The sequence below is a fragment of the Lolium perenne genome, chromosome 7 (assembly GCF_019359855.2).
Source record: "Lolium perenne isolate Kyuss_39 chromosome 7, Kyuss_2.0, whole genome shotgun sequence".
Lineage (NCBI taxonomy): Eukaryota > Viridiplantae > Streptophyta > Magnoliopsida > Poales > Poaceae > Lolium > Lolium perenne.
The window spans coordinates 267535108-267607196 of NC_067250.2; the positions used below are offsets into that span (position 1 = coordinate 267535108).

At 46.2% G+C, this 72089-nt stretch overlaps 2 protein-coding genes, 1 long non-coding RNA gene and 1 pseudogene across 10 annotated transcripts; 2 read left to right on the forward strand and 2 right to left on the reverse strand.

The window, feature by feature from the left end:
• Nucleotides 1-22332: 22332 nt before the first annotated feature.
• Nucleotides 22333-25647, reverse strand: LOC139833933 (uncharacterized). Its single transcript, XM_071824308.1, has 2 exons — nt 24501-25647; nt 22333-23189 (listed from the first exon to the last, which is right to left on the reverse strand). The coding sequence occupies exons 1-2, from the start codon at nt 25645-25647 to the stop codon at nt 22333-22335; spliced, it is 2004 nt and encodes a 667-aa protein (XP_071680409.1).
• An 11081-nt stretch (nt 25648-36728) lies between these two features.
• LOC127312772 (protein RRC1-like) lies at nt 36729-44846 on the reverse strand. 8 transcript variants are annotated; one of them, XR_011749624.1, is made up of 11 exons: nt 44452-44846; nt 44303-44371; nt 41989-42058; nt 41046-41683; nt 40125-40737; nt 39716-39949; nt 39055-39589; nt 38547-38654; nt 38351-38420; nt 37368-37411; nt 36729-36942 (listed from the first exon to the last, which is right to left on the reverse strand). XR_011749624.1 is itself a non-coding variant. In XM_071824593.1 (9 exons), exons 5-8 carry the CDS (start codon nt 39459-39461, stop codon nt 38388-38390), a joined length of 240 nt encoding a protein of 79 aa, XP_071680694.1. In that variant the 5' UTR covers nt 39462-39589; nt 39716-39949; nt 40125-40737; nt 41046-41683; nt 41989-42628; the 3' UTR covers nt 37490-38136; nt 38351-38387. The 8 variants fall into 8 exon arrangements, 1 of the variants encoding a protein (XP_071680694.1); XR_011749620.1 differs by lacking the exons at nt 44303-44371; nt 44452-44846 and having other exon boundaries at nt 36729-36862; nt 36929-36942; nt 39055-39146; nt 39455-39589; nt 41989-42628; XR_011749621.1 differs by lacking the exons at nt 44303-44371; nt 44452-44846 and having other exon boundaries at nt 36729-36867; nt 36929-36942; nt 39055-39146; nt 39455-39589; nt 41989-42628.
• Nucleotides 42622-43841, forward strand: LOC127315282 (cation/calcium exchanger 1-like; annotated as a pseudogene).
• Nucleotides 44847-66671: 21825 nt separating the features above from the next.
• LOC127315283 (uncharacterized) lies at nt 66672-68704 on the forward strand. The gene is made up of 2 exons (XR_011749417.1): nt 66672-67071; nt 67182-68704. It is a non-coding gene; the product is annotated as an uncharacterized lncRNA (long non-coding RNA).
• Nucleotides 68705-72089: the final 3385 nt, after the last annotated feature.

Below are 72089 nucleotides of genomic sequence, written 5' to 3' on the forward strand. Positions count from 1 at the left end.
ATCTTACAAGTTGCAAGCCTCATGCATAGTATACTAATAGTGCCCGCACCTTGTCCTAATTAGCTTGGACTACCGGATCGTCGCAATACACATGTTTTAACCAAGTGTCACAATGGGGTACCTCTATGCCGCCTGTACAAAGGTCTAAGGAGAAAGCTCGCATTGGATTTCTCGCTATTGATTATTCTCAACTTAGACATCCATACCGGGACAACATAGACAACAGATAATGGACTCCTCTTTAATGCATAAGCATGTGGCAACAATTATTATTCTCATATGAGATTGAGGATATATGTCCAAAACTGAAACTTCCACCATGGATCATGGCTTTAGTTAGCGGCCCAATGTTCTTCTCTAACAATATGCATGCTTAACCATAAGGTGGTAGATCTCCCTTACTTCAGACAAGACGAACATGCATAGCAACTCACATGATATTCAACAAAGAATAGTTGATGGCGTCCCCAGAAACATGGTTATCGCACAACAAGCAACTTAATAAGAGATAAAGTGCATAAGTACATATTCAATACCACAATAGTTTTTAAGCTATTTGTCCCATGAGCTATATATTGCAAAAGGCGAATGATGAAATTTTAAAGGTAGCACTCAAGCAATTTACTTTGGAATGGCGGAGAAATACCATGTAGTAGGTAGGTATGGTGGACACAAATGGCATAGTGGTTGGCTCAAGGATTTTGGATGCATGAGAAGTATTCCCTCTCGATACAAGGTTTAGGCTAGCAAGGTTATTTGAAACAAACACAAGGATGAAGCGGTGCAGCAAAACTCACATAAAAGACATATTGAAAACATTATAAGACTCTACACCGTCTTCCTTGTTGTTCAAACTCAATAGTAGAAATTATCTAGACCTTAGAGAGACCAAATATGCAAACCAAATTTTAGCATGCTCTATGTATTTCTTCATTAATGGGTGCAAAGTATATGATGCAAGAGCTTAAGCATGAGCACAACAATTGCCAAGTATCACATTATCCAAGACATTATAGCAATTTACTACATGTATCATTTTCCAATTCCAACCATATAACAATTTAACGAAGAAGAAACTTCGCCATGAATATTATGAGTAAAGCCTAAGGACATACTTGTCCATATGCTACAGCGGAGCGTGTCTCTCTCCCACACAAGGAATGCTAGGATCTATTTTATTCAAACAAAACAAAAACAAAAACAAAAACAAACCGACGCTCCAAGAAAAGCACATAAGATGTGATGGAATAAAAATATAGTTTCAGGGGAGGAACCTGATAATGTTGTCGATGAAGAAGGGGATGCCTTGGGCATCCCCAAGCTTAGACGCTTGAGTCTTCTTGATATATGCAGGGGTGAACCACCGGGGCATCCCCAAGCTTAGAGCTTTCACTCTCCTTGATCATATTGCATCATACTCCTCTCTTGATCCTTGAAAACTTCCTCCACACCAAACTTAGAACAACTCATTAGAGGGTTAGTGGACAATAAAAATTAACATGTTCAGAGGTGACACAATCATTCTTAACACTTCTGGACATTGCACAAAGCTACTGAAAGTCAATGGGATCGAAATATCCATCGAACATAACAAAACTGGCAATGCGAAATAAAAGGCAGAATCTGTCAAAACAGAACAGTTCATATTGACGAATTTTATCGAGGCACCAGATTTGCTCAAATGAAAATGCTCAAATTGAATGAAAGTTGCGTACATATCTGAGGATCACTCACGTAAATTGGCATAATTTTCTGAGTTACGTACAGAGAAAACAGCCCAGATTCGTGACAGCAAAGAAATCTGTTTCTGCGCAGTAATCCAAATCTAGTATAAACTTTACTATCAACGACTTTACTTGGCACAACAAAACACTAAACTAAGATAAGGAGAGGTTGCTACAGTAGTAAACAACTTCCAAGACACAAAATAAAAACAAAGTACTGTAGTAAAAACCATGGGTTGTCTCCCATAAGCGTTTTTCTTTAACGCCTTTCAGCTAGGCGCAGAAAGTGTGTATCAAGTATTATCAAGAGACGAAGTGTCAACATCATAATTTGTTCTAATAATAGAATCAAAAGGTAACTTCATTCTCTTTCTAGGGAAGTGTTCCATACCTTTCTTGAGAGGAAATTGATATTTTATATTACCTTCCTTCATATCAATGATAGCACCAACAGTTCGAAGAAAAGGTCTTCCCAATATAATGGGACAAGATGCATTGCATTCAATATCCAAGACAACAAAATCAACGGGGACAAGGTTATTGTTAACCATAATGCGAACATTATCAACTTTCCCCAAAGGTTTCTTTGTAGAATGATCAGCAAGATTAACATCCAAATAACAATTTTTCAGCGGTGGCAAGTCAAGCATATTATAGATTTTCTTAGGCATAACAGAAATACTTGGACCAAGATCACATAAAGCATTACAATCAAAATCTTTGATCTTCATATTAATGATGGGCTCCCAACCATCCTCTAGCTTTCTAGTAATAGAGGCTTCGCGTTCTAGTTTCTCTTCTCTAGCTTTTATGAGAGCATTTGTAATATGTTGCGTGAAAGCCAAATTTATAGCACTAGCATTAGGACTTTTAGCAAGTTTTTGTAAGAACTTTATAACTTCAGAGATGTGGCAATCATCAAAATTCAAACCATTATAATCTAAAGCAATGGGATCATCATCCCCAATGTTGAAAAAAAATTCAGCAGTTTTAGCAGTTTCAGGCAGTTTCTCGCGCTTTGCATTAGAAGTGGAAACATTGCTAACACCAATTCTTTTATTAGTATTAGTAGGAGGTGCAGCAACATGTGTAGCATTAGCATTACTAGTGGTGGTAATAGTCCAAACTTTAGCTACATTCTTCTCTTTAGCTAGTTTTTCATTTTCTTCTCTTTCCCACCTAGCACGCAATTCGGCCATCAATCTTATATTCTCATTAATTCTAACTTGGATGGCATTTGCTGTAGTAACAATTTTATTTTCAATATCCCTATTAGGCATAACTTTCGATTTCAAAAGATCAACATCAGCAGCAAGACTATCGACTTTAGAAGCAAGTATATCAATTTTCCCAAGCTTTTCTTCAACAGATTTGTTAAAAGCAGTTTGTGTACTAATAAATTCTTTAAGCATGGCTTCAAGTCCAGGGGGTGTGTTCCTATTATTATTGTAAGAATTCCCATAAGAATTAGCATAACCGTTACCATTATTATAAGGATATGGCCTATAGTTATTACTAGAATTGTTCCGGTAAGCATTGTTGTTGAAATTATTATTTTTAATGAAGTTGACATCAACATGTTCTTCTTGTGCAACCAATGAAGCTAACGGAACATTATTAGGATCGACATTTGTCCTATCATTCACAAGCATAGACATAATAGCATCAATCTTTTCACTCAAGGAAGAGGTTTCTTCGACAGAATTTACCTTCTTACCTTGTGGAGCTCTTTCCGTGTGCCATTCAGAGTAGTTGATCATCATATTATCAAGAAACTTTGTTGCTTCACCAAGAGTGATGGACATAAAGGTACCTCCAGCAGCTGAATCCAATAAATTCCGCGAAGAAAAATTTAGTCCTGCATAGAAGGTTTGGATGATCATCCAAGTAGTCAGTTCATGGGTTGGGCAATTTTTAACCAAAGATTTCATTCTTTCCCATGCTTGTGCAACATGCTCAGTATCTAATTGTTTAAAATTCATTATGCTACTCCTCAAAGATATAATTTTAGCAGGGGGATAATATCTACCAATAAAATCATCCTTGCATTTAGTCCAGGAATCAATACTATTCTTAGGCAGAGATAGCAACCAATCTTTAGCTCTTCCTCTTAATGAGAAAGGGAACAATTTTAATTTTATAATGTCACCATCTACATCTTTATATTTTTGCATTTCACATAGTTCAACAAAATTATTAAGATGGGCAGTAGCATCATCAGAACTAACACTGAAAATTGCTCTCGCATAACAAGATTCGATAAAGCGAGGTTTAATTTCAAAGAATTCTGCCGTAGTAGCGAGGTGGAGCAATAGGTGTGCATAAGAAATCATTATTATTTGTGGTTGTGAAGTCACACAACTTAGTATTTTTAGGGGTGGCCATTTTAGCAGTAGTAAATAAAGCAAACTAGATAAAGTAAATGCAAGTAACTAATTTTTTTGTGTTTTTGATATAGCAAACGAGATAGCAAATAAAGTAAAACTAGCAACTAATTTTTTGTATTTTGATTTAGTGCGGCAAACAAAGTAGTAAATAAAACTAAGCAAGACAAAAACAAAGTAAAGAGATTGGGAAGTGGAGACTCCCCTTACGGCGTGTCTTGATCTCCCCAGCAACGGCGCCGTAAATTTGCTTGATGCGTGTGGTTGACACGTCCGTTGGGAACCCCAAGAGGAAGGTGTGATGCGCACGGCGGCAAGTTTCCCTCGATGAAACCAAGGTTTAATCGAACCGGTAGGAGTCAAGGAGCACGTTGAAGGTTGATGGTGGCGGGATGTAGTGCGGCGCAACACCGGAGATTCCGGCGCCAACGTGGAACTGCACAACACAACCAAACTACTTTGCCCCAACGAAGCAGTGAGGTTGTCAATCTCACCGGCTTGCTGTAACAAAGGATTAACCGTATTGTGTGAAAGATGATTGTTTGCAGAAAACGATAGAACAAGTATTGCGGTAGATTGTATTTCGGTATAGAGAATTGGACCGGGGTCCACAGGTTCACTAGAGGTGTCTCTCCCATAAGATAAACGACATGTTGGGTGAACAAATTACGGTTGGGCAATTGACAAATAAAGAGGGCATGACCATGCACATACATATTATGATGAGTATAGTGAGATTTAATTGGGCATTACGACAAAGTACATAGACCGCTATCCGATGCATCTATGCCTAAAAAGTCCACCTTCGGGTTATCATCCGAACCCCTCCGGTATTAAGTTGCTAACAACGAGACAATTGCATTAAGTATTGCGCGTAATGTAATCGGTAACTACATCCTCGAACATAGCACCAATGTTTTATCCCTAGTGGCAACAGCACATCCATAATCTTAGAGGTTTGTCACTCCCCAGTTCACGGAGACATGAACCCACTATCGAGCATAAATACTCCTTCTTGGAGTTACAAGCATCTACTTGGCCAGAGCATCTACTAGTAACGGAGAGCATGCAAGATCATAAACAACACATAGACATAAATTGATAATCAACATAACAAGTATTCTCTATTCATCGGATCCCAACAAACGCAACATATAGAATTACGAGATAGATGATCTTGATCATGTTCGGCGACTCACAAGACCCGACAATTAAGCACAATGGGAGAAGACAACCATCTAGCTACCGCTATGGACCCATAGTCCAGGGGTAGACTACTCACTCATCACTCAGGAGGCGACCATGGCGGCGTAGAGTCCTCCGGGAGATGATTCCCCTCTCCGGCGAGGGTGCGGAGGCGATCTCCTGAATCCCCCGAGATGGGATTGGCGGCGGCGGCGTCTCTGGAAGGTTTTCCGTATCGTGGCTCTCGGTACTAGGGGTTTCGCGACGGAGGCTTTAAGTAGGCGGAAGGGCAGGTCAGGGGGCCACACGAGGGGCCCACACTTTAGGTCGGCGCGGCCAAGGGCCAGGCCGCGCCGCCCTAGGGTGTGGCCGCCTCGTGGCCCCACTTCGTCTCCTCTTCGGTCTTCTGGAAGCTTCGTGGCAAAATAGGACCACAGGCGTTGATTTCGTCCAATTAAGAATATTTCCTTACTAGGATTTACGAAACCAAAAGCAACTTGACAAGCGGCTCTTCGGCATCTTGTTAATAGGTTAGTTCCAAAAAATGCACGAATATGACATAAAGTGTGCATAAAACATGTAGATATAATCAATAATGTGGCATGGAACACAAGAAATTATCGATACGTCGGAGACGTATCAAGAGTGAACCACGAGATTAGACGGCAAGAAAAACACAACAAACTCGTCCATGTGCGAAACTTGAGAGATGAAAGAATGTGACGCTCCGGTATTAAACAGAACTGTCGCTGAGAAAGGGTTGATAGGAAGGACGAGGAACCATTAGTCTTGTAAAGCTGAAACAGAACTTTTGCTGAACTTGAGATTTCCGTGGAACAGAAAGAGGGGTGGGAGAGCGGGAAACAAAACCTTCGGACGAGGCACGTAGGTGGGTTGCGCCGGAACAACAGATGAACCAAGATAGCAACGGAACAACGAAAGAACATGTTAGCATGAAAATACTAAGAATTGCAAAGGAAGAGATTATATGTGGAGATTGACAAAGGATGATAATGAAGCAACCATAGTACAGGAAATTTTTCAAAACACTTTTCCCTATGGCACTATGGTTTACCACAAACACGTCCAAGCCTAGGTGAAACAAGATAAGAATAGAATAAAACCGTTGCACGTCCTTACCAGAGGGAGGGTGGGTGGGGTAAGAAATAAAAGCAGAATTGCTACTCTCGCGCACAATTTTTCCTATGTAGCTACTAAAGTATGAGTTTCTAGACACAACTTCGTCCGCTGCAAAGGGGCTCCTAAAGGCAGTCCTGCTCTGATACCAAGTCTGTAAGCCCCAGGAGTAGGAAAAAAACCTAGAGCGCGCAAGTAAGAGGGGTTTATGTGCATGAGGTCACTACAAAGGACCGTGAGGTCGCCTCGCATTCCCAAGCATATGGGTAGGCCAAGCAACAGCTCGACACGCCCATGCACACAACACCCACCTCAAAGGCTCACGATAGGCTTTCCAAGCCTGAGTGCTTCACCTTCCTGTGCACTTCACACATACACACACTGTGCACAGGATACGAGGGTAGAATACAGCTTGAATATCACAACATGACTATGTATGACACAAAAGATGGAATTAAGGTTCATATATATAGCAACGCTCTAATGAGCAAGATCCAAATGACACTCAGAAGGGAAACATATCCCATCAGTACATCATACATAAGATAGCCAAATAGTCTGGGTACAGACAAGAACCAAACTGGACTAAGAGTCCTGAAGATAATCAAGCGGTGTTCCCATAACCAACAAGCCACGAGTGCTTTGCCTTAGGAACGATCCTGCTCACGCAGAAGTCGTCGTCAGTGAACTCGACAAAGTAGCCACTGCGTCTTGCTCATCATCTATCGTACTTTGTTTGTCGAAAGCGGGTTCGGAAAAAGAGGAAGAAAAACGAGGGTAAGTACTGCTTGGCACGTACTTGCGAGACAAGACCGACTATGCTTCTTTGGTGGGCGGTGTAAACTTCGCCGGCTATATGTGGAGTTTAGCGGCGGCAAAGCACTAACCAATAGAGACACGCTACAACATCCGTCTAATAGACAAGGTGAGAGAGCGCATAATCTAGCAGTTCTATACTCTGCAAACAACAACCCAACCAGTGCGATCCCCCTTAGCCAAGAGGTACTAACAAGGCACTCACACAGTTGACAATTTTATATCCATTTCATTATAATAGGGCTAACTTACTACGCAAGTAATTAGCAAGTTATTAGCGACAACTTTAGGTGTAAGTTATTCTATGATCGAGTTAAACAGCTCCAAGTCGTCCATAACCGCGGACACGGCTTATCGATAAGATTTACCTGCGGGGGTGCACCAATGTTACCATACACGCATGCTCGAACCCGCATAGCAAGTGCGAGTCTCACAACAAGACCGTTCCCGAGATCAACAAGAATGCCTAGGGGGCACCGACTAAGCTACCGAAACGAAGTTCGGCCGTACTCGATGCGGACTCGGGGTTTGCGTCGGCGGCTAGAGCGTCACGAACCACACGCTTCGCTAAATGTCCCGCGGGGTACTGATGTAATATAAACACCCGAAGGCAACGAGAAGTAAACACCGAAGGCAACGGTAAGTAAACACCGAAGGCAACGGTAATAAAGCATGGCATACATGGCATAGGCAAATAAAACCAAGGTTGTGGCCCCCTTTTCAACGAGACTTGAGAAATGGTAATGGGTGATGGGGGTCCCGATAAAACCTCCCACGAGTGGTTAGCGCGCTCGGTCTTAGAAAGCAGAGATAACAAGAACTCGGATCCTAGGGGACATTAGCAAGTCAAAGTTCCGATGCTTTCGCAAAGGGGCTCACCGATGCCTCTGCATATTATAACCCTTAGCAATTTTAGTTGTAGCAAAAGTTTTCATCATCATTTTGAAAAGGTAGTACATGTGTCAACATCCCAACAAGATATCCCGAACATTTCGAGATATCAACAAAAACCCTAAACTCGCCTACGACTCGCAAAGCTGGCAAACAACAAACAATAGGTAGGGCGAGGAGGTGTATCTCGGACATATAGGTAACAGGTGGATAGGACACGTGACACAACAGAATCGCACCATAAGGATAGCAATAGATCAAAAGAGCATGTAAAAGTAAAATAGGTGAAGGGGTGGGCTACTTTGTCGGATCAAAGGTAGAAGCACCGACACGATCCTCTAGAGGGAACTCGTACTCCTGCTCGTACTGCTCTGCGTCGGCGTCTACTCGAGAAGAATCAAATAGCACATACAAGGAAAGTAAGGACACAAATCAATACAAGCAAATGCAATGCGCAATATGATGCATGATGGCATGGCAAGATGATATGTGCAAGATTTCATGTATAGCAAAGTTAAGTGGGGTGCTTTCCAAAGTAGCATGACATGATAAAAACACCCACACATAGCATTTAGTTGAAGTTGCACTTTTAATTTGGCCGAACCAGGGATGCGGCCAATAATGCATGACATGGTGATATTTGAATTCCTCATGTTTATTTGATGCATTTAGATATAAAGATTGTCAAATTCGAAGTTGTAGAGAGGAAGTTATGATCTATGCATCAATTATCAATTTTAGTCCAGATTTGAAATTGACACAATTTTAGTTGTTCAAAAGACAAAACTGATTTTATAAACATGTAGATTAGGTTTTTCTAATACTCCTGGATATCAAGTTTGTATGTATTGGAGTTTATAAAGTAGGTTTTTAAAACGAAACAGAAAGGTGCTGGGAGCAAAAACAATACAACAGTAAAGGATAAAGAAAGTTTCAAAAAGGGTGGTTTAGTGCGCCGGCCAAGATTTGAACTCATGATGTGCTGTACAGAACAAAGAGCAGAACCAGTGTGATTTGGCTCGGGTTGTGAAAGAAAACATGATACAGACTAGGTAAGGCCTGGTGCCGAGGTTAACTGAATATTGAACACTTGCTAACTGAAAACAGGACAGTTGCTGGTCGCGACTTTGGTCGACGATGGCGAAGAACTGGGTGTATCTCGACGGGTTGAGTAAGGGGAAAGTTCCCTGAGTTGAATGAAACCGAAATGGTGGAAAACGGAGCACGGTGGCGCCGGAGAAACTCGCCGGAAAACGAGACGACGAAACAGCGGTTCTGAAACTGAGAACTGAATCTGTTTTCTGGACCGACTTTGAACGAGGATGGCGACGTCTGTGCTGCTCCGTTTGGGATGATTCAAAAACCAGAAGAAAGAGGGTATAGCTGTGCATCTACTGGAACAAGTATGGCGTGCTGAAACGACCTGGTTCGCCGGGGAGACGTCGGAGAAGTCGGTACCGCGACGTGTGCGAGAAACAGCGAAACTGAAAACAGATTCTGGACAGATGTTTGATCGAAGGTGGCGTCGTCTACAGGCAACGAAATTGAGTGATTCCAAAACGAAAGTTGTAGCCCTTCGTCTCAGCTTTCCAACGGTGCGAATAACGCAAGCTGGAGTGGCCTGTGCTGGCGATGAGATGCGTCGAAACACGGTGTGCTGTGAGAAAAACGAAAACTGGGTGTTTCATATTTCGTTTTCGGTTTCAAAAACTTCCTCGATCTCGTTTCCTTCCTCTCGTTTCTGCCTCGAACCGATGATGTTGTGGTATGCAGGGGAAGGAGAGGAAGTGCTTCTCACCCAGGGGTGGTCGGAGATGAGGAGGAGGGGCAGCCGATGACGAGGACGAAGGAGAGGCCGGGAGTAGACGTCGACGGCGTGAGGAAGAACTCGAGCAGCTGCGGGCAGCGCTCGACTTCGGGAAGATGTCCAGGGCGAAGAGGAGGACGACGCGGTTCCGTTCCCGTGCTCAGGTCGGCTCGAGGTGGACCATGGCGACGGTGGCGGTCGACGGAGTTCTCCGCAAAACTCTCTCACGTACAGGAAATTATGGAGAGTGGCGGCGGCGGAGTTGGAGAGGAGGAAGATGCAGCTAGGGTTCGGTCGGCCCTGGTGTATACAGGAGGGGAAGAGGGCAGGTGGCGAGCATCGGTGAGGGGGGAGGAAAACCTGTGGCGATGGAGGTTGTCGTACAGCGAAGAAGAAGACGTACAGGGAAACTTCCTCCACGATGGAAAACCGGGCTGCTGTGGTCCGCTGGGGTTTGATGGGTTGGTTAGCTTAGGTGGGCTAGCTGCTGGCTTAGATTTAGCTAGGCTTGGGTTAAAGAAAAAGTCTGCCGTGGCCTTAGGCTAGATGGGTTAGTGTTAGCTTTAGGTTTTTTTTTTCTTTTTAAAACGTTTTTCTATTTTTATTTCTTCCTTTTCTTTTCCAAACTTTTCTGAAATTGAGATGAGACAAATTTGAAGTTGAACTGCATTTTGAATTCAGGGAAGGACTCAAGCATTGTATACCAACATGGTAGGCTTGAGGAAATAAAAGAAGAAAAGAATAAGAGGGAGATAAAGAGATACTTTGGTATTCAAAATATTTGGTAAACCTTAATGGCTCAACCATTTGAGAAGGTAAACCATCTCAAGATCATAAAACATGTGCATTGATAAAATAGAATAAGAGAGGTAGGTTTAACAACCATAATAGAAATTTTGGCATGACCTATTGAAAGATGGATCAAGTAGAGGGATAGGTTTAGGCTTGTTAGCTTTTCTTGGAACATCACAAGAGTGAGGGGATGAACCAAGAGAGAGGAAGAAGAAGAACAACAACAAGCAAACAAAAGCGAAGCCAAAACGAAATGCAATTTTATAAAAGCCAAAGGTGGTGATATGCATGGATGCAACATGATGAGATGATAACAATGCAAGAAAAGTACAAAGGGGTCTATGTATTACTCTTGGGATGTTACACAATGGCAAAGCCTCAAAGGGCAAAGCCACTAGTGGTGACCGCACGGGGCCAAACGATCACTATGCATTATTTGTTGATTATTATGATGATGTCTATGCTAACTATGTTGTCCCTCCTAATGGCTATGCTTATAGAGAGTACTCAATTTGGGTACCAAAAGATATTGTTGCCATTGCAAAGGAACCCATTAATCGATGGGTTCCTAAATCCTCTACTTGATTTTGTAGGGGTATTCCTCCGGTGGTCCAAAATGGGTGTTTGATAGTGGATGCACCAATCATATGACCGGAGGAAAAGGTGTGCTTGATCAATTCATTGAAGATATCAACAAGAAGTCAAGCAACACCTTTGGTGACAACTCAAAGGGAAAGGTACTTGGATATGGCAAGGTAGCAATCTCTAAGGACTTGTGCCTTGAGACGGTTATGCTTGTTGAACACCTTGGCTATAACTTACTTTCTATATATCATCTTGCCGATGCCGGTTACAATTCATATTTCACTAAATATTATGTGCAAGTCTTTAGGAGTGACAATCTCAAATTGGTCCTTGTTGGATATGTGGAGAACAACCTTTACGTGGTTGACCTCTCGAAAGAGAGCCCCTCTTTCTCCACATGTCTAATGGCGGCCAAGCATGACGAAGGTTGGTTGTGGCATCGCCGCCTTGGTCATGTTAACATGAGGAATCTTAAACAACTCCTAGAGGGTGAGCATATTGTGGGACTAACCGGCATTTCTTTTGAGAAAGATCGTGTTTGTAGTGCATGTGTAGCCGGAAAGCAACTCAAGAAGAAGCATCCCATCAAGAGTATTGTTACCACATCTAGGCCTTTGGAGCTCCTTCATTTGGATCTCTTTGGGCCATCACATTATGATACTCTTGGTGGGAGCAAGTATGGACTTGTCATTGTTGATGATTACTCAAGATACTCTTGGGTCTTTCTCCTTAAGTCTAAGGACGAGACCCATAGAGAGTTCATCACCTTCGCCAAGAAAGCTCAACGTACGTATGAATCCGAGATCAAGGCAATTAGGACCGACAATGGCACCGAGTTCAAGAACTACACTATGCAAGAGTTTGTTGATGATGAGGGCATCAAGCATGAGTTTTCGGCGCCATACACCCCTCAACAAAACGGTGTTGTTGAAAGGAAGAACCGGACTATCATTGAGATGGCAAGAACCATGTTGAGTGAATTCAACTCACCCCACAACTTTTGGGGAGAAGCCATCTCTACGGCCGTCCACTACTCCAACCGGCTCTTCCTCCGTCCCCTCCACAACAAAACCCCATACGAGCTCCTTACCGGTAACAAGCCTAACGTCATGTACATTCGTGTTTTTGGATGCAAATGTCTTGTTAAAAACAACAAAGGAAAGCTCGGTAAATTTGAAACTAGAACCATAGAGGGTATATTTGTTGGATATGCGGAGAACTCTCACGCCTATAGATACTACAACCGGTCCACCGGGACTATTGAAGTATCTTGTGACGTGGTGTTCTTGGAGGATAATGGCTCCCAAGTGGAGCAAGTTGTTCCATGTGTTGCAGGTAATGATGATGATCCATCTAGTGCCATCAAGCATATGGGCATTGGACACATCCGGCCCATGGAGGTTCATAATGATGATCAAGATGATGGAGTAGATGTTTCAAGCACGCCACAAGTGGAGCCTAGTGATACGTCTCCGACGTATCGATAATTTCTTATGTTCCATGCCACATTATTGATGATATCTACATGTTTTATGCATATTTTATGTCATATTTATGCGTTTTCCGGAACTAACCTATTGACGAGATGCCGAAGGGTCGATTCTTTGTTCTGCTGTTTTGGTTTGAGAAATCCTAGTAAGGAAATATTCTCGGAATCGGATGAAATCAACGCCCGACATCTTAGAATCCCCGGAAGCATCCAGAACACCCGAGAGTCGCCAGAGGGGGGCCACAGGCCCACCAGATGGTAGGCCGGCGCGGCCTGGGGGTGGCCCGCGCCCCCTAGCGTGTCGTCGCCTCGTTGACCTTCTGACGCCGCCTCTTCGCCTATAAGAAGCCCCTCGACCTAAAACCTCGATACGGAAAAGCCACAGTACGAGAAACCTTCCAGAGCCGCCGCCATCGCGAAGCCAAGATGCGGGGACGAAGTCTCTGTTCCGGCACGCCGCCGGGACGGGGAAGTGCCCCGGAAGGCTCCTCCATCGACACCACCGCCATCTCCATCAACGCTGCTGTCTCCCATGAGGAGGGAGTAGTTCTCCATCGAGGCTCGGGGCTGTACCGGTAGCTATGTGGTTCATCTCTCTCCTATGTACTTCAATACAATAATCTCATGAGCTGCCTTACATGATTGAGATTCATATGATGATGCTTGTAATCTAGATGTCGTTATGCTAGTCAAGTGAATTTTACTTATGTGATCTCAGGAGACTCCTTGTCCCACGTGTGTAAAGTTGACAATGTTTTCACCGTGTGGGTATCTTATGCTATATTTAAAAGAATACTTATTCACTTTGTTATGAGTGGCATAGTGAAGTGCTTATTTATATCTCTTTATGATTGAAATGTGTTTTGTATCACAATATATCTACATGATACTCTAGTGATGTTATTAAAGTAGTTTTATTCCTCCTGCACGGTGTAATGGTGACAGTGTGTGCATCTGTGTTAGTACTTGGCGTAGGCTATGATTATGATCTCTTGTAGATTATGAAGTTAACTATTGCTATGATGGTATTGATGTGATCTATGCCTCCTTTCGTAGCGTGAAGGTGACAGTGTGCATGCTACGTTAGTACTTGGTTTAGTTGTGTTGATCTGTCGTGCACTCTAAGGTTATTTAAATATGAACATCGAATATTGTGGAGCTTGTTAACTCCGGCATTGAGGGTTCGTGTAATCCTACACGATTAGTGGTGTTCATCATCCAACAAGAGGGTGTAGAGTATGCATTTATCTATTACATTATGTGATCAAAGTTGAGAGTGTCCACTAGTGAAAGTATGATCCCTAGGCCTTGTTCCTAAATACATTATCGATGCTTGTTTCTTGTTTCTTTGCGTTACTCTTTGCTGCGTTACTACTGCTTGTTTACTGTCCTGGGCAAAGCATTTTTCTGGTGCCGTTGCTACTACTTATTTATACCACCTGTATTTCACTATCTCTTCGCCGAACTAGTGCACCTATTAGGTGTGTTGGGGACACAAGAGACTTCTTGTTTTGTGGTTGCAGGGTTGCATGAGAGGGATATCTTTGACCTCTTCCTCCCTGAGTTCGATAAACCTTGGGTGATCCACTTAAGGGAAAACTTGCTGCTGTTCTACAAACCTCTGCTCTTGGAGGCCCAACACTGTCTACAGGAAAAGGAGGGGGCGTAGACATCACCTAGCTCAACTCAAGTCGAACCATCAAGTGCAACTCAAGAACCATCCTCTACTCAAGATGAGTCACAATCCGAAGAACAAGAAGAAGATCCTCATTCCACGGAGCAAGACCATGATGATGATCAAGAAACATCCTCAACTCATGATCAAGCTCAAGTGGTTCCTCATGATCAAGTACTAGCAAGAGATGAATTCATTGATCATGAAGGGACCGTTCGGAAGATCAAGGCCGCTACAAGGGCAAGTGACACGAAAGTGGATCAAGTCCTTGGTAGCATCTCAAGAGGAGTGGTAACTCGTAGACACCATGCATTACTTATCACTTATTGTCAACATCATGCTTTTGTGTCTAGTTTTGAACCACTTAAGGTACATGAAGCCTTGGTCGATCCGGATTGGGTAATTGCCATGCAAGAAGAATTGGAGTGTTTCACTCGTAATGAAGTATGGTCTCTAGTTGAGAGACCCAAGGATCATCGCATCAATGTCATTGGGACCAAATGGGTATTCAAGAACAAGCAAGATGAGAATGGCATTGTCATACGAAACAAAGCAAGGTTAATGGCGCAAGGGTTTGCCCAAATAGAAGGTATGGATTTTGAGGATACCTTTGCGCCGGTAGCCCGTCTTGAAGCTATTCGTCTTTTGCTTGCATTTGCATCTTTCCACAATTTCAAATTATACCAAATGGATGTGAAAAGTGCATTTTTGAATGGTCCCCTAAAAGAAACCGCATATGTGGCTCAACCCCCGGGTTTCGAAGACCCATGCCGACCCAACCACGTGTATTTACTCCATAAGGCACTCTACGGTCTCAAGCAAGCTCCACGTGCTTGGTATGAGTTCCTTAGGGATTTCTTACTACATGATGGGTTTTGCATGGGTACGATCGATTCCACCCTTTTCACCAAGCGGGTTAAAGGGGGTGGCCTCTTTATATGTCAAATATATGTTGATGATATTATCTTTGGTGGAACTAACCCCAATCATAACAAAGCTTTTGAGCTATTGATGACTAGGAAATTTGAGATGTCCATGATGGGAGAGTTGAAGTTCTTTCTAGGCTTCCAAGTGAGGCAACTTGCAAAAGGCACCTTCATCTCTCAAGAAAAGTATGTGAGGGACATGCTCAAGAAATTCAACATGACCAATGCGAGTCCAATGAAGACACCCATGCCCGTAAAGGGGCAACTTGGTTCATGTGACGGTGAGAAGGATGTGGACATAAAGGTATACCGCTCCATGATAGGATCCTTGCTCTACCTTTGTGCCTCTAGGCCGGATATCATGCTAAGTGTAGGGATGTGTGCTCGTTTTCAATCCGCTCCCAAGGAGAGCCATTTAGTGGCGGTCAAACGGATACTAAGATACCTTGTTCTCACTCCTACTCTCGGGCTATGGTATCCAAAGGGGTCAACCTTTGAACTCATTGGCTATTCGGATTCCGATTGGGCTGGTGATAAGGTTGATCGGAAGTCTACCTCCGGGGCTTGCCAATTTATTGGCCGGTCATTGGTGAGTTGATCATCCAAGAAACAAAACTCCACCGCCCTATCCACCGCCAAAGCCGAATACATATCCGCGGCATCTTGTTGCACTCAATTGTTATGGATGAAGCAAACCTTGAAAGACTATGGTGTGTATCTTGGTACGGTGCCTCTTCTTTGTGACAATGAAAGTGCAATAAAGATCGCCAACAACCCGGTTCAACATTTTCGCACCAAACATATTGACATTCGCCATCACTTCCTACGTGATCATGTTGCCAATAAGGATATTGATCTCACTCATGTGGGAACAACCTACCAATTGGCGGACATTTTCGCTAAGCCTTTGGATGAAGCCCGCTTTGTTAACTTGAGAGGAGAACTTGGTATTCTTGATCCTAAAAACTTGGATTGATTAACTTCTTGCACTATATTCTTGCATTTATCTTGCTATCTAGCTTAGAGGCATAGCACATATGGGGATGGTCATCCTACCATGTCTTGGTATGATGCATACCTATGTGTGCAACATAAATAGACCCAATGTCATTATATGGACCCAAGCATGTCTCTTCGCGGTCACATGACATTTGCGCTTTCACATAGGGGGAGTAATCCCCCGCCCCTCATTGAGCCTTCATTACAACTTGATTTGACTATATAAGGCCAAATGATCTTATTGCAAACATCATTTCCAAAATGACTTATGATTCTTGATATATACTTCGAATCATGCCCATTGTTGCTATTCACATCTTATTTGGATTTTTCTCTCCAATGGGTATGCCTAGAGAACTTTGTGTTTCCAACCCCATGTCCATGCTCATCTCATCATCATCATCTATCTATCTATATGTACATGTCATCATTTGAGCACTCACACGCGTTTACACAAAGCATAGGGGCAAAAACGAGGCAAAATTAGACAAACCTGGGCTGGCCGGTCCCTGGCCCGGTTGGACCAGGTCCCTGACCGGACGGTCCGGTTGACCGGGCGCCAACCGGGTCCTGAGCCGGGTCAGCCGGCGCCAGTCGATCGGCCGGGCGCCCGACGCCGCCGCGCGACCTACTATATATTGGGAAGGGATACCCCTTGGGGTCATCTTCCCCATTGTTCCCCAACCTCCACACTCCATGGCCGGCGCCCTGACCATCTCCACCACAGCCTAGGTCCTTCCCACCACTAGTTTCTCCCCAAACTACACCCAACCGTAGATCGGGATCTCTCAAGCTTCTTCACCGAAGGATTTGGTCCTTCTCAAGCTCGTTTTGGAGATCTTGGGGATTTGGCCCTCAAGCCCTCTTCACGTGTTCTTCTTGCTCACTTGGGCAACAAGGACAATGTCATCGGGTAAATCTCCCTTCCATTCCCTCTCCTTCTTGCTTTCCCTCTCCCATTGCCACATGTTGAGGAAAGTTGAGAAAAATTAGGGTTAGGGTTTGTAAGTCCTCATGCCTTTAGAGTGTCTCACACCACAATGCACTTACTCCACTATATTGCTATAGTCTATATTCAAGTTTATGAGTTTTTGCATGAATTTGTGGTAGAAAATCTGGGCAAAACTTCACACCTCGTGAGATCCAGGTCACCAGCCCGGTCGGCCGGCCGCTCAACCGGCGGCCCGGCGTCTGGCCCGATCAGCCGGGCGCCAAACAGCTTGTCCGGTCTGCTGCCAGTTGGACCGGCTGTGCGCAAGGTTGCCGATTTTCGCACAATCTCATCACTACACTTGGATATATGCTATGCTCTTTTGGTTTCCCTCTTACTGATGACATGTACACTTACCCCACTGCTATCCTTGCTCTACTTTCTCATTCACAGGTAGTTGGAGTGGTGAGCCACACCGTGGCAATGTTGCCAAAAGAGGAAGGACTGCCGATCCTCCCCGCCGTTCTAGTAGTCGTGCACCCCCTCAAGCTCATCAAGGTACTGACATTGGCAGCTCAGCTCGGGGTAGATCCAAGTCTGTTGCTAGCAAGAAAAAGGATAAGCATGTCGCCCAAGAGGATGATGAGATAGTACCAACTATCAATGTTGGCAATGCAAACCATGTTGAGTGGCAGGAATGGAGGACAGTGAATCCGTATCGCTTTGAGAAACCGACTTACACTCGTGGGGACAAGGCCTTCTGGACCAAGACACAAGCAGCCCTCTGGGATGGTTACTATGATTCTCATGAGTTTATGAAGCATGGTAATATTGTATCACCCAAGGCCATCAATCCTGACGAGCTTGCCTTGCATGACGCCACGAAGTACCGCTTTGTGGTTCAAACCTTGAAGGGTATGGGATTGTATGACCTTGTGTGCCTCAAGCCTGATGATACCCAAGACGATCCTACCTTTGTCCTCCTTGTCCGTCGGTTTCTTGCACCGTCTTCTTCCATGATGATGCGGACCGCACTCTCACCTGGATGACCGGCAAGGAGAAGTACTCATGCTCCTACTCTCAGTTCCGTGCAGCCATGGGTTGTGGTGATGACAGTGTTCCAGGGTACAAGATTCATTCACGGTCCAAGCTTACTAAGGGTGACATCTCCTTCTGCTATCCTGCGAACCCTACGCCTGGACCTCCCACTATCTCTGGGATGTACTACTCCTATCTGGTACTTGCCAAGATGTTCCGTGAGAGCCTCATCAGCAAGTCTGGCGACTCCAGTGAAGTCCGGAACTATCACCTCAACTTGATGTACTATTGTCATCCTGACAGGGTAAGGAAGATTGATGGCTGTGATCTTATCTACTGTGAACTGAAGAGAGCAATTATGGACCGCATGACTCCCAACTACGCTCAGTATGTTCAGCGGCTCATCAACTACATTGTTCCCGCTCCTCAGAACGTTCTTGGTGAAAGAGTCATCATGGACCCTTTCAGGTTCCCCATTCAGGAGGCCACTCGTCCAGACGTTCCCTCCATGATGCCCACCACTGAGCGCCATTCCAAGGCACACCATGATCATGATGCTAGCTCCAGTCACTCTCGGTGCTCCCAGCATGGGGCCGCTCGATTCTTCTCCAGCATGTGGCAAATGTGCAAGAACAGCAATGATGTTGCACATCAGACCCTTACTATGACCCAGGAGACACGGAGGCGCCAGACTGAGTTCATGGCCTCTAGGAACCACCCTGTTCCTCCTCCTGGACCTGAGATGGAGCCTGTGGTAGCACCTCAGTGGGAGATGCCTCCTCTTACCGATGAGATGATCCAGAACTTTGACTTCTCCGTCTACGCTCATGGTGCTCTCCCTACTAGGCCTGCTCGTGCTCCCACTCCTGCTGATGATGATGATGGTGGTGATGACGATGAGGTTGATGCGGCTGCACGCGATGGTGATGGCGAGAGCTCCTCCTCGATCGGGCTTGGTCACTACTGATGGGTGCGATAGCATCTCTCCTCTTTTCTTCGCCTTTTTGGTGTTCCGGTGCCAAAGGGGGAGAAGAGAGTAGAGTCTAGGACCACGGGGTTCTTTGATTACCACGGGGTTCTTTGATTACCACAAGCCATGGGAGTTGCTTTATTTGGATTTTATATGGCTTGTGCTTGTTTACTTTGAGTTTTTCAAGAACCATTTGCTATCTCCAATAATTCGTGTATGGATGTGTATGGACGACTATTATGTGTGCTACTCTATGTTACGATGATTATGTGTACTATGCTTATATATCTTGATATGCACATCTCCATACCATGCTTGTTTCCTAAAGATATTGGGGGAGCTTCTCATGTTTCACAAATGGTGCACTTTGCATTCAAACGCAAATTCTCCAAGTGCACACATTATGGGGGAGCTGTCGTAATATCTTATATGGAATCAAGGTTTAGAGCTTATCATAATATCTATTTGTGACTCTAGCTCGGTTTGTCATCGTATACCAAAAAGGGGGAGATTGTAAGGGTATTTTACCCTTATCCATTATTTTGGTAATGATGACACCGTGCTAAAGTATTTGGCCTAATATGTTTATAAAGATAATCTCAGGTATTAGGCAATGAGGCGTAAATGGTGTATCAAAGGAACAAGAAGGCTAAAGGAGACCCCCCACTTCGACAACAATCAAAAAGGGTCTACAGGAAAAATCCGGTCTGCAGCCCGGTCCAACCGGGCCAGCAACCGGCCAGTCCGGCGTGCTGGCCGGTCAACCGGGCGCCAACCGGGCTTCAAACGAAGAGCCAGCAGATCCGGTTGCCGCCCGGTCAGCCGGGCTACTGACCAGCAGGTCCGGCGCTCCGTCCGGTCAACCGGGCGCCAACCGGGCTTCAAACGAAGAGCCAGCAGATCCGGTTGCCGCCTGGTCAACCGGGCTACTGACCGGCGGGTCCGGCGCTCCGTCCGGTCGACCGGGCGCCAACCGGGCGCCAACCAGCCACCAACCGAAGGAGCGCCAGGATGACGCAAAGGAGATCCGGTCGCTGATCCGGTCTGACCGGCCTCACGACCGGGCTGTCCGGTCTGTGGTCCGGTCAACCGGGTTTGTCGAGGAAAATGCTGAGGTGGCAAGTTGCAACGGCCAGATTTTGAAGAACACTATAAATACCCCTTCTCCTACCTTGGAAGGGTTAGGCAACATACTACAAGCTGTTCTTGAGCTCTCTCTCTCTTACTCCATTATTAGAAACACCAAAAGCCTCCGATCTCCCTCCTCCTCCACCCAAACTCAAATCCCTCCGGGGAATCACTAGAGGAGGACCCGATCTACTGTTCTACCAAGCCAAATCTCATTCCCCCTTGTATTCATCGAGAAGCTTGCTTCCTAGGGTTCCTTGGAAACCCTAGGTGGGCAAGAGGAGTCCGGAAGCATCCGGGCTGTGGATTTGCTCCGGGCAAGATTGTGAAGGTTTGGAGGCTACCTCAAAGTCTACCACAAGTGAGTGAGCTATTTCTTCGTGGGATAGGCTCCGGAGAATAGGGTGAGCCTTCGTGGCGTGGGGAATCCTTCGTGGGACCTCCACCCCTCCAAACGTGACGTACCTTGTTGCAAAGCAAGGGAACACGGGAATACATCCTCGTCTCCGCGTGCTATCGGTTATCTCTAACCGAACTCCTTACTTGTGATTTAAACTGCCTGAGAGAGCCTTCGTGCTCGAGATAGTTGTATCTTCATATAGGTTGCTTCATCTAGTTTGCATTAGGCTCACCTTTATATTCCGCAAAGCCTAATATTACAAAGAAAGGATTAAAATCTGTAGAAACCTATTCACCCTCCCTATAGGTTTACCATCTCTATACTTTCACATCTTTCTAGTCTCGTTTCCAACGCGATGGACAGTCCGGCCGAATTGCAGCGGACTGTCTGGGGCTGACTATCTGGACGTTCGTCACGCCGTCACGCCGCCGTCAACCATACCGGTACGGATCTACGAGAACTTGCTGAGGCTCGTGTCGTCCAGCTTCGTCTCACAGTGTCTCGTGGTTGCCCATCACCACCTTGTCGCCCCTCCCGCCCCGCCGCCACGACCGCCATTGCGCGGTTAAATCGCCACCAATAATCCACGTACATACATAATTATATACATACGTACGCGGCGATCATACGGGTTTTGTATAGGGCTACGTATACCCGTTTAATATTAAACGAAGGACTATCAAGCGATCTCAACCGTCCTTATATCCAACTTTGATTTGAGTTTAGGGGAGGGGGTTGTATCGGAGCAAACGCCTATGTGCAAAAGGTTGTACTACCATAGGTTACTTTGCACAATGTGGGCTATTTTCTCTAGCTAGTAAACAGAAGACTTGTACTAGCCCTTTTTCTTTTGAAAATCGGAAACAACAATTTAAAATTTCAAAAAAATCTGAACAATAGTTCCAGATGTTGACATTGATTAATTCAATCGGCGTGCAATAGATCAATGTCTAAACTCTCATCTCCATCTCAGATCACTTTCTCAGCGCAATTTATTTTGAACCATGTATCCCAACCCAGAATCCACCCGCATGATCATAACTCGCATAATTTATCTCTGAGCCTTGTATCCCATACCAGCTTGAGTGTATACCGCTGCCGACCAACCCGGTGGCTATGCGATGTCGTGCTGGCGAGCCTGACATACCGGTGGCTTCCTGTGCGGCTAATTGGAGAATTCGAAGTGTCGTTCGTTGGTATATTGACCTTTGATCCAATAGTTCGATCATATGTGTTGAAGATAATTGCTAAGCCCTCCTCCATAAGTTCGGACTTTTGGTTCAACTGACTAGTGCAACAATTTTTCATGGTATGCCAAGAGATTTCAAGTTCAAAACCCTGCTCACGCAGCATTAAAAATAAAAAGAAAAAAACATTCTACGGTCTGCACCGAATCCAGGCTAAGGATAAAAATAGCCTAAAAGTGAGGGAGAGTGTTAAATATAAATACATTGTCTAGTCTAACCCCGGAGGCTGCTGCATATAGGCTGTCTCCTCCAACACACCATGAAGGAATGCATTGCTGATGTCGACTTGTCGAAGATGCCAATCACGCGAGGCAGCGAGAGAGAGCACGAGGCGGACTGTCGCGGGTTTGACAACAGGACTGAAAGTGTCGAGGTAGTCAATGCCATATTGCTGCGTGAAACCTCGAGCCACGAGCCGCGCCTTGTACTTGTCGATGGAGCCGTCCGCGTGTTGTTTCAGCTTATACACCCATTTGCAGCTGATGATGTTCTGTCCCGGAGGCCGTGGCACAAGAGTCCAGGTTGCGTTGTCATGCAACGCCTGAACCTCTGCCTCCATAGCAGACCGCCAGTGCGGGTCGGCGAGAGCCACGCGATAAGAAGTCGGCTTGACGAGGAACGCGCGGCGCCGGGGATCGTAGCGGATAGTGCCGTCAGTTGGTTTGAGCGGCTTGCTGATCTTGTTGTGGAGGCGCGTGACGGGGCGGGTCGATGACGAAACCGGCTCGGGAGGCACGGTAGACGCGGGTGGCGCTGGACGCGACGAAGTCGATGAGGGCGACGCGTCACTGGGTGGAGGCGACGGTGCATCAGCATGTTGTGTCGAGGACGATGGTGCAGCAGGAGCAGACGTGTGCGTCGTACACGGAGGCTCGGACACGCGCGGCTCGCATGCGAGGATGGGCTGGCGCATTGTTTCCGCAGCAGGTGTCGAGGAACCCGGGGCGGACGGCCCAGGTGCATGGCCGCGAGTCACAGGGACATGCAGATAGACGTGCTCTGCGTCAAGCATAGGTGCAGCTCGCTGCGAGGGAGCATGCGACGGAGCAGGCGTGCTTGCTGGACCTGAAACAGGAACAGAACTGCTCATGGCAGGATTAGTAGGTTCCAAAAGAGTGAGGTTGTAATTTCGCACGCGATCGTCATATAGTACCGGCTCAGATTGAGGAAAATGAGATGGTGGGGAAGCGGAAGGTGACGCCGAGATAGAGTCGGCGCCAAAAGGAAAAACTGCTTCATCAAAAATAACATCGCGGGAAATATAAATGCGTCCGGTGGATCTATCAAGACATTTGTATCCCTTATGCATGGAGCTATATCCGAGAAAAACACATTGGCGAGAGCGAAACTCAAGTTTTCGAGTGTTATAGGGACGGAGGTTTGGCCAACATGCACTCCCAAAGGAGCGGAGGAAGGTGTAATCTGGTTGTTCATGGAAAAGGCGAAAAAGAGGCGAATCATTTTTCAGTGTGCGAGTAGGCATGCGGTTAATTAGATAAACAGCAGTGAGAAATGCCTCATCCCAAAACCGAACTGGAAGAGAGGAATGGGCAAGAAGAGCGATGCCTGTTTCGACGATATGCCTATGTTTTCGCTCGGCGATGCCATTTTGTGAGGAGGTATGGGGACAAGAAACTCGGTGAAGAATACCTTCATCATGAAAGAATTTATTAAGGCGATGATATTCCCCTCCCCAGTCGGATTGAACAGCAAGAATTTTGGAATTAAATAAGCGCTCGACATGCTTTTGGAAGGAATAAAAAGCTTGCTCAACATCAGATTTTCGTTTAAGCAAATAGATCCAAGTGAAACGACTAAAATCATCCAAGAAACTCACATAATATTTAAAACCACCAACCGAAGTAACAGCAGGTCCCCAGACATCCGAATGAATAAGTTCAAGAGGACTAGTGGTTACATGAGTAGAACGACTAAAAGGTAATTGGTGCACTTTTGCACGTTGACACGCATCACAAATAGACGACTCAAGCGATGGTGCACAAGCTATTTTATTTGTTCTAAGGACTGACTCGACGACGCTTTTGGAGGGATGACCGAGCCTTTCATGCCAACGATCCGAGGAGACCTTGATGCTTGAGAGACCATGACGAATGGACGCTAAAACGGAAGATGTGGAGCTTGGCACCGGGTAGAGACCATCATGGCATTTACCGCGAAGAAGAACCCTCCTCGTGGCTCGATCCTTAACAAAAAAATGAAACGGATGGAATTCAACAAAAGCGTCATTATCATATGCAAGCTTGTGGACAGAAAGAAGGTGTTTGCTGAGTCGGGGAACATGTAAGACATGATTGAGATGCAATGGTTTAGAATAGCCGGTAATAGATGAACGACCAACGTGAGAAATGTGCAAACCTTGCCCATTGGCGACCTGAACCGTATCCTTGCCGGAGTAGCGTTCATTCATGTGCAGACGATCGAGATCGCTTGTCAGGTGGTCGGTGGCGCCGGAGTCCATGTACCAGTTGGTGTCGACGGCGTAGGAGCTAGGACTAGCCTGGGCGGAGTTGCCAGACCGGTCGCCACGGTCGCGGTTGTCCTCCGGCTGGAACGCATGGTTGAAACGCTGACGGCAACGAAGGGCGTCGTGGCCGTACTTGGAGCAGACCTGGCACTTGGGGCCGTTACGACGCTGCTGGCCGCCGTTGCCGTTGCGTCGCTGCTGCTGCTGCTGGCCTGGGCGGCCACCGCCCTGGCCACCACCTCCTTGGCCGTTCTGGCCTCCCTGGACCTGCCCGCCGCGAGGAGCACCGCGGTTGCCATCCGGGTGACGTGCGACGGAGTTGGCGGAGGAGTGGATGTCACCCGCGGCGGCCTGCTGCTCGAGGCGGAGCTCGGCGCCGATGAGGTAGGCGTAGAAGCTGTTGAGGCTGACCGCGTCGTCGCGAGTGGTGAGGGAGGCGACGAGCGGTTCGTACTCTGGCCCGAGGCCAGCCAGCATGTAGCCGAGCACCTCGTCGTCCTTGAGCGGGGACCCGATGGATGCCATGGAGTCCGCGAGAGCCTTGACCCGGTTGAAGTACTCGGCGGCGCTGAGGTCCTTCTTCCGGGTGTTGCTGAGCTGAAAACGAATCTGCATCACACGCGCTCTGTTCTGGGAGGAGAACATGGCATGGAGCGATGCCCACACACCCGCGGAGGTGGTGAGCTGGGTCATCTGCCCCACAAGATCCTCGGACATGGAGCCGAGAAGGGCGATGAGGACGAGCTGGTCCTGTTGATACCAGCGCAGAAACGCCGGATTGGCGACCTGGCGGACAGCGTCGCCGGTGCCTTCGGTGAGGGTCGGCGAAGGGGCGACGATGGTGCCGTCGACGTAGCCGAACAAGTGTGCCGCATGTAGGGCGGGCACCGCCTGCGTCTTCCACAGGAGGAAGTTCCCCCGGTTGAGGCGGATGGTGATGAGGCTAGCAATGGAGTGGATGGACACCGCTGGCGCCGGGGCGGCGCCGGGCACGAGAGCGCCAGAGAGCGCATCGGTGGGAGCAGAGTTGGTGCCCATAGCGACGGCGGCGGAAGATGGAAAGAGATCGGAACTAATCTGATACCAAGTACATAAATCTATTTTCATCAGTTCGGGCTGATGTGTGAATTAGTTAGGTGCATACAACTTGAAACCAGAGGTTGAGGGTTCAATACCCAACAAAAGCAATAAAAAAAATTATATTGTGGTCTGCCCCGTTCCTGATGCGCACGTCAAGACTCCAAAAAAAGGAGCATAGACGAAGAGGGAGTGTTAGAGTGTAATAACTGACTCTCTCTTTCTCAGTTCAAACTTTTGGTTGCTGGCTAGAGCATGCAATTCCACATGGTATGAGAACACAAGGTTCTAGGTTCAAATTCTAACCAACGCAATATTTAAAATAAATATTTGCGGCTTTTCTAAAAAAATCCAATCGAAGGATACACGTCTAAAGCCCGTGCGAGATTTGAAAAAAAAAGGCCCACCGGCCTAGACGTGAGGGGGAGGTGTTGAATATAATTGTCTAGCCTTCCTCTATAAAATGGGTCTTATAGGTGAACTGGCTAGAGCATATAATTCCTCGTAAATGTAAAATGTAATTTTGTTGTGTTCCCATCTACTCGTGCGGCCTCAGGCTGGCCAGCTCCGCCATGCGCAGGCTCGCCCGCGGTGACGACAGTAGCGGCGTGAGTGCTGCAACCTACAAGGCTATGCTAGCAGCCGGCCATCTTGCGATCTCGCGCTACGGTCAGTTGACAATGGTGTATAGGTTAACTGCAGCCGTTCCCGGTGATTAGTCACCGCGTTAAATCCCTCCGCATTAACTACACCAAAAGACAGTTTTGCCCCTCTGATCAAGGTACTCTGAGTTCTGGCTCGGTTTTGGAGTTAGTACTCCATGCGCTTAGAGTGGAGTACCAGAGCACAAGACCCATTGGATCAAGGAAAACAGACGCATTGTGTTGAATTTTTTTTTTTTTGAAACGGAGAATCATTGTATGTCGATGATTACAGTTCCGTTAAGTTGCAGAGACTGGACTACAGCTAGAACAGGACAAGTAATGTTGTTGTGAGTTGAGTTCCTACAATAACAAGAGGGCTCAGATCCTAATTCGTAAAGATTGTTTGGCCTGATCTTTCTGTTGATTTAGGGTACTGTAAAAGTCCATTTAATTGAGTAGTGCCTCCTCCCCACATCAATCGGCAGCACCTAGCTAGTTGGAGAAACAATTATTCTGCCAATAGTGTACTTCTTGCACTACAGGAATGGGCGCATACGCCGACGGCCAGCTACCCTCGGTGTATCCACGTCTAGCCCTCGGCGTAGGCTACGCCGACGGCTGCCCTCGGCGTATGGCGTCGGCGTTTAGGTCCCTCGGCATAGACAATATTGCCGTCGGCGTAGCCCGGCCCTCGGCGTAGCACGCTACGCCGACGGCAAAACCGTCGGCATACAAATTTTAAAAATTCGAATTTTCTTTTTTCCAAAAAAAAAAGTCAAAGAAAATTCGAAAAAAATTCTTTTTTTATATGCCGAGGGCTTTGCCGTCGGCGTAGAGTTTTAAAATTTTTAAAATTTTATTTTTTTACACCATTTTTTTTTCTTTTTTTTACATGTTTATCTTTCACCCATACACTTTTAACTCTAAGTACACTTAATCTTAGGTTAAAATACAATCATGGTTAAACTTCCCAGTCGGTCACCCATCTTCACACTACTTCAACCTCAACACGCTTAACTTCTTGGTTCCATTCGGATGAGATTCCCTTAAAGAATTGACGGCTTGCTGATAATAATAGCCTATCAACCCTATTAATTCTTGGACCGTGATGTCACAACTCTTCATTTTTGAATTCCAAACAATTACTTAAGTAAACAATAATGAATATATAAGTAAAAATGATTAATAATATTGAATTCAAATAACAATAAAATGATTTTATTTTTTGGTTTTTTTCTATTTAATATGGAATAATTAATATCTTTAAATCGAAAAATCGAAATTCCACAAATAATATGTCTAAATCGATAAGAAAAATGAGAGGAATCTAAATATAACATCCATATCATCATTTGAACCTAAAAATTAGAGGAATCCAAATATGACGTCCAGTTTGCCATCTGGCCAAAACGGCCCCCTCGGGAGATGCGAAATGGCCGTACCGACTACGCTGGTGCACTGTTCGCCAACACGCTAAACGGAAAAAAAATAGCACATAAAGTGATGTGCTATAGACCTAAAAACATTTTTCGCGGAATTTATTGAGCGATGGAAAGTGTACCCCTATTTCAAATCCGGTCAGTTTCCAGCGGATTCGGCGGGACACCGCAAGAAGCCACAGGGACTCCCAGATAGCTAGCACACACATATGGCATGTAATATGTGGTGCGGAGGCGGTGTCCTACCACTACGCGGAGGTCTCGCGCAATACTAAAATACGCCCCATGTAGCTGCTTCACAAAAAAAAACTCGTTTTGGCACCCCGAAAATGAAAAAACCATCGCCCATGGGTCGAATTGGAAATCCGCTCCCGGGGCCATGCCTTCCTTCCCAGGGACCACGCACGTGTCAAATATGGCCTCGTTCCGACAAACTATGCAGTGTCACGGGTCGTATCCTACTTATTTGCCCTAAAAGCCATAGAACTCCGGACGTGATAGCCCTGTTTGTGAAGGGTTTTCCAAAATAATTGTTTTATTCTAATTCCGTCTTTTGGAGTGGTTACCAGGACACATAAAATGACGCCATGCAGCTCCGCGGGATTTTCTGACTTTGTTTTAATTGTCATTTGGCCAAAACGGCCCCCCACGGAGATGCGGTATGGCTGTACCGGGCGCGCTGGTGCACCCGTTCACCATCGCACTAAACAGAAAAAATTTAGCACATAAAGTGATGTGTCGTAGACCTAAACAAATTTTTTGCGGAATTTATTGAGCGACGGAAAGTGTACCCCTAGTTCAAATCTGGCCAGTTTCCAGCGGATTCAGCGGGACACCGCAGGAAGCCGCAGGGATTCCCAGATAGCTAGCGCGTACATATGGCATGTTATATGTGGTGCGGAGGCAGTGTCCTACTACTATGCGGAGGTCTCGCGCAATACAAAAATACGCCTCATGTAGCTGCTTCACACAAAAAAACCGTTTTGGCACCCCAAAAATGAAAAAACCATCGCTCATGTGTCGGATTGGAAATCCGCTTCCGGGGCCTTGCTTCCCATCCCAGGGACCACACACGTGCCAAATATGGCCTCGTTCTGACAAACTATGCAGCTCCGCGGGATTTTCTGACTTCGTTTTAATTGCCATCTGGCCAAAACAGGAACCCGAGGACATATAAGAAAGTGTTTGAATTGTTACTATGTTAACATGGTACTGTACATGATTCAAATATATATGATTTTGACATAAACGGATAGAGGATATTTTTTTCAACATTTTGATACCTTATACGCATTTTTCTGATATCATATGAATTTATGAATTAGTTATGATTTTTACAAAATTAGACAAATTTGAAAAATAGTCTACGCCGAGGGTGGCCATCGGCGTAGCCCTGTCTACGCCTAGGGCCAAATATATGCCGAGGGCTGCCCTCGGCGTAGACTTCGCTACGCAGACGGCCACGATACGCCGAGGATCAGACGGCTGGCTGACCGTGTTGGGCCATATGCCGACGGCCCCGACATTTGGCCGTCGGCGTACGCCACGGCCGTCGGTGTACGTCGCCATTCCTGTAGTGTTGCCTAAGGAAATAACACATTGGAATTTCAGCAACGGGATTGTCTTTTTGACCTGTAAAGCAACGTTGCAACAACGGGAACGTGACTAAAAGCTTTTTCCATGCTATAAATCATACAAGACTAAGACAAACACAAACCGATTACGAGTTGGAAAGAAGAACCGCATGAGCCGATCACAGCTTTCGTTGGTCTTCTGTAAAAGGATAGTTTGGCAGTTAGCACCGAATTTCACTTCTGCATGATAACACGAGGACATGGCCAAAACTTGATGAGGTACACTCACTAGATTTAGATGTGCGCCTTGGCGCACGACCCCGTGAAATTTGCACAAATTTACGGTTTGTAAGAACATAAAAATCATGTGGAAAAATATTATTTTCTTTAAGAACTCCATTCCAAGATATCTACATGGTGGCACAAAATCTGACAAACTCGTGGTTTTCTCGTAAGTATAAATATGAGATGAAGACATCCATGACACCAAATAGCATCAATAGAACCTCTCATGTTTGCGACAAGACTGGACCGAGTACCGTGCGTTGTCTCGGCATACATATATGAAAACTGAGAAATAACGAAGAGATCCGGGCATACATATATGAAAACTGAGAAATAACGAAGAGATCCTTTGATACCCAAGGAAAATAGAACATGGGCAAATAATTTTCCGTTCCCATTAAAAATCTGCTCTTTTCTCTCACCCACACATCAGATACAGAAACAGGCATATTACTACTTTTAGAAAACATTTACCTAGTTTGCTTAGAGACAATACAGAAATAAGCAGATTAATACTTTTATTGAGAGAGTATTTACCTAGTTTGCTTCAAGGTCTCAAGCTCTTGTTCTAATGGTCCGTTCTATGGTATGCTCCAGCGACTGTTACCTTATATAATTATTGATCTTCGCCCTCCAACTCGACCCTGCACCGCCTGCCACCGCTGATGGATAGCCGTGTCTCCTTTTTCCTCCCCAACTGCTTGCTCTCCCTGGTGAACATGTTCTTTTTCCTCCCCAACTGCTTGCTCTCCCTGGTGAACATGAATACTCACACGGAGCATGTTGACGGGCCTTCCGCAACTTTTGCATTCTTAAACAATTTAACAAATGCCATATTAACCATGCATGAAATTTTGTTTTGAGAAAGCAGTAAGTGAATAACACACACGACTTGCATCGTTTCAGAAGGAAGTAAAGAAACAACAAAAACCGTGGCTCGCCGCCCGAGCCTATAGTACGCAGGCTGTTATGATTGTTTCTGAAATTCTTTAAAATCCTACACTATTACGCATAGATACATAAAACATAGTGTGCCTTCTAGATAGTCTGTTTGTCCTAAACTAAGTGGTTAACAAATACAGCTTCTGTTAGCTAAATAAGCAACCATAACTTCCCAGGTCTAATGCATTCTTCTTTAATTCTAGGTATAACCCTGAAAAGAGAACATAAAAAAACAATCGAGTGATTTAATAATTCAGCAGCAGGTGCTACGCAAACAAATGAGTAGCATTGTAAAAATATATATACTATTCAAAGGCAAACAAATATGCTGACATATAGCAAATAACATCACTTTATTTGTTCGGGGAAAAATTAATTCAGGGAACAGATCCTAGACTGACAACATATGTGTTGGATGGACAAGAGCACAAAATGAATTTTCTTCATACTACAAATGTCACTCGGGAAGTTATTTGGCTCTTAAGTGTGTCAAGGCAAGATAAGAAAAAACACAAGGATGTGAAAATATCCAAACCAATAGATATATGCACTAAGGCTGTGTCAACAGAAACTCTCAAGCATACATAACCATCATCTGTTATGTATACTAAAGTTTCGCTTTCCGGAAGCATAACCTACACAATAAGAGAGAAGAATGGTGGAAATGAATAACGGTTAGGTACAGAAAAAAGGTATCGATTGCAGCACTTAACTTTCTTTAACTAATGTACAGATGACACCTCCTCTTCCACCTTTTTTACCCATTCCAAATTGGGATTTCTATTTTCGTGCCCTCGGGTTCTTAGTTGTACTCAGTTTTCCCCAGCTCCTTAGTTTTTCCTCAGTTTTCCCCAAGCCCTTGTCTGAACCCGCAGAAGGAGCTCGGACGGAAGGAATCCGTTAAGTTGACCGTTCCGTGCTGACGAGTGGGGTCGTGTCGTTTGTGGGGTCGCGTCGTGTGGGACCGCGTCGTGTGGGGCTGGTAGGAAGGGACCGCGTGGGACAGGACGAGACCATGTTTGTGGGGCCGTAGCGTGTGGAGCCGTGTGGGTCCGGGACGGGAGCACGAGTGGTTTCTGTCTCTTTCGCCCAGATTAGCAGTTTTCAATGTACCTTTTTCCTCTCTCTCGCTCGATCTCATTCATATTTGATAGCCCAAATTGGTAGCAAATCTAGAGCAGCTTGTCCTTCTGTTTTTTAACGCCATTCAATTCTTTATGCCTTCGTTTTTACCCAATCAGGTAGGAAATCTAGGGCTCAAATCCAGAGAGAAAATATAGGATAAGCTGCATACAGCAACCAACATAGCATAGATATATTCAGGACAGATCCAAAAGTAGTACCGATAGATCCAACATAAGCTACATTTTACATGAATTTAAGCTGCTCTACAGATAGAGCAGTCACATACAGAGAGTGCAGTAGGCACGTTCAACGCCTCCAGGTAGCGCGTGTGACTCGCTTGGAGGTTGCGCAGGTGAATCCCAAGTGCTTTGTGTTTGGCCATGTACGCATGCACGTTCACGGTCCTTCCAACTCTAGCGCCACATCTGCCAATGGATTCAGCATGGTTCACCAGGGAGTTGAAGTCGGTGGCGCGGAGCTTCCTGTTGCAGAAGGGGCACTTGTAAATGCCTCGAGCAAAGGGGCCATCGTAATGGCCGGACTGCAGCCTCCCGAGGACGTGACGAGTCTTGGTGTGGAAGGACTGCGTCGTCATTTGTCGACGTCGCTGCTCACACTGTCACGTAGCACCAAAGATCGTGCAAAAAAAAACGGAGTCAATTGCAACGATGATGGAACAGAGAGTGAACAAAAAATCATGCATGATAATATGGGCTCAAAAAAAGAGGTAGCCTCAGTTACATTGGACACACTTATATCCAGGATTTGAGTCAGCAAACCAAAGATCATGCACAACAAATTTGTACACACCAATTGTTTACTGACCAAACACTGAATCAATTTATGCCCAAATATTCATCATCATCGGCACAAATCTTAAACAAAAGCAAATCACAAACACTAATAACGAAAGTTCTAACACAAAAGGATCGAACTAGGAACAGACGAACAGTAATAACGCAAGATCTAACACAAAAGGATTGAACTAGGAACAGACGAACCGTAATAACGCTAGATCTAACACAAAATGATTGAAATGAGATAAGAACAAGGGAACAAAGGGTTACCTCCGGCTCGTTGTCGACGATGCTGGTGTCGTAGGGAGTTCTCCGGCGCGTCGTATTACCTTTGGTTCGTACGGGTCCCAAGCGACGGGGAGGCGGACGGTGGCGGCGGCGATGCGCCGGCAGCTACGTTGAAGCAGCGACAGGGGCACGGACGGGGCGGCGGCCGATCCGCCGGCTGCTACGTTGGAAGCAGCGACAGGGGGCACGGACGGGGCGGCGGCCGATCCGCCGGCTGCTACGTTGGAAGCAGCGACGGGGGCACAGACGGGCGGCGGCCGATGCGCCGGCTGCTACGTTGGAAGCAGCGACGGGGGCACAGACGGGGCGGCGGCGATGTGCCGACAATGGGCATCTCATTCTTCTCCATCGCCGGCGGTTTTCTTCGGGGTTTTTCTTCGGTTGTGGAGAAGATGATGGGACAGAGAGGCGGTTACAAATGAGCCGATGAGAACGTGCGTCGAGGGAGAGACAGAGAGGGCTCTATAAAGACGAAGGTGGCGTGTACCGCAACACGCGTCCCGCTATGCACGGCTGCAGCGTGCACCGCTACACGAAGTCTAACCACAGGACGTTTGGTGTACTCGGTTATAACCTCGGGCCTTATACAGAAATTTTATCGTACTCAGTTTTCCCCTCGAGGACTTAGACCGGCAAGTGCAATATACTCAGTTTTACCCTCAAGTAGCTGGTCAACGAGAGAGTCAACAAATGAGATTAACATAGCTAATTGAGTCATTTCATGCGCAAAAAAATCCAAAAAATAAAAACATAGTGGCAACTACTCATGGAGTCTTCCTACGCAACCTGCCACCTAGAAAACCTTAACAAACATATATAAATCAAGTTTTACCACAAATTGCCACTTCTCAGAATCACTAGTGTAGCTATGAAGATGATTGGTTTTCCACCCAAACCCCTTTGCAAAACATCTTTCCCAAAACATAGTTTGTCTAAATGATGCCATAATTGTCACACTCATGTATATTTGAATTGCAAATAATTTGATGTAGCCCAATATGAATTATATTGTACAAAACACACATTTTTCATTTTGTAATTCTTTTGTTTGAATCCCTTAGTCTATTTACTATTTATGTGCCCTTGGATTCTTAGTACTACTCAGTTTTGCCCTCAAATACTTGTCACAAATGCTACGAGAAGCACAAAATTATCGTGTGTGGTTGAGGGGTTGTCACAGGGATCGACTCCACTAACCGTTGATACACTGATCTATCGGGCTGTATACCCCTATCAGTCTCTTCGTGGCAAACTCTCTCTCTCTCTCTCTCTCTCTCTCTCTCTCTCTCTCTCTCTCTCTCTCTTCGTGGCCACCCCTCTCTCTCTCTCTGTCGGTGGAGAATGCCCACCCCACTATATATGTGAAATAACGAGTTTGCCACTTAATATAGTTTGGGATATAGTATTGGTATAAACATGTGGCATACATATTTGCGGATTTCGGTGATTGCATTATTTGTCACCCCTCTAACAATTATCAACTATCTTTAGCTGTCCTTTTCTTTTAGGGAATATAGTTTGGGATATAGTATTGGTATTTTGAAACGGCCTAAAAGTGGTATAATTTTGTTATAAACATGATGCATACATATTTGCGGATTTCGGTGATTGCTATCAACTATCTTTAGCTGTCCTTTTCTTTTAGGGAATATAGTTTGGGATATAGTATTGGTATTTTGAAACGGCCTAAAAGTGGTATAATTTTGTTATAAACATGAGGCATACATATTTGCGGATTTTGGTGATTGCATTATTTGTCACCCCTCTAACAATTATCAACTATCTTTAGCTGTCCTTTTCTTTTAGGGAATATAGTTTGGGATATTGTATTGGTATTTTGAAGGGACCCTATTTTGAAAGGGATCCCATTTTGAAACGGCCTAAAAGTGGTATAATTTTGTTATAAACATGAGGCATACATATTTGCGGATTTCGGTGATTGCATTATTTGTCACCCCTCTAACAATTATCAACTATCTTTAGCTGTCCTTTTCTTTTAGGGAATATAGTTTGGGATATGGTATTGGTATTTTGAAACGGCCTAAAAGTGGTATAATTTTGGTATAAACACGAGGCATACATATTTGCGGATTTCGGTGATTGCATTATTTGTCACCCCTCTAACAATTATCAACTATCTTTAGCTTTCCTTTTCTTTTAGGGAATATAGTTGGTAATTTCGGTGAATGCACACACTAACTTTGAAAACAACTACAAGTACATGTAACTGAATAATGGATTTGTAAGGTATCCCTTGTAACAACTTCTAGCGCCTGGTGAGCAATGATAAGAATCCGATCGTAATTATACAACAAAAAAAAAAACTAGCCATCGGGTTAGCTTGCTTCTTCAACTCGATCAGCTGCCTTAACTGCTTGTTCATTTTCTTCAGTTCTCCCTTCACTTCCACCAGTTCTGCATTGGGAGCATTAGGCATAATCGGAACGGCTCCTCTCTCCGCCGCATTCTCTACAGCAAGTCCCCCCCCCTCCCAAATTGCGCCCCCCAATAGCGCCAATTGATTCCTGCAAGCGAAGCCTACGAACGTACACATCGATCCACTCGAAATGCCTGCATTTCTTCAAGATCTGAAAACAACAACGTGAACCCTAAATCCCAAATTCGAGGGAATAACAAGAAAATCGAGAGAAAACAGAGAAATTGGAGCGAGATCTAACCTTATCCCCCTCTCTATATGGCAAGCTCTCGCATGCAACGAACTCACGTCCACGGTTGCCGTTCTCGTCCGTCTTATAGATCGACCGCTTCAGAGGCTCCTGGCGTGGGCAGTCAGGGCATCTTGTCAAAGGCACGGGTCCATACTGCGGCCATGAAGAACGGGAGGTCGAAGAGAAACTAGACATCACCCGCCTACCGGAGAAGGGCTGCCGCTGGCGGAGAAGAAGAACAATGGGGCGCGGAGAAAGAAAGGGGAAGCAATGGCACGGGCACGGGCGCGGGGCTGGCTCGGGCTCCCATTTTGCAACGGTCACCTGGGTAAGCTGTGGGTCCGGCGCGCTAACGTGGACAAGTTGTGGGTCCCACGATGATCTGGATAAGTGGAGACGTGTCCACTGCGGGGCACCAACAGCGGCCCCACTTGCCAGCACCAACCAACGTCAACTAAACGGGATTCCTTCCGTCCGAGCTCTTTCTGCGGGTTACAGACAAGGGCTTGGGGAAAACTGAGGAAAAACTAAGGAGCTGGGGAAAACTGAGTACAACTAAGGACCCGAGGGCACGAAAATAGAAATCCCTTCCAAATTATATTCAAGCTATTGAATTTGTAGACGTATTAAATTTCCATAACAATGATAGAAAGCCCTATACAGCAAAGTTCAGTTGTTTCTATGCCTGAACATTCTAGTTCTAGTAGTCTATCACCATATTAACCTTAGCTATTTTCAGCTAATTTTTTTTGCGTAGGACTATGCATACTACTCGGATCTGATGGTTCAATTTGGGTTGACGTATGTTAGTCCGAAGCTGTGGAAACAATGTGACCAACCAATGCAAAGAAGTGGCAAGCACTCCTATGACACTTTACTCCCATTGCCTTACTACTGACAGAGAAGGTTCAAGAGATAACTGAATGTCTGAATCAAAAGAAGGAGCAAGGGCCAGGTAGTGCAAGCTAACCATCATTTGTGAAAGAGTGAGAGAGGCACCTCACAATGTTGCATAGAGTGTCAAACATGCAATTTTCTACTCAATTTCATGCTTCGGAAAATAACTGCAAGTCCCAAGAACATTCAAGCAAAACCAAACCAGGCCATAAACAACTAACATGGTAAATTAGCAGAGACCAAACAGTAATACAAACATGAAAAAAGAATGCAAAAAGGGAAGAACTTATTAAGCGATTCTGAGACTTCTAGCGGACCAAGATTGAAATGAATATAAAATAAGCCTCCATGGGTTCTTCGCCTGTCTTTGACGCTTAAAGAGACAAGTATTGGGGAAGGATGACGCCAGAAGCAAAGGATAAGAATCATTACCCTCTTCGGGAACTACTTAGGCTCCTGCCACTTCTGCCTCAAAGAACGTCGCACCACGTCCTCCATCCACCTTGCCACCATTGCCTGGACTGGTGAGAGGGTCAGACCAAGCGGCTGATAGCAACAGGGCAGTAGGTCAGCATGACAAACCTAGGCATGAGCACCTAAAAAGAACCAAGAAGAAGAAACATTGAGATTTCAAAAACATCGTTGCACATATCAAAAGAATGCTCCACCATCCATCTATGTAGATTAAACATGCTCATCACCAAAGAAACAAACTGAATATAAACTTGTAGTAGCATGTACCAATGTACACATATTCTATGGCAGAAGTAATATGCAGTCTAAAGAGATGGACAGCAAATGCCTGCTTGTATGGAAACTTAGATGAGATGAGATGAATATGGATTCAACATATTAATTACTCATGACATGCATGAATTGTTTTAAAATACCACATGTCACAGAAGTGCATTCTGCTTGAGTGTAAAGTTAGGATAACAATATCATGATCAGCATGTTTAGTAAAAAGGACATACCATATGGTAATATAGTAAGGAAATGGAACACAGGTTCAGAACTGTACCTTTTTGTTATTTTCTTGTCTCTTTCTAGCATCACGGAAAGAATCTAAAAGTATATAAAACAATGATTAGTATTCATATTGCTAAACTCTTGTGTCCTGATTGAGAAACGAAAACATGTGACTGTAAAGGTCAATTTCAAACCAATATTCATCAACAAATTGAATCAGTGTGTGATCCTAGCAGATAAAAAGTGCATCATCTGACCTGATTGTCACTTTTACCCTATCTCTAAATTCTTGCTAGGAGATTTACAAAAATCCATGTACCTATCAAGATTGAAAACTAATGTTTCAATTGAAGATCCTCTACAATCTGCAACATATGTCACGCCACTTCTTTGAACGACTATTAAAGGAATATACATTGTTGTATTGTGATCCAAATTCATATACTAAAGGGAGGCTAACTTCTGACGAGCGGATCGAGGCCCGTCGCCGGAGGCTTGGGCCGAAGCGTAGCGGAGTCAGAAGTTAGCCCATACGTCGTGCCCTGCAGGGACGCCTGCGAAGGGGGGTGCGGGGGGCGGCAGCCCCCCGCGGTACGGTACGGATCGTCGACACCGCCTATATATACATCTTGTAAGCCGCCGGCTAGGGTTTATCAGATTATAAGATAACCCACGGCATTTGTAAACACCTCCGGATATAGTGAAGTTTTGCTGGCTGGCGCCCGTGGTTTTTTCCCCTTCTGTGTTGGAAGGGGTTTTCCACGTTAAATCTTGTGTCCCCTGCGTGTGTTCTTGTTTCGTTCTTCGTTATTTGCTTGTCGCTTTTATAACATACATTAGTGTTAACTAAAGAATTGGTCCAACAAAAAAAACAAGTCGGAACTAAGCAGACTAAATAAGATAAATAAGAACCCAATCTAGAACTTTTGAAAATAACATTTATAATATCACACTCTGATTACTGAATGAACTAACAATATATATACAATATTTTTAGACCATTCTTATTTGTGCACAAGGTGTACAGATAGGTACCTGCGGTTACTGACTACTATTTAGTTCATGGAGGAATTTACTTCTTGATTTTTTTTTTCTTTTTCATCTCCTGGAAAACATAAAAAATGGTAATCAAGAACAACTCGAAACACCAAAAACATGTCATTTACTTAGACCTTCTAGACAAATTATAAGAGTTAGATGCATATAGAAACTTTGGAATGGAAAACACAACCTCCTTGCTTCTGATTGCCATATGTCCTGGAGGAGGACCAGGCAGTACTTGTGATGGAAGAGCAACATATTTGACCCACCCAATCTTCAGCTCATAGTCGTACAACACCTAAGATAAATAATTTCAGTAAATTACAAGCAAAAGTAGAAGTAGTATTTCAAAAGTACGAACATGATACTATTTCAAGCTATCCTATGGCTACATCATGATTGCCACTACATGGAATGGAAATGCACAGTAAACTTTCATTTAATCCTGGGCTGCCTGTCCTCCTGCTCTATTCATGAATTCAATAAACCCACAATGTTGTCTTTTGCTTTCTACATACGTTCAAGCTAGGTCATATTATCTTGAGAGTTGCAATAGGTTCAAACCGACCAAATGTACTCAAATGAAAATTCTAATCCACCTAACACCATATGGTACATATTGCACGGTTAAGCTAACTGTGATGCATATACACTTAAAATTATGTCTAGCCGGAACAAGAACGGCACAGAAAATAAACCTTAGGAGAGAGAGTGCCAACATATAAGTTCGTGGTTTGAGGATCGATGTCTCCAAATGAACCTGGTAACCTCCCACTGGAATCAGATTCATCTGTTAATTCATCAAACTGGCTAGAGTGATGCAGGTAAAAGTTCCAAACATCAGTATACCATATACAAGGACAAACTACAAGAATTCTGAGAAAGAAATATGGGAAGCAATCACAAATTTATCCCGTCAGCTAGAAACCTATTTAAAACAATTTCTAGAAGTTTGCCAGCCATGATAGATTTCCTAACATTCTAGTCAACCAAGAGAATATTATAGCACACTGAATCTAACGATATAATCAAAATTGCCATCTGATTTATTTCATATGATGTCTAGTGGAATGAACCGAAAGTCGCATATACGAATACCCATCATGGAGGCGTCACCGTGCCGGCTGCCACGTTCTTTTCTCGAAGCTCTTTCTCCAACCTCAGTTCCTCCATGACATTATCTATTGCATTGGCTTCCCTTTTTTCCTTTTTCTTTGGCCGCTCATCTTCCTTCTGCATGTCAAGGTAAATGATTAACCAAAGAACCATACTGAAAACTGAGGCAATCAATTCGCATGTGCGTCCCAACCCCTTTCTGTGTCTCTCCTGAATGATGGTGGCAAAAAAGATGGAACATACCTGGGTAAAATTATGCTATATATAAGATGTGTATTATGCTCGGTTAAGTGCCTTCTTCTCCAATTCCTTGTCGGCTCCTTTTAACCAAACCAGCGATGCCTCGTCCACCATGTAGGCACACTGCCGATGCTCTGCAACCATCTGTCCTCGCTGAATCGGAGGCCTCGGGGAATCGTTGAGCGTGAGAGTTTCTTTGCTTATCTTCTCAAGTAGAAAGTAAATCTGTTCATTTTACTACATATGCATGTATTCCAATCAATTATTTCAACTTAATCAAATAAACAAAAGTAAAGAGCAAAATACTGCTACTTTTGATTAAATAAAGTAATAATAAACATGAGTCAACTTGCATCTGAATAAGATGGACAAACTAAAATCAGAATTAGAATAGGATTCAGTTGGAGCTTACATACAAATGATGTGGAAAACCCGGCCTATGCTAATCCCTTTGCCTCCTCACGCTAGGAGGAACACTGTAAATGGCACCCAACGCTTGCTGGAGGACTCACGTTCTTGTCATACCTACCAGCAGTAACATGGACAAATTTAGCCACTAGGAGTGGGGGAGGAGACGAGGAGGCCAAGAGGAGGGGGCAGCGCAGCAGCGACCATCGGCGTGCATCACCCTGGCGAGCTCCCTCGGCACAAGTGGCGCCCCCATAGCCAGGGTAATTTACCGACGAATCGTGCAGCAGCAGTAGCGCCATCGGCAGCCTCCTCCACGCCCCCATGGCCACGCGAACTCGCGGAGAGGAAGAGGGCGGGGCGGAGCACAACAGGGGAAACAACGGCGTGGAGGAGGGAGCAGCGCAGCAGCGATGGAGACGGGCTGGCGGAGCCCTCCATCCTTCTGCCGCCCGTCGACGGCCTGGCGGCGCCTCCCCGCGCGCGTCGATGCGTGCCTGCTCGTCGCGGGGGTGCTGCGAGCGCTAGGGCGCTTGTCGACGGGCTGGCGGCGTCCTCCCCTGCGCTGATGCTGTCCCGCGCCCGCCCTCGTCAAAATTGTGGAGCAAATAATAATCCTTGCATACAAAAGGTAAAAAATGTTAGTTCATGGCAAGTAATAACTTGGGAATCTATAAATTCAACAATGAAGCCAATCCTGAGTGTTCCATACAACACATGATTCAGTAGCTTAAAGATGTTTACATGAGTCGAAAGGAAGCATATAATTGACATATATGATAACTGGAGGTTATCAATCTCTTTCTACCGATAAGAATTTCATTGTTGTTGCTGCTTTCACAAATGGTCACGCAACATGCTCTTAAGCACGCACCAGTCACAGAATAAGTTACACAAATAAAAATATGGGAATGGATTGAACAACCTGTGATGAACATGAAGACCCCAACCACTATTGCTCCACCTGCTTGGAGTCACCCAAACCCCTGCCGCCCCTGCTATAATTAAAAAAATGGAAAGAGCCATGTCTGCAGCAAAAACATGTCGATATCACACATAAAAAAGGAAGACAAATCAAAAAAGATGCTCATGAATAAGGCGCAGCTTGCCGCTCGCTTGCCCACCTACGGCAGGCAAGCATATATGAAGAACCAATAAAAATATGTAGCCAAATTTGTTAATAAGCTGGCAAAAGAAATTCATGTGTTAAGTCCATGGCTATGTATTATGCATTTTGGAAATGCTATTGTGCTCAAGGAATTTTGACTCTAGTAGTGCACATCATACTAATAGAAAATAATAAGACTTGGCGGTTCATCAACTTCAGCAGTGCACATACATATATTTGAGCGGGCGTAAATACATTGTTTTTGGAAAAGTTCCAAGGAAGATATATGTAAAGTGAGAATCAGGTGTAAATTCCTTAAGGGAAATTCGTAGTTGTAACTAATATCCTATTTTCAATCCAACAGTAGTTATATTACAAAAGATCAGAAGCATGATCATTCTCATCTGAAAGCGTCTTTTAACTTTCTCCAACTTGGTCCGTAGGCGAGACACTACCTAGTAAGCAGAAGACAGAAACCACGAGTTACAACAAGTTACAGCTTTGGATGCATTGGCAATGAAACAAAAAGCAAACTAAGTATCGACCAACTTCAAATAGCGTTCTGATTTCAATATACATGCGTTCATGCAAACTATCAGTTATCCCTAATTCCACGACATCGTTGATCAAATTGCTAAAATGAAGAATTCTATGGGAAACACAGGGGATGATATATAAATGATGATGTGGACCAGAATGTCTAGGAAAAATTACGAAAGGAAAGTTTTGCATAGCTGATGCTCGTTGACATGCTAAATACCTGAAGCCCCTCAAAATGGGTTAAATCAGTAGGAAATTAAGTCAAATGAGCTCCATCAGCAACACTTACTCTGCTAGGAGGAAAAGGAAATATTAATTCTCTTACGATGATAATATCTGTACAACAAAGGTCATTAGAAAACATTATGTGACTTCACAGACATTATTATTTCAGAGCATCAATGGTATTACTAAATAGCTGCCACAAGTTACTTGTAGTTTCAAGAAACCAAAAGTTTATCCTTCGAACAAACAAGTAAATGATGGTAAAAAGTTCACAACTTGACAATGAAACAGTGAGCATCATAAATGATGGGGAAAGCACTTCTCTGTAACACAATGAACCCGCTATAGTGAATGCAATCATGCTTTCAGCACTTCTCCTCAGTCTGCAGTAGTACTAAGAATTGTTGGGAGTGGACATATTAAACTGTCCAGGTTTGGAAACTACTTAATACTGAGATGCAAAAGAAAACTTGGTAAATAAATTTTGACTCCATATTAATCACTACGGATGAAGCCTGGTGACCGGGTGTATACGTGAGCACGCACTCAGAAGTCGACACGTGTCTAACGGCGTTAGTCCCCCGTGAGGTGATATACTACTACTAAAAAACTGTTTCACCAGATTTGACCGGTCCTCACACCCCCACCTAATCCTCTCTGCTCTGGCTCCTCGTCCTCTTCTACCTCCCGCGGCGGCGAAGGCGGGGCCGTGGTGGAGCTGAGCGGGTTCGTCCGCGACCTCTGCTTCCTCTTCTTCGCGCTCTGCTTCCTCGTGGCCGTCCTCGCCACCGGCACGGTCACCGTCTGGGTCGCCGCGGCCTTCGTCTCCCTCTACGCCGCCTACGTCGTCCTCGTCTGGACCTCCCAGTGCTGCACCGGCGCGAGCAAGCCGGACCTCGCCGAGCCGCTCCTCCTCGACGGCGACGCCCCCACCCTGCCGTCCCACTCCGCGAAGCCGACGGACCCGGCGAAAAAATCGTGTCTTCAACGCGTCCTGCACGCGCTCACCATGCCGCTCTACCTCCCGCGGCGCCTGACCATCCCGGACATCGCGGGGCACCGCTGGCGCAAGCCCTACGCCGTGGCCTCCGCCGCGCCGGGCGCGGTCCTCGTCGCCCACGACCTTCACCTCGCGCAGCGCCGCGGCGGCCTCGGTCGACCACGGCCACGGCGTCGGCATCCTGCTCGCCAGCGCCTTCCTGGGCCTCCTCCTGGCGGCCCTCGCCGCGTCCACCACGGACGCCGGCTCCGCGCCCCGCAGCCGGCGTCACCGCGTGCCGTGGCTGGCCGCGGGGTTCCTGATGAGCGTGCTGTGGGCCTACACGCTGGCGCGGGAGCTGGTGGCGCTGCTGGTGGCCATCGGTTACATGGTGGGCGTTGACTCGGGCGTGCTGCGCATCACGGTGCTGGCGTGGGGGGACTCGCTGGGGGACCTGGTCTCCAACGTCGCCATGGCCACGCACGGCGGGCCTGGCGGCGCGCAGACGGCCGTGTTGGCCTGCTACGCCGGCCCGCTCTTCAACACGGTGGTGGGGCTCGGGCTGTCGCTCACGCTGGCGGCGGACGCGCAGTACCCGGCGCCCTTCACGATCCCGGCGGACGGGGCGGTGTACGAGACGGTGGCGTTCCTGTTCGCCGGGCTCGCGTGGGCGCTGCTGGTGGTGCCGGCGAGGGGGATGCGGCTGGGTCGGCTGTACGGGGTCGGGCTCATCGTCATCTACCTCTGCTTCTTCGGCACCCGCATCCTCAACAGCCTCGGCCTCTGGTAGCAGCGAGCCACGCAGCAAGCGTCAGCGTGAACACCGCCCCGTCCAAGAGATGATCCAAACCAGCACAGAAAGCACTAAAAAACTCTGAACTATGATGTCCTCTAGCGGTTGCAGCTCAGCTCACTTCGCGTGGTCAACTAAGTAGATTCGACGCCGTATGATGCCCGTTAACATCTCCCCATAAAGTGAGAATCTTAAAGCAAATCCAATGGCAACGGGCGCGTGCTCACGTATACACCCGGTCACAGAATCCACTCTCGTTATGCCTATGAGGAGCAAATATATTGATTTGCTCCTCATAGGCATAACTACAAACTAACAACAAACACGTATTTGGCTCCAAATCACAAAATCTGGACCTCTTGTGCCAAGCAGCTAATGCCCTCGATCTGTTGGATCATAGTGACTCTAAAACATGTAAAAGAGTGTTGGGAAGGAGGAGATCAATCTGCCGGTGGGGGTGAAGATCCCAGGAGCAGAGGAGCAACAGCTCAGACGGAGGAGAGCAGATCTGTTGGAGCATTCAACTATGAATCATACCTGCACTCGTCCAATAACCAGCTGGAGCGCGTGCAGCACCTCACCGCCGGGCACAAGCCCTCCGGCCGGCTGGTTTGAGAGAGATGGGAAGTGAGACGGGAGAGAGAGAGGGGCAGAGACAAGGGAGTTGAGAGGCCAGGAGGGCGTACCTGGGAGAGTGCCGTCACTGCTGGACGCCATGGAACTGGCCAGCACCGGCCCGTCTCTGGCCGCGCCCCGCGACCGTCGCCTCCGGGCGTCGCCGCCGCGGATCGGCCTAGCGCCGGCCGGTCTCTGGCCGCGCGCGGCGCCTTGGGTCGCCGCCGCCACCGCCGCCCTCGTTGCGGATCCGCCCCGCGTCGACTGTGCGGGATGGACGAGGCGCTGCTCGCCTGCTCCTGGTCATGGCGACGGCGGAAGGGGAAGGACGACGACGGGGAGCGGGAGCGACGGCAGCGGGAGCGACGGCTGCGGGAGCGGGAGAGGCGGCGGCTGCTGGATTGGGGAAGATTGGGATAGGGCACGACGCGCCAACGCCGGGTCGCGTGGGTTTCATGACCCATGGATAAAAAGTGGGTTCGCGCGAGGGCCTACTACTCCACCAGTGAAAAATGGACGGACAAGATACACATGTGGGGAGATCTGACGGTCTAGAAGCGCAAATCGTTGTGAAGTCCCCTATGGGGGGCATCATATACAACTTTAGATGACTCCAATACTCCGTACGAAATGGTGCGGCTATATATATGTGAGCATACCTTGCCATCCCATTGACCACTTCTGCTAAATGTCAAAGCGTTAAGAAATGTTTGCTGTAGATCTTGTCGGTGCTATATCATCGTGAGATATTGGAGTAGGCCAAAGAAACAAGATACTTTGAACTGAGTACCGCATGCTAGTGGTTTGCTGATCAGTGGGAGACTATAGTAACTAGGTCCCGGCAAATACAAATTGTTTCTATAGACTACTTTGTAATGCCGTCATCCGCCGGGGGCTGGAAAAAGTGACCTGGAGTGATTCAAGATGAAGGAGACGAGCACTTTGACCTAAATGGCCTTTTAGCAACTTTCAACCACTAATGGTCTCTAGGAAAAAAAACCACTTGTGGCCTCTGTTGATCGCACCATTTTGGTTGGTTTAACTGAAGTACATGACACGACGTTCAGTTTGGTAAGTTTTTGTTGAGTCCAGCCATCTAAATTGCAGTGGTGGAGCCACGACGCTAATCATGTGTAGTCAGTTCAAAGTTGTGTAGTTAAATATGTGTAATTGCACAATTTATTCATGATTATTTTGCATGATTTCTGCCTATGTCCCTAAAAAACCATGTAGTCAATTGACTACATAGCTATAGCGTGGCTCCAGCAGTGCTAAATTGGCTTGATATAACTATGTTTGACCCACTTGGTCTGAGAATATTTTGTAGAGTGTCCAAGATCATTGCGTCCAGCAATCCTAATGGCATTTCGTAAGTAAGGCACCCAACCAAATTGGGTTATCTTAGCTGTTTTAAACCATCCTGAGCTAAAAATGACTAAGTGCAGTATGCAATTAAGTCAACCAAAGTGGCGCGATACAAAGGCGCCAAAAATGGCTAAACGTTCAGCCAAGGGCATTTAGGTCAAAGAGGTCACCGGAGCTAGGTTAGGTACTTAGGGCATCTCCAACCGAGCGACCCATCTCGCGCCCGCTCGTCCGGATGGGTCCAATCGGACAAAAACTTGTCCCAGCGCGCGGACCCATCCCTAAAACGGATGGCCGCGGCGTCCGGGACGACCCAAACCCGGCCCAAATCTGGGACGACTTTGCGTGGCCGCGGACGCCGAAGGCTGGTCGCTCGCGTCCTCCTATTGTCCGCCCCTGGCCCACCTGTCTGTCTCCCAAAACACAAACCCCTCGCACACATCTCCTGCCGTTCCGCCGCCGCCCAAGGACCGGCGATTTGGGAGCGGCGTCGACGCCGGCCACTGTCGTCGACACGCTGGCAAGCGGGGCAGAAGCATAGGTCGCGGCCCCGCGCTGCTTTCGCCGCGTCGTAGCAGAGTGAGAGGACGCCGTCTCCATCGTTGTTGTCCTCTCACCGTCGCGAGACCTCCCGCCGTTCGCAGCTGCGTCGTTGCCGCCGGAGGTGAGCTATCGTGCACCGTGTTTCCAGACAGCAAGTCGACCGAGACGACCATGGCCTGCAGGTCCCTCTGGACGAATTGGATGGCCTCCGCCTGCGAGGTGTTCGATGAAATGGGCGATCTAAAATTTGTCCCTTTTCATCTGTAGATCATGGTGGACAGCGATGACGAGTACTTCTTCAAGAACTTCATCGACACGTCGTCAGACGAGGAGTCCGACGACGATTTTTTCACGGAGGCTGCGCTGATCATCCAAGAGCACATTGTCTCGCAGATCCCCGTGTACCGGGGGTCCTTGCCGGGGCGCGCGGCCGCCTTGGACCGCAAAAGAGAATGTGGCCACGACCAGCTCTTCAACGACTACTTCCAACCCAAGCCATTGTTCCCGCCGGCGTTGTTTCGCCGTTGTTTTCGGATGTCCAGACCGTTGTTCTGCCGGATAATGGATGGCGTCAAGCTCTACGACGACTACTTCTGCGCGAAAGTGGATGCAATTGGCAAGGTAGGCCTCTCTTCGTACCAGAAATGCACGACAGCGATTAGGATGCTCGCATATGGCGTTGCCGGTGATTTCGTAGATGAGTACACGCGCATGAGTGAGTCTACCGGCTTGGAAGCGATGTACAGGTTCTGCAGAGCAGTGATCGGTTCGTTCGGAGAACAGTACCTCCGACAACCTAATGCAGAGGACATAGCTCGTCTGTTGTCAATCAAAGCTTCCAGGGGTTTCCTGGGATCCTTGGCAGCATAAACTGGATGCACTGGGAGTGGAAGCACTGCTCCTTTGGTTGGCAGGGCATACAACGGCCATTCTGAGGGGTGCACAGTCATTCTTGAAGCTGTTGCTTCACATGACAAATGGATTTGGCACTCATTCTTCGGAATAGCTGGCTCGCACAATGACATCAATGTGCTGCAGTGCTCTCCGGTGTTTGATAGGTGTGGTGACCCTGCATACCATTGCATGTTGTAGTATGCCAGTCGTTGATATAACATTCACGAAGTACCATTCCGCAAATATTACATCCCTCAGAGTAGTACAACAGAACATAGCAGGTCCATAACTCATTCATTTATTATTACAAGCATAATGTACATATCATCTCGAAGCTCCTCTTGGGTCCTAAGAGGGATACTCCTGGGTTCGAGGCGAACCCATCTTAACTTACAATATAGAAGTCTCACTAGGTTATACATTTATTCCCTCGAGCAGTTAAGTACTAAGAGTTCATACTGCTCGGATACTTGTACTACTAGGTAGGTCTACACGTGCTCTCCTCCGTAACCCTCCCCGGTTCCGTAGACTATGAGGTAGTCTACACCTTCGACACCTCCAGAGAGGTCTGGTTCTTCATAGCCGATGATCTCGGCTCCTTCAGGGTTGTCGTTGTCCTCCTCCAGACGGTTCAGACAATCTAAGCAGGGGATTTAAGAGTGGGATGAGTACGAGCGTACTCAACAAGTTCATTATAGATAAGAGGTGTTTAATGCACTAGCTACGATATTAGACCAGAAAGTCTAATACCAATGTAGGTTTTGATAAACATTTCTTCAAGAGGTTGCTTTTATTTCAAAGAGCTATGTCCGTCAGCCTTCACCGGTTTACTAGAACTTCATGGAGCTCCTTTCCGGCCGTGTTTGCAGTTCCTTATCCCGGAACAGGGAGTGACAGGTCACGGTTCTTTACACTCTGCAGAGATGTGTTGCTTTACCCATAAGAGATCTTAACCTTGGTGCCAACCGGGCAGCTTTCCCGTCCACACTTCCTATGATGTGAGGCCCGGTATAAGGTCATAGCCAATCATATTCCTCCGCTACCTCGCACACCCACCCGTTGTTGCAAACCCCGACCCTGGGTCCTCGCCAGTCCTCTTACTCCAATTAAGGATGGACCCCGACCACGACGACAGTCTGGGACTCGTTAACTAAACTCCTTCGCCGGTAGCTGCAACCCATCATAGACCACATTACCGTGGGGACTTAGAGTGGGTTCCCCACCCTCAAGTTGTTCCGCAAGCCGCAACTGCTACGTTATGCACAGCATAACCGTGGGGAATTAGAGTGGGATCACCACCCTCAAGTTGCTCCGCAAGATACAACTGCTACGGTAAGCGCATCCGTTGATGTACAAGAGGTGGAAATACGATTGACTAGTCCGTCCCATTCCAGATCTTATGGTTAACACGGGTATTACGGTACAAGAATCACTGGACGACATTTGTTGTTTAATCCTAGATGGATATAAACCCTTGCAATGGAACCTCTACCATATCAACACAATCTATGGTTCCATTGCCCACCACATAGTCATATTCATAGTTATGAAAATAGTGGTTTTGGTTTTTATGCAATAGTGATAATCATAGTACTTTGCAAGTAATTTGATAAAAATACTCAAATGGTATGATCAAGCGATGAACTTGCCTGAACACTGCAAAGTGTTGCAATTGGATGGTGTGGACTGACCCTTGTCCTCGATCTGTTTCTGAAAAATAGCATCATTGTCCGATAAGGGCAATGGTTAAAGAAGCATTGATGCATGATTCCAGTTTTAGGGTTTGTTCCCCCCTTCCGATGTCGTTATTATTTCATGTGAGAGGTTAATACTAAGAATAATTTGGGGATACTCTTTTTAGGGTAAAATACAACCTTGAAATGTTGTCAAGGTGTTTTTAAAGTCCAAAAGAATTTATGGACTTATTTTCATTATTGAAAATAAAATGTGTGATTTAAATGATTATTTAAATCATCAAATTTGAACTTATTCTTGTTTAACTTCAAAAATTCTATTTCATATTTTATTATGATAGAGTTTTTTATACTGAGTGGTTTTCATATTTTTAATTATTTTTTTAGAGGTATTATACATTTATCATGTATTTTCAAAGTTTCAGCATTTTTAAGAATTATGAAATGGCACATTTGCCCCTCGGCCCACATGTCAGTGCGGCCCAGCGGGTTGGGTTAGACCAGCTCGGGTCCAACCGACCTGAGCGGTCACTCACTCTCTCCCCACCTCGCGCTGCCTCGACGAAACCCTAATCCCCTTTTCTCTCTGGCGACCTGCGTCGCCCTCGCCGTCGACGGCCGATTTCGGCGAACTCCGGCCGCCATGGCCCTCGCCATGGGGCGCAATCGAACCGCCACGTGATGGCGATTCTTTTCCTCTGCGTCGATCTGGAGCAGGCGCTGCTCCCGCTCGTCCTCGACCCTCTTCGCCATGGCTAGGGTTACGGGATCCGCGCGATCCCGCTGCTCCCAGAGCTCCTGGCGTGATGGCGCCACCGTGGCTTCGCCGCGGTGGTGTGGGGCGCTGCGGCGCTTGTCGGAGCATGGCCTGGCCTGCCAGGTGCTACCGAGCACTCGGCGCGCGCCGCCGTGGCTGCCATGGCCGCATCTGCTCGTCTGCTCGCCCCGGGTACGTGCGCCACCCTTCTCTCTCGCTCTTTTGTGCCTATTCTTCTTCTTCCTTCTCCTGTTCTGGCCCAGGCTGCTCCATCTCGTGGAGAAGCTTTCCGTGCCCATACACTGATGATGTGCCATGCTCGAAGTGCAAGCATCTGTTGCTGTCTTTGTTCTTTGTGCTATTCGGCGTTGTCTTCTTCTTTGCTATCTTTATTCATGCTCTGCAGCCCTCACGGCCTTGGCCATGCCAGTGCTTGCCATTCTTGCTCTGTGCTTTTGTTCATGTTATTATGCTTGCCAGACACTCAAGTGTGTTCATGATTATGGTCTTGACTTGATTACAGTGTGTAGTCCTTGCAGTTTTGCAAGTGCCAGAACAATTGTGTGCTAATTCTTGTGCTCAATTCATGATTATGCTCAATTGAGCATTACTGTGGGCTTAACAGTGTTATTTAGTAATGAATTGATGTGTGCTTTGCTTGTGTAATATGATCCAGTGGTTCATCAATCATTTGATGTGCTACTGGATACAATCATAAATTAATTATGTGATTATTTGTGATATAACTGTTGCTTAACTGTGGCTATTTCATTTATATGGTTCATGGATTGATGCCAGGCTTGCCCCTGTCAAGCTTTTGTATGCTAAGGCAAGCCCTGATGATCATATGATCATCAGTGCTTCATGACTCTCTGCTGTCCTATGGCTTGTGTTTCACTGATGCTCTTACTTGGCATGTGTGTCACTCAAGCCTGTGCCGGTGCATGCTCTTGCTTACCCCAGCACCTGCTGTTGCTTGCAGTGATCATCTAGATCATTTGCAAGTGTCTGTATCATTGGTTGCTTGTGTATTTCAATTATCTATCTAGTTTGGCTTGATCATATGAATAATTGAGGTGAACTGCTCTGCATTTATGATCATTTTATTGAGTTTGGTAGGGCTAGATGGATGCTAACACTTGGTTGTGTACCCTAGCCCTCCTTTTGAACCCTACAGGGTGATGATATCTGTGCATGGCTTCTTTGTTGGGATTGGTTAAGTGGTTGAGGTGGCCTTGCCAGCAATTCTTTGATGTTAAGGTAGCTCCCACCCTTGTTGGCTAGCTGTGACTCACTGGATGCTTTCTGGGTGATCCTTTTGTTGGATTGCCAGTAGCTTTTGATGTTGAAATCAAATAGACAATGATTTGTCTAAACTCTGATGGTTCATGAACCATTTAGTGCTAGGTGAATTGGAATGGCTGGTTAGGGATTAAATCCTTGTTGGATTTCTCTGGTTGTGTCACTGTGTTGACACAACCAGTGTTCCCTGGATGATTTCCTTCTGGTTATTCTTCATTTGCTTGCACCAAATGGCTGGATAGCCAGATGATGATACAAGCAGGGTTCTACCCTCTTTTGCTTCTGTGACTTGTGCATATGCTGGATTAATATGAGCAAATGCTTGCTTGCTCATGATTTATTGGTATACCTCACTCCAGCTCCTAGAAATGTGCTGGTGTAGAGGGTTTGCTTCTGGATGATTTCAGTGCTTGCCCTGCTCCTCCTAGTGGCTAGCTTGAGCTTGCTCTATTCCATCCTGTGCTTGTTCACAGTTGATAGTTCTTGGTGAAACTGTCCCTGGATGATTTCTGGTAGTTTGCTGTTCTTCCTGTTATAAGTGTTCTTGTGTTCTTGATGCACTTACCCAGCTGCTGGTGTCGATGGACTGGTTAGGGTTTACTGTGGAGGTTTTTATACCTCCCTTTCATTGCCTTCCTGGTCGACAGCTTGGCCTAGCAGGCTTGTGGTGACTCACTGACCTGTGTGTGCTGTTGGGCATGCACACTGCCTTGTGAGCAGTCTTGCTGTGTGTGTGTGCAAGTGCTGGGTATCTGGCTTGGTTCTTGGCTGAGAGTGGATCAGCTCGGCAGAGCTTGATCATATCTGCTCAATTCCATTTTATTTCTAACCTTATGCCACTTGGCATAACTTGTTTTTGTTGTGTTTGTGTGCAGGGAATAAAATGATGATCAAATGAAGATCAAAATCATCATGCTCAAGTATCTGATGAAGATTAGCTTGTAGTTTAGGATAGATCATTGAATTGTAATTTCCTTTTCTTTCCTTTTTCTATTTTTCCAATTCTTGTAATGTGTTGTATTATTTCTTTATTTCAATTGTGAATATTGTAAAGACAGTGTATATTGTGTGATAATCAATAAAGCTCAAGGTTTTCTCTAATGAGCTTTACTTTTCATTTGTATTGTATTATTTATAATTTACTTAATGAATTTTCTCACAAATGAATTATGAGGTATTTGTTTAATGTTTGAATTTGAAATTCAAATTCCACTTAGGTTTGAATTCAATCATACAACTTAAAATTGAATTCAATCATGCAACTTAAGTTTGTAATGCAATATCCCTTCACTCTTCTCAAAACCCTAATTTAGTTGAATAAGAACAAGTTTGTCGCACTCTCGAAACCCTAACCCTGTAAGGTGTCGAGAGAGAAACTTGTCCCCCTTCGATGCAGTTTTGTTTTAAAAGCGCGAAATTTCCCCAGAATTTACGATGCAATGCACATCCCTTTCTAAAATCTACCCCTCGATCGCCTCTAAACCTGGGACATTACAGCCTTTCCCCCTTAAAGAAAACTTCGTCCCGAAGTTGTGGTTGCAATACCTGAAGAGTTCGGGGTATGTTTTCCACTGTATCTTGCAGTACTTAATAGCTCGATTCCTGAGTTGTTTCCAGTTCTCCTCGAGAATCTTCGCTGGCTTCTCGATGTAAGTCAAATCTGGTTGTAGCTCGAGCTCTTCATGTGACACTGGCTCATCTGGTGTCTTTAAGCATTTCCTGAGTTGCGACACATGGAATATATTGTGAACTTGAGCTAATCTTCCCGGTAGTTCCAATTCAAAGGCTAACCCTCGGTTTTGACTCAGAATCTTGAAAGGTCCGATGTACCTAGGACTTAACTTCCCTTTTACTCCGAATCTCTGAAGTCCTTTCATCGGGCTCACCTTGAGATATACCATGTCTCCAACTTGTGGCTCCCATGTCCTTCTCTTCTGATTAGCATAACTCTTCTGTCGACTTTGGGCTATCTTAAGCCTGTCTCTTATAATGTCAATGATTTGTTGCTTTTCCTTCACATAATCAGGATTAAACTCCTTGCTTGCTCCAGCTTCATACCAGCATATGGGTGATCTACACTTCCTTCCGTACAGAGCTTCGAACGGTGCCATCTTGATGCTGCTTTGATAGCTATTATTGTATGAAAACTCTGCTAGTGGCAAGTGCTCCTCCCATGATCCTTCGAAGTCTATGGCACAAGCCCTAAGCATATCCTCTAGGATTTGGTTGGTTCTCTCTGTTTGTCCACCTGTCTGAGGATGATAGGCGGTACTATAATCTAACTTGGATCCTAAAGCTTCATGTAGTTGCTTCCAAAATGCTGATGTGAACACGGATCCTCGATCTGACACGATCTTCTTGGGAACTCCATGTTTGCTTACGATCTCTTTGATGTAAAGATCAATGAGTTTTTCTCATTTATCCTGTTGATTTACCGCTAAGAAGTGTGCACTTTTCGTCAATCGGTCCACGATTACCCATATCATATCCTTCTTTTTATTTGTCATGGGTAGTCCGGTGATGAAATCCATTCCTATCTCCTCCCATTTCCATTCTGGGATGGGTAAAGGTTGTAACTTTCCTGCCGGACTCTGATGTTCAGCCTTCACTCTTTGGCAGGTATGGCATTCCGCCACGTATTGTGCTATTTCTCTCTTCATGTTATTCCACCAGAATAACTCCTTAAGATCCATGTACATCTTTGTACTTCCCGGATGTATGGAGTATGGTGTTTGATGGACTTCCCGGAGTATTACTTCCTTGATCTCAGCAATATCCGGAACGCAAATCCTCTTCTGAAACCATAGTGATCCTGATTCTCCTCGGTGGAATTCTGATGATCTTCCTTCATCAATCCTTCTCATCTCCTCCACAATGAATGGATCGTCCAATTGACCCATCATTATCTCATTCTTTAAGTTAACATTTAGCTCATCGGCTACTTGTAAAGCCGATAGTCCTTCATGAGCCTCTTTCTCCCAAAGTTGTATTTGGGCTTGGCTTATTTCCTTCCTCAACTCCGGTGATAATTCTTGTTCTACTCCTCCAGTGCTCTTCCTACTTAAAGCATCTGCTACAACATTAGCCTTTCCTGGAGTATAATTGATGGTCAAATCATAATCCTTGATTAGTTCGAGCCATCTTTTCTGCCTCATATTGAGTTCCTTCTGAGTAAAGAAGTACTTGAGACTCTTATGATCCGTATAGAGCTCACACTTGGCTCCATAGAGAAAATGTCTCCATGTTTTAAGTGCAAATACAATTGCTGCTAGCTCTAAGTCATGTGTTGGATAATTCACTTCATGAGGTCTGAGTTGCCTCGATCCATAAGATATTACTTTCCGATCCTGCATGAGTACGCAACCCAATCCATGCTTGGATGCGTCACAGTACACGGTGTAATCCTTGCCAACTTCCAGAACTGCTAACACCGGTGCCGTGGTGAGTTTCTCTTTCAGAGTTTGAAAACTCTTCTCACACTCCTCTGACCACACGAATGGTGTGTTCTTTCTTAACAGCTTCGTCATAGGTCCTGCTATCTTGGAGAACCCTTCAATGAATCTCCGATAGTATCCTGCCGTTCCTAGGAATCCTCGGATTTCCTTGACAGTCTTGGGTGCTTCCCAATCTAAAACTGCTGCTACCTTGCTCGGGTTAACAGCTATTCCATCTTTGCTAATGACATGACCAAGAAACTCCACTTGATCTAGCCAAAATTCACACTTGCTGAACTTGGCATAAAGTTTATGTTCTCTTAGTGTTTGCAACACTAACCTCAGATGTTCAGCATGTTCAGTTTTATCTTTGGAGTATATCAAGATATCATCGATGAATACGATGACAAACTTGTCTAAATATGGCATGAAGATCTTATTCATAAGATTCATGAAGATTGTTGGGGCATTGGTTAATCCAAAAGGCACTACAAGGTATTCATGGTGTCCATACCTTGAGACAAAGGCGGTTTTCGGAACGTCTTCCTTTTTGATCTTAATCTGATGATAACCGGACCTTAGATCAATTTTGGAGAAGACTCCCGCGCCTCTAACTTGATCAAATAGATCTTGTATTCTAGGAAGTGGGTACTTGTTCTTGATTGTGACATTGTTCAAATTCCTGTAGTCTCCGCACATCCTTCTACCTCCATCTCTTTTATCCACGAAGATCACAGGTGATCCCCATGGTGAAACACTCTCTTGTATGAATCCTTTCTGTTCCAAGTCATCCAATTGCTCCTTAAGTTCTTTCAACTCCTTAGGCCCCATTTTATATGGTGCTTTAGCAATCGGAGCTGTTCCTGGAATTAGGTCGATAGTGAATTCTATCTCCCTATCTGGTGGCATTCTAGGTAATTCCTTAGGAAACACATCCTGGAATTCATTTACTACCAGTATATCTTCCAACTTCACCTCCTTCATGCTATTCAGCTGTAGCTCGACTTCGATCTGTGTATGCTTGTCTCCTTGGTAGATCATTCTACTTCCATCGGGGCTTTTCAAAGACACAGTCTTATTCACACAGTCGATCAATGCTCTGTTAGCTTCTAACCAGTTCATACCAAGAATGACATCAATGTCCTTCATCGGTAAAATGAACAGGTCTGCGTCAAATGCGCATTTATTGATCATGATGACTTGTTTTTGTTTGGTATGGGTTACTACTATCGTTCCCCCCGCGGAAAGTATGGTTATGGGTGTATCTAACTTAGTGCAACTAATCCCATGTTTGATGATGAATTGCTGGGAAATGAATGATGTAGTTGCACCAGTATCAAAAAGTACTTTGCCAGGATGAGTAAGTATCTGGAGCGTACCTATCACTGCCTGATCGGAGTTAACCACCTCCTCCAAGCTGGTGCAGTTTAACTTGCCGAAGGGTTTCTTGTTCTTCCAATTCCCTCCGGTGTTTCCTCCTCGGCTTCCTCCTCCTCCAGACTGACCTCCTCCATTCTTCTTATTGGGGCAATCCTTCATCATGTGCCCTCTTGACGGCACCCAAAGCATATTATCCTGGGTTTCTTGCAATCCGTTGAGGTATGTCCTTTAAATCCGCAGGTGCGGCAGATGACCTGGTTTGTGTTTTGGAATCCCTGATTCCTCCTGTTGTTGTTGTTGTTGTTGTTGTTGTTGTTGTTGTTGTACCTTGGTTTAAAACTCAAGCCTGTATTAGGCTTGTTGCTGACATATCTCTTAGGCTCGAATTTAGCCTTCTTCCTTTTCTCCTCTTGCAACTGCTTGAAGTCATCTTCAAGAGTGATGGCTGCATCCACCAACTCTTGGAATTCAGTTGCCCTCATCATCCTAAGCTGAACCTTGAACTGGGGATTCAATCCCCGCATGAACCTCTTTTTTTTCTTGTCCTCGGTGTTGACCTCCTCAACAGCGTACCGGGATAGCTTCGAAAACTCCCTGACATAAGTCAGGATGGCCTTATCCTTCTGCTCGAGACTTTCAAATTCTCGACGCTTCAACTCCACAATACTTTCAGGGACATTGGATTCCCTGAACTTCCTCTTAAACTCCTCCCAGGTGAATACCTTCCCAGCCGGATAAACGGCTACTATATTGTCCCACCAGGATGCGGCAGGTCCACACAACAAGTGTGTTGCGTATCTGACCTTCTCCAGGTCATTGCATCCAACGGTATTGAGCTTTCGCTCAGTGTCCATCAGCCAATCCTCCGCGTCCATAGGCTCGGGCGCGTATGCGAAGGATATGGGCTTAGTATTCTGGAAGTCTGACAGAGTGACTCCCGGGTTGTCAGGTCTCTCCACCTTGTTCTATTGAAGCAGCTCCTGGAAGAACTTGTTCTGCTGCTCCAACGTTATCCATTGCCTCTCCTCCATCATTTGCATGTACTGGGCAAAGTTCTGCTGCGTCATGGGTGGTGGTGGCGGTGGAAACTGATTTCTGGCTGCTTCATCAGCCTCTTCCTTCTGCTTAGCCTCGCGCTCCATGCGCTGCGCTTCACTCTCCTCACCTACCGGTCCCGACATATCCCCCTAGTTCTGCAACACAAGGTGATACTCATAATTACTCCATGCGCAAGTTTTCTGAGCTCAACTTTGTGCACAGAACTAGTCACGCAATGAAAATCAAGAAGCAAATCCAAATCATTCAAAACATATACCATGTATATACATACTTAAGTGGTCTTATTACAATACTCAGGGTCGATGTGAGTATGCAAACTCACTTATTGAAGTATATGTACAAATTTCTACAAATATTACACACTATAATACATGGGGTACTTATGTATTGTAGTCTCGCCTCCCTTGGTGGTCTCTAGTCGTACTTCACTCCCGGTACATCCCAGGCTTCCATCCGGTCGAACGTGTCGTCCTCCTGACAGAATCTGGAACGTAGGGTCTTCCCGTTGGCTGGTAGTCGGAATCAGAGGATGATCCGAGGGAGAAATCTGTGTTCATGAATTGATTATTCAAAACATCATAATCCACCCATCGGGTATACTCCCCTGTGACTCCACCATAGGTATTACCTCCATTAGTATCTGACTCGATCAGTATCAGGTACTCCTCATAGTCACCCCTATTATACTGATTGCCCTGGAACTGGGTTGTGGCGTCCTCATTTATCTCCGCATTATTTCTGACTGAATTGCCAGAGTTTCCGGTGTCTGACCCCCAACGCCAACCTGTTGAGTTCTCTATAGGAGTCTCGGAACGCTGATTGTTTCCGGATTCCTCTCCACCCTCATATCCTCTATAGGAACTACTAGGATAGTACCTAGGTGTAATGGGTGTAGTTTCTAGTTCAGGATGGTCAATACTAATGTAGTCACCAGCTGAGTAAACTGGTGTGTGCACCTCATTCTCCATGGGTTCCTTCCCCTTAGTCTCCTCCTTGGGTTCAGTGAACTCCTCTAGCATTGTATCAATTGCCCCCGACAGATGTCGATTCAACTGAAAGAACAATGACAGTAAGTTGCGGCTATTGTCCATGTACTTAGCGGCTTCTGCTGGTTTGCGTTTTGCAAATTTGAAGTGGTTAAGCATAGGATCATCTTCGTCCTCCATATGAGGAATGTGTGAGAATTCGGAACCCATAAGCTCTTTCGTCTTATGCTCCCAGATATCAGTGATGGCTCTCATAATGGCTATATGGTAGGCTGTTTGGGTAGTTCTAGCCTCACCTGATGGCATCACTATACTCATTCCTAGGGATTCTGGAAGTCTTAGTCCTACCCTACACTTTGCCAATACAGTACCGTCGTAGTACATGTATTTCTTTACTTGGATCTGGGGATCACACCCAAATTCAAGTAACATGGCACGTAAAATATCTGCGAGTCCTCCTTCATATTCACTCAGTGTTGAATCCATCACTTTCACGTTTCGTCCCGGACGTGAACTTGCCATAGTTGGCTGTAGAAATAGAAAGAATATAAGATTAGTAATAATGCATCATAATAGAGATAATAAAGAATTATCGCACTAAAAGATATGATTGTTGTATTCTCAATTGAATATACACCATATTTTTAGAGAATTCTTTACTAGTCCTATTTGACTCCTAACGTTCGGTCCCATTTACTAGGTTCCAACCTAAGGTCAAAGCTTTTGCTCTGATACCAACTGTGGTGACCCTGCATACCACTGCATGTTGTAGTATGCCAGTCGTTGATATAACATTCACGAAGTACCATTCCGCAAATATTACATCCCTCAGAGTAGTACAACAGAACATAGCAGGTCCATAACTCATTCATTTATTATTACAAGCATAATGTACATATCATCTCGGAGCTCCTCTTGGGTCCTAAGAGGGATACTCCTGGGTTCGAGGCGAACCCATCTTAACTTACAATATAGAAGTCTCACTAGGTTATACATTTATTCCCTCGAGCAGTTAAGTACTAAGAGTTCGTACTGCTCGGATACTTGTACTACTAGGTAGGTCTACACGTGCTCTCCTCTGGAACCCTCCCCGGTTCCGTAGACTATGAGGTAGTCTACACCTTCGACACCTCCAGAGAGGTCTGGTTCTTCATAGCCGATGATCTCGGCTCCTTCAGGGTTGTCGTTGTCCTCCTCCAGACGGTTCAGACAATCTAAGCAGGGGATCTAAGAGTGGGATGAGTACGAGCATACTCAACAAGTTCATTATAGATAAGAGGTGTTTAATGCACTAGCTACGATATTAGACCAGAAAGTCTAATACCAATGCAGGTTTTGATAAACATTTCTTCAAGAGGTTGCTTTTATTTCAAATAGCTATGTCCGTCAGCCTTCACCGGTTTACTAGAACTTCATGGAGCTCCTTTTCGGCCGTGTTCGCAGTTCCTTATCCCGGAACAGGGAGTGACAGGTCACGGTTCTTTACACTCTGCAGAGGTGTGTTGCTTTACCCATAAGAGATCTTAACCTTGGTGCCAACCGGGCAGCTTTCCCGTCCACACTTCCTATGGTGTGAGGCCCGGTATAAGGTCATAGCCAATCATATTCCTCCGCTACCTCGCACACCCACCCGTTGTTCCAAACCTCGACCCTGGGTCCTCGCCGGTCCTCTTACTCCAATTAAGGATGGACCCCAACCACGACGACAGTCTGGGACTCGTTAACCAAACTCCTTCGCCGGTAGCTGCAACCCATCATAGACCACATTACCGTGGGGACTTAGAGTGGGTTCCCCACCCTCAAGTTGTTCCGCAAGCCGCAACTGCTACGGTATGCACAGCATAACCGTGGGGAATTAGAGTGGGATCCCCACCCTCAAGTTGCTCCGCAAGATACAACTGCTACGGTAAGCGCATCCGTTGATGTACAAGAGGTGGAAATACGATTGACTAGTCTGTCCCATTCCAGATCTTATGGTTAACACGAATATTACGGCACAAGAATCACTGGACGACATTTGTTGTTTAATCCTAGATGGATATAAACCCTTGCAATGGAACCTCTACCATATCAACACAATCCATGGTTCCATTGCCCACCACATAGTCATATTCATAGTTATGAAAATAGTGGTTTTGGTTTTTATGCAATAGTGATAATCATAGTGCTTTGCAAGTAATTTGATAAAAATACTCAAATGGTATGAGCAAGCGATGAACTTGCCTGAACACTGCAAAGTGTTGCAGTTGGATGGTGTGGACTGACCCTTGTCCTCTGTTTCTGAAAAATAGCATCATTGTCCGATAAGGGCAATGGTTAAAGAAGCATTGATGCATGATTTCAGTTTTAGGGTTTGTCCCCCCTTCCGATGTCGTTATTATTTCATGTGAGAGGTTAATAGTAAGAATAATTTGGGGATACTCTTTCTAGGGTAAAATACAACCTTGAAATGTTGTCAAGGTGTTTTTAAAGTCCAAAAGAATTTATGGACTTATTTTCATTATTGAAAATAAAATGTGTGATTTAAATGATTATTTAAATCATCAAATTTGAACTTATTCTTGTTTAACTTCAAAAATTCTATTTCATATTTTATTATGATAGAGTTTTTTATACTGAGTGGTTTTCATATTTTTAATTATTTTTTAGAGGTATTATACATTTATCATGTATTTTCAAAGTTTCAGCATTTTTAAGAATTATGAAATGGCACATTTGCCCCTGGGCCCACATGTCAGTGCGGCCCAGCGGGTTGGGTTAGACCAGCTCGGGTCCAACCGACCCGAGCGGTCGCTCACTCTCCCCACCTCGCGCCGCCTCGACGAAACCCTAATCCCCTTTCTCTCTGGCGACCTGCGTCGCCCTCGCCATCGCCGGCTGATTCCGGCGGACTCCGGCCGCCATGGCCCTCGCCATGGGGCGCAATCGAATCGCCACGTGATGGCGATTCTTTTCCTCCGCGTCGATCTGGAGCAGGCGCTGCTCCCGCTCGTCCTCGACCCTCTTCGCTATGGCTAGGGTTACGGGATCCGCGCGATCCCGCTGCTCCCAGAGCTCCTGGCGTGATGGCGCCGCCGTGGCTTCGCCGCGGTGGTGTGGGGCGCTGCGGCGCTTGTCGGAGCATGGCCTGGCCTGGCCAGGTGCTACCGAGCACTCGGCGCGCGCCACCATGGCCGCATCTGCTCGTCTGCTCGCCCCGGGTACGTGTGCCACCCTTCTCTCTCACTCTTTTGTGCCTATTCTTCTTCTTCCTTCTCCTGTTCTGGCCCAGGCTGCTCCATCTCGTGGAGAAGCTTGCCGTGCCCATACACTGATGTTGTGCCATGCTCGAAGTGCAAGCATACGCTGTTGTGCTGTTGCTGTGCTATTCGCTGTGCTGCTGCTGCTATGCTGTTCATGCTACTGGCCCTACTGGCCTTGGCCATTGTTGCCCTGGCCATGCCAGTGCTTGCCATTCTTGCTAGATTCTTGCTCTGTGCTTTTGTTCATGTTATTATGCTTGCCAGACACTCAAGTGTGTTCATGATTATGGTCTTGACTTGATTACAGTGTGTAGTCCTTGCAGTTTTGCAAGTGCCAGAACAATTGTGTGCTAATTCTTGTGCTCAATTCATGATTATGCTCAATTGAGCATTACTGTGGGCTTAACAGTGTTATTCAGTAATGAATTGATGTGTGCTTTGCTTGTGTAATATGATCCAGTGGTTCATCAATCATTTGATGTGCTACTGGATACAATCATAAATTAATTATGTGATTATTTGTGATATAACTGTTGCTTAACTGTGGCTATTTCATTTATATGGTTCATGGATTGATGCCAGGCTTGCCCCTGTCAAGCTTTTGTATGCTAAGGCAAGCCCTGATGATCATATGATCATCAGTGCTTCATGACTCTCTGCTGTCCTATGGCTTGTGTTTCACTGATGCTCTTACTTGGCATGTGTGTCACTCAAGCCTGTGCTGGTGCATGCTCTTGCTTACCCCAGCACCTGCTGTTGCTTGCACTGATCATCTAGATCATTTGCAAGTGTCTGTATCATTGGTTGCTTGTGTATTTCAATTATCTATCTAGTTCGGCTTGATCATATGAATAATTGAGGTGAACTGCTCTGCATTTATGATCATTTTATTGAGTTTGGTAGGGCTAGATGGATGCCAACACTTGGTTGTGTACCCTAGCCCTCCTTTTGAACCCTACAGGGTGATGATATCTGTGCATGGCTTCTTTGTTGGGATTGGTTAAGTGGTTGAGGTGGCCTTGCCAGCAATTCTTTGATGTTAAGGTAGCTCCCACCCTTGTTGGCTAGCTGTGACTCACTGGATGCTTTCTGGGTGATCCTTTTGTTGGATTGCCAGTAGCTTTTGATGTTGAAATCAAATAGACAATGATTTGTCTAAACTCTGATAGTTCATGAACCATTTAGTGCTAGGTGAATTGGAATGGCTGGTTAGGGATTAAATCCTTGTTGGATTTCTCTGGTTGTGTCACTGTGTTGACACAACCAGTGTTCCCTGGATGATTTCCTTCTGGTTATTCTTCATTTGCTTGCACCAAATGGCTGGATAGCCAGATGATGATACAAGCAGGGTTCTACCCTCTTTTGCTTCTGTGACTTGTGCATATGCTGGATTAATATGAGCAAAACCTTGCTTGCTCATGATTTATTGGTATACCTCTCACTCCAGCTCCTAGAAATGTGCTGGTGTAGAGGGTTTGCTTCTGGATGATTTCAGTGCTTGCCCTGCTCCTCCTAGTGGCTAGCTTGAGCTTGCTCTATTCCATCCTATGCTTGTTCACAGTTGACAGTTCTTGGTGAAACTGTCCCTGGATGATTTCTGGTAGTTTGCTGTTCTTCCTGTTCTAAGTGTTCTTGTGTTCTTGATGCACTTACCCAGCTGCTGGTGTCGATGGACTGGTTAGGGTTTATTGTGGAGGTTTTTATACCTCCCTTTCATTGCCTTCCTGGTCGACAGCTTGGCTTGGCAGGCTTGTGGTGACTCACTGGCCTGTGTGTGTTGTTGGGCATGCACACTGCCTTGTGAGCAGTCTTGCTGTGTGTGTGCAAGTGCTGGGTATCTGGCTTGGTTCTTGGCTGAGAGTGGATCAGCTCGGCAGAGCTTGATCATATCTGCTCAATTCCATTTTAGCCACTTGGCATAACTTGTTTTTGTTGTGTTTGTGTGCAGGGAATAAAATGATGATCAAATGAAGATCAAAATCATCATGCTCAAGTATCTGATGAAGATTAGCTTGTAGTTTAGGATAGATCATTGAATTGTAATTTCCTTTTCTTTCCTTTTTCTATTTTTCCAATTCTTGTAATGTGTTGTATTATTTCTTTATTTCAATTGTGAATATTGTAAAGACAATGTATATTGTGTGATAATCAATAAAGCTCAAGGTTTTCTCTAATGAGCTTTACTTTTCATTTGTATTGTATTATTTATAATTTACTTAATGAATTTTCTCACAAATGAATTATGAGGTATTTTTTTAATGTTTGAATTTGAAATTCAAATTCCACTTAGGTTTGAATTCAATCACACAACTTAAAATTGAATTCAACCATGCAACTTGAGTTTGTAATGCAATATCCTTTTCTCTTCTCAAACCCCTAATTTAGTTGAATAAGAACAAGTTTGTCGCACTCTCGAAACCCTAACCCTGTAAGGTGTCGAGAGAGAAACTTGTCCCCCTTCGATGCAGTTTTGTTTTAAAAGCGCGAAATTTCCCCAGAATTTACGATGCAATGCACATCCCTTTCTAAAATCTACCCCTCGATCGCCTCTAAACCTGGGACATTACAATAGGCTAGCGTACGGTTTAGTCTCCTGATGTGGATTTTGAGATCAATGGCCACCACTACACCAAGGGGTACTACCTTGTTGATGGTATCTATCCACCTTGGGCTACACTCGTGAAGACAATCCGAAAACCCAACTCAGAGCAGGAGGCAAGGTTTGCAAAAGAGCAGGAGGCAGCCCGAAAAGATGTCGAGCGGGCGTTTGGCATCCTCCAAGCTCGTTGGGCTATCGTCAGACACCCTGCCAGAACCTGGGATGTGCAAACTCTGTGGAAGGTGATGACCGCTTGTGTAATCATGCATAACATGATTATTGAGATAGAGCGGGATGATTCACTCTTTGATGATGAGTGGGAAGGCCAGAGAGAGTTGGTTACTCCTCAAGGTGGTCCGGCATCATTCCAGGACATTCTTCATGCGCACCATGAAATTCGAGATCTAGTTGTACACAACCAGCTGCAGTCTGATTTGCTCGAGCACATGTGGCATCATGTAGGCAACAATGCTGCAAACAACAATGATGAAGGAAATCCCGAAGCCTAAAGCATCTGTATCGTTTTTACATTTTATTTGAATAATACTTTATCATTGATTACGTGGACAATGTATTGTGTAATAAATTTTGAGCATTTGAACTATTTTATATAATTTATTTGGCGTTTTATAGCGAATTAACATGCAAAAAGCTACCATACGGCGACGTGACCCAAATCTGCCGCATTGGGCGCAGCACGCAAACCAAACGGACGCGCGGACGCGGGGCTCCGTCCGCGCGTCCGCTCAGCCACCCAAACGGCCAAAACGTACGATCCAGCGCGTCCGTTTGGATCGCTTGGTTGGAGATGCCCTTAGGTGTTTAGACCTGCGGGTACCACTAGGATGCGTGAGGTGTATCTATTAAGAGGGCAGTGCCGTGTACTCTAAAGCTAGTCTATACCTAATAATAAAGGAGCTAAGGTTTCTGCCAAAATTTTCGTCCAACTTTTTATTGGACCGATTTACCCTCCCACTAAATCGCATAATACACAGATTGCCACTACCGGTTGGTTTGCTTTATTTCCCATGTCCGAACGAACGCCCTTGTGCTTTTTTGTCGTCGGTGCTCACCTAACTCGCAAATTCCCCGCAGAAACATCTCCCCGCCGCCGGCATCCGCCCTGCCCCTTCACGCCGTTGCCGACCACCTCCAGGAACGCCGGCTCGAGCCCCCGAACCGCTGCCAACTGCCATGTGCGGCCAGGTAACTCCGACACGACGCCTAGCTTTGTTGCATCATCCGCCACTTGGGCCGGCGCACGGAAGCTCGAGGCCGCGCGAGATACCGTCGAGCGGGGCGCGAGCACGGGCGCACGGAAGCTGCGCGCGACGCCGTCGAGCGTCTACAGGGCGCGGTCGCACTGAATCTCTAGGCCGCCCGGCAGCTTCATCCCGCGCAGCAAGAACCGACAGAGTAAAGTGAAATCGGCATGGTCGGGCCCGGCTAAAGGAATCGAGCTGAAGCGGAGAAGAATTAGGCGCGTCCTCCGCGAGCAGAAGAGAGTCGAGCTGAAGCTCCTGGCGCAACACTCCCTGATCCCCTTTCCTCGCGTTGCAAGGTTCGTTCGTCTAGCGCGTGGGCCCAATCAGTTTAGCACTACTTCTGAGTAGACGAGATCCCTTCCCACCGCTGTCAATGTGCCATGGGCCGACATAGTACAGGCCTGGTGAACGAACCACAAACTAATGAGGCTCAGGTGGTTAATTGTACCATACGATTCACGTTTTAGTTCCACCTTGCCCGTTTACACGGAACCCGCCGGTTTATATACGTTCAATTTGACTAGGATATCACCAAGGGAATCATTAAGTAGCAGCATCGCTGGTTGGTTGCATGATTAAAGGAGTGGATTGTTACATGGGCAGACTTAGAGGGAGAGCATGATGAACAATTATATTGTTCAGCTGAAACTGAGATTACAGTGTGCGCTAACTGTTCTTATCTATATACAGTTGAGATCCTATGATCTAGCAGCTCATGCACAACGTGCGTTGGACTCGTTCAGTAGTTGGCTTCAGAAGCGGAGAGTCGGCAGAAATGGCGATGACAGATTGCATGTCTAACACATGAGAAGCGGGAAACGCAAACGGCCAGCGGGCAACGCGGAAACGAAGACGGCAAATGGTGGCGCGAATGGATGGGCTCGGCCAAGCACTGCGTGCGAGCGCGCTGAACAGAGATTGCACGCACGCAATGGCAAGGACATCGCCCAACCATGACGTAACAACATGTATGTATGGCCTACGACGCTACAGCGAGGGGTGCATGTATGGTCATCCTGGTTCCTGGTTAGGCTGTATCGGAACGGCTACAATGGACAATGGACGTTGAGCTTAACAAGTTCGGCTGAGGACAACAGCTCATGTGCAGGTACGTACAGTGATATAGTACATAGGTTTATTTATCTTCGTACGGCCCTTTTTAAAGGAAAATCGATGTGCTAACTTGCACGCCACTTCTTTCTAAGCTCATATATCTCTAATAATTGTGATTAGCATTTTCGGAAAATACTAAGAAGGACATACCATCTCTTTGTGATATGGTACTAAGAAGACCAGCTAATTGATAAAACAATTTGTATTTGTTGTTCTGCCAATGCTATAGCAACCTTGGGTGATGACTATAGCGATCGAAAACTCATCAGGTAGTACCTACGTGAAGGATAAGCTCGATTTCATGTTGGCAGCGCTCACCTATGTTATCAGCTCCGCGTGGCAGTCGACTATTACCGGTGCTTCAACCAAACAGTTTTTCTCCCGGTGCATTACACGGACATGTTAAGTTCGTCACAAATAGTAAAACAAATGAACAATTCAAGGGAAGTATTAACACTCTGCGGCCGTAGGAAAGTTCGAGTGTTTATTTCTTCCGGTGCAACGCACGGGCACTTTTGCTAGTCTATACCTAATAATAAAAGCAAAAGAGCTCCTTGTTAGTCCGTTTTTTCTTACCCCCGATTTTCATAAAAATTACATGAACTGCCACCGCGTTAGTTAAAAAACGGTCAACAATTTCAGACCGAACGCACCCCGTCGCTGATTTCTCTCCCTTCCAACGCCTCCCCACCAGCTCGCCGCTGCCGGCCACCCAACGCATCGTGTTGCCCCTTGGCTTCCCCGGTGCGCCGGCCACGAACCTCCCCTGGCTTATTCGAGGGACTACCTTGCTCGCGTCAGTCCAGGACTCCTCGGTGCGCGCTCCTCCCCTTCGAGCCTCGAGATCCACCGGTAGTGGCAGAGGCAGCGGACGGGATTGCGGTCCGACAGTGGCCTATGGAACGCCCCAGCTGGTGGCGGCGGCTTATGGCGAGCTGCACGGACGAGCTGCTCCGGCGAAGCGAAAACGACTAGCCCCTGCTGCCCCAGCCTCGCCGCCGCAGACTGCCCCCATCCCCAGCCGCAACGCTGAAGCTTTACTCGACGGGGCGGCGCAGGTACGACCCCCTCCCTCCGTCCGTCCTCCTCCTAACCACCGTCGCTTAGCCAATCTCGACCGCCGCGCCCCATCCCCACCTCACTAGCCTCGCCCTATCCAATCTTCTAGGCGGATGAAATTGGCCAGAGTTGGGGATCGAGAAGGATGAACACATCAAAGAATAGGATTGAAGGATTGAGCGATTGGAGGGTGGCGGCAGACGTGGTCCTCAAGGAGAAAGAAATTTGGCTGGGCGGCAGTGCCGCACTGTCATGGACGCGGCGTGGCCATGGCACCAGCCGGTTCCTTCGTACTCACTGTACAGTTGCTGAAACTGTTTCAACTGAAGATTAAAGTCTTGTAGCTGCAGGCTCGCTGTTCCAGAAAATTATACTATTTCTGTTAGGTGTAGCTGCTGGTGTCGCAAAACTTGATGCGCTTCCAAAGCTTGTTCCTTGCAGGTCGTTAGTTTGTAGCAAGAATATTCTGCTTGAGAGTTGGCTGGATTGTGTTTGCTTTGTATACACATAGAGCTATTCGAGTGAATTACATAAAACTACCACAATTGCGGCAGTGGTAACGCGTCAGTACCATTTTTGGATTTTTTTGCTAAAAACTACAACTTCTGGGGTAATACGTAACAGATCGCGCAAACGTTGTCTCACCGTCAGCGCGTGCATGGTTATGACCGACCAGTCCACCAATCACCATTTTCCGCTCGAGCTGTTTCGTTTCCCGCTGAGATGGAGGAGCCGACGAACCCCGACGGCGGCGGCAGCCACGGCGGCGGAGAGCAGGGCTGGTGGAGTGGAGTCTCCAGTGGAGGCGAAGGACAGGGCGGCGGAGGCCACAGAGTCGACGCCGGAAGCGGCGTAGAAGACCTGGAGGACCTGTGGCCGTCGCGGGCGTTCGCCGCCGGCCCAGCGGCGCAGCGCTACGCGACGCCCTGCAGCGCGCGATGCCCTGCAGCAGCTCCTTGACGCCCACCGTGTGCCCCTGTTGCGGCTGGTGATGCAGCTGCCGACGTCGAAGAGAGGGGAGAACGGGTTCGCCCCACGGGGGACATGGGGCGCAGGAACTCCGGGTAATCGAAGCCTGGCGACGCGAGCAGGAAATCCTTCATGAGATCCATCGCCGGCTTCATCGCTCCGCGCCGGCGGCTGCGCCTTCAAGTCAACCAACAGCTGCGCGTCGGCGGCGGCTGCCAGCACCGCCGCGCCAGGCGCAACAAGCAGCGCCGCCACACGGGGAGGGGGAGAATGGTCACCACGGCGTGGGCCGCGGCGAGGCAGGGGAGGCCGCGCCCGGCCTGATGCGGCAGGAAGGTCACGCTCGGTGCTGCTCGGCCTGCAGCGCGGCGAGGCAGGCCTGCGCTCCACAGCTCCACCTCGTCGTCGACCACCGCGAGCCACCTCTGCCGCCACCCGATTCCTGCATCCGCGCCTAAGTCGTGCGCGCCCGCACCCGTGCGTGGCTGCTGCACATCGGCTCCTCGCGCCACCGCCTTAGCCTCGCGTGTGTGGCACCATCCGTCGCCGCCATCAGCTTGCGGCCGAGCGCTCAGCCATGCGCGCCGCCGCGCCTCAGCCATGCTGGTTTATTATTATTCTGCTCCTTGTAAACGACTTGATGACGGCAGAACTGCGGCAGAACTGTGTTAGAAAAAAAACAAAAAATAGTTCCCAGCCTATTGCACTAAATGAATATTTATTATACCAAAATACAATCCTATTTCGCAATACATATTTCCTACAATGCTTTGTGTACGGATATGTGAATTATAAATTAAGGATAATGTAGCAATGCATTGTGCTACATGATAGGTTTTTAGAAATTAAATGTATATAATAGTCGACTACATGAATAATAGCTGATATTTTTTGCGGAACATTTTTTATCCAAAATAATATAGAGAAACCCGTAGCAACGCACGGGCAAATTTACTAGTAACGTAAAATGAAAATTCTGAATCTCCCTAACACTTATATCTGAACTCTCATCTCCACCCTAGAATTCAGATCCACAATTTCTAATTGGATCTTTGAACCTTGTATCCAAATCGATCCAGGGCCATCACAATTTGGTAACCACAGCCTCTAAATCAGGACCCTCGTATCACGCGCACGTTTCAATTTTTGAACCGTGGCGCGACGCGATCTTGATCGCTCATCCGAATTCTGGACAGCCGGGTTTTTTTTTTTTGAGAGAAAACAAGGTAAAAAATAAAATTGCTAGGGCCAGCATGAAATTACCCTTGCAACTCTAGGAAACCATCGCGCGAAAGTGCTATCACGGGTACGTTTCCGCAACATAATTTTCGTTAAATCGTACTGTTGCGCTCACAAATTCGAGATAAAGTTTGTAATATCTTACCCCGATAGGTGTTGAATCGGTGCGGTTGGATCAGTCTTCCGAGACATATATTCATCATTGCAGTTCAGCAGTTCAGTACCTATTTTTTCAACTTCTAGTGGACTCTACAGATCCTTCACGGGCCCAAGCAAACATTCAAGTGCAACCATCCCTCATCTGAACTGACCACTGATGCATGAAGTTGTAGCCTCTGTCACTGAATTTCTTCAGTGTGAATGTGATTGAAGTTTGCATCTGTGATCTGCACCGTGCTTGGCTGAGCTGGCTGTCATGATTCTTCTTGATCTGGGTATGCATGCGATGGACTTGAAACCACTTGAGTGTGACATGTGCTCCCAATAGTATCAGCATCAACGCTTCTGCTCCGGTGCTCCCCCAGAGGAAAAGTGAAATTGTCAAAACCCATCAACGGTTCAGATCGCTCCATACCTGTTCGGATTTAGGGTTAGTTTCGTCATATCACGTTTCTGACATATATGTATAAGCCCTGTACAGGCCCGTATGCCCCGCGACTGTGTTGTACGTATTTTGTGTACCGTCTTGTACGTGGCGAAGTCACGTGCGTGTACCGAATCAGAAGGGACGTATAAAACCTTCGTCGGCTGCTCCGCCTCCCTCGCCCCACCATTCCCCCCCCCCCCCCCCAAATCAGGTACGGAGAAAACCCTCTCCCTCGGCCACTTCGTCTTCTCCACTCCCTCTCCACTGCCAGTTCTCTTCTTTAATCCCTTCTTCTCCGCGGATTTCCGTCGAATCGGAGGCCGATGGAGGGTAGCAGCTCCACCGCGAGGGCGGCCGCCGCTGCCTTGGTCAAGAACACCGGCGTGGCGGAGGCAGATGTGGTGCCGGGTGGATGGAGCCGTCGTGGTGCGGCCGCATCGGGCGGAGGCTTGGTGCTGACGGCGGCGGATGAGCAGGAGCACGGATTCGGCGGCGAGATGTTGCCAGATCTGAATGTGTAGCCAACGGTGGAATACCCTCTGGTATGTGCTATCCTCTCAACTCCTCAGCTTATTTGCCCTTATTTTATGGTGATTAGGGTTAGATGAAACCGAAGAATAGACGAATCATATGATTTGTGATTAGGGCTTAGTGTGGACCAAATGGATCTTTTTCCAAACGATCCAGATGGATCGGATTTCATTACCACGGGATAACGAAACCATACAACAAGTATCTCTTGCCCGCCTGGCAAGTTACACAAGGTCTAGCTAAAAAACGCAACACAAATATACAAAAAGGCGCCTAAGGCTAGCAAGCAAAAGAACCAACCAGAAGTTTCCACCTAAACCAAATGGATCTAGCAGACTGCCTGTTGTTTGTGTATGTTGGCAAGGGTTTTTTTTAATCTTGTTTGACATCCGTGTGCATTCGTAGTTAAGGGGGGTTTTATTGTCATGTGACCCCAAATTATATACCGTGTGCATAATTTATCTGGTTTGATTACTGTGTGCACAATTTATTAGTTAGTAGTAGCATCAATTGTTTGCTACAGAGCTTCATTACTATGTTTTTTATTACATGATTGTATAATTGCTTTAGGGATTCACACTGATTTGTAAATCTATGGTAATGCTGTTGTGCTCCAGGAGTGATATCTTGCTATGATGGCAACAACATTGACATAATAATTTGTTCCCTGCTATGGGAAAATATGTAGTTACTATAATTGTACATCACCACAGTATGAATAATTGTACTGACCAACCTACTCCAAACATATCACTCGTTCGCCTAGCAGGCAGTCCATTTCTTGCGTCTTTTGATAACCGACGAAGAACACAACACTTAGGAATTTCAGATATTTGCAGAACACATAGAACATGGAATATATGTTTGCAAGGGAGTCCTTTTCGAATCATTCTCCTGCAGCTGCACTTTATAGTTTCTTTAGGATTTTCCGGTGTATATTCCACGGTGAACTGCCTCTTTGGTTTATTATGCCATGCCACGACAAAAGTTTCAGACCCACATCCCAGCTTTCTTTCCAAAGTCACTATGCCGCCAACTGACCTCAAATCTAGCTGCAATATATAAAAGTTTGCCGGGGTAAACACGTGGGTAGCAAATACCTCCAGATCCCTGCAGCTTGTTACGGGCACAGGTAATGTCTGTGAGGCTGTGCAGTCATCATGCGCCTCGTTCTCACGGATGCGGGTAATGCAATTCTCATAGTGCATTATCATGTCCACTAAAGTCATTTCTCCATCAAGGTGCAGGTGAAGGCAGGAATTCAGACTTTCACTCCGCTGGTTGCTCTTCATACCAAGCCAAAAACCCTCTGTCAGAAAAGCTGCAGCCCACAGGTGCCTCTTCCTGTACATCCTCCTCAACCAAATTTCAGTGTTCTCCGTCTTCCATCTTTTTAAAAAAGCCTGCCATCTCTGCTCAAATTCGGCTATGGACGTGCTATAGTACAACATTGACCGGACTCGCCCAATGACTTGTGACTGAGATGGATCTTCATATTTTTTTCAACATGCCAAGAACATATGCGGTGCCAGACATTGGGAAATACAGTGCGGATTGCCCTAATCATCGCTGAGTCGGCGTCCGTAATTACACTCAAAGGCTTCTTCTGACACATTGCCTTCAGAAATGTTTGAAGCAACCACACATAAGTTTCTTCTTTCTCATCTGAAACTATGGCACAACCAAAAACCG

Coding starts and splice junctions, on each gene's coding strand:
- LOC139833933 (XM_071824308.1), bottom strand. CDS start 25,647: ATGGGCACCAACTCTGCTCCCACCGATGCGCTCTCTGGCGCTCTCGTG. Junction 23,190..24,500: donor TCAGGTCGCCAATGGGCAAG/GTTTGCACATTT, acceptor TTCCTGTTTCAG/GTCCAGCAAGCACGCCTGCT.
- LOC127312772 (XM_071824593.1), bottom strand. Junction 38,655..39,054: donor TTGGCACTCTCTCTCCTAAG/GTTTATTTTCTG, acceptor TATTTATCTTAG/GTGTTGTACGACTATGAGCT. Junction 38,421..38,546: donor TGGCAATCAGAAGCAAGGAG/GTTGTGTTTTCC, acceptor TATGTTTTCCAG/GAGATGAAAAAGAAAAAAAA.